Source organism: Triticum dicoccoides, chromosome 5A, assembly GCF_002162155.2.
Source record: "Triticum dicoccoides isolate Atlit2015 ecotype Zavitan chromosome 5A, WEW_v2.0, whole genome shotgun sequence".
Taxonomy (NCBI): Eukaryota; Viridiplantae; Streptophyta; class Magnoliopsida; order Poales; family Poaceae; genus Triticum; species Triticum dicoccoides.
Genome location: NC_041388.1, coordinates 33,645,242 through 33,716,062, shown reverse-complemented (window position 1 = coordinate 33,716,062; position 70,821 = coordinate 33,645,242). Strand labels below are relative to the sequence as shown.

General features: G+C 45.4%; 1 long non-coding RNA gene, 21 other non-coding genes and 2 pseudogenes across 22 annotated transcripts; all 24 read left to right on the top strand.

The window, feature by feature from the left end:
* Window positions 1-23,597: 23,597 nt before the first annotated feature.
* Window positions 23,598-24,214, top strand: LOC119296873. Its single transcript, XR_005145426.1, has 2 exons — window positions 23,598-23,691; window positions 23,796-24,214. It is a non-coding gene; the product is annotated as an uncharacterized LOC119296873 (long non-coding RNA).
* Window positions 23,901-24,035, top strand: LOC119304708. Its single transcript, XR_005148425.1, has one exon. It is a non-coding gene; the product is annotated as a small nucleolar RNA snoR80 (small nucleolar RNA).
* A 143-nt stretch (window positions 24,215-24,357) lies between the features above and the next one.
* On the top strand, window positions 24,358-24,450 carry LOC119304570. Its single transcript, XR_005148357.1, has one exon. It is a non-coding gene; the product is annotated as a small nucleolar RNA R38 (small nucleolar RNA).
* Window positions 24,451-24,502: 52 nt separating this feature from the next.
* On the top strand, window positions 24,503-24,592 carry LOC119304698. The gene has a single exon (XR_005148418.1). It is a non-coding gene; the product is annotated as a small nucleolar RNA snoR20a (small nucleolar RNA).
* Window positions 24,593-24,771: 179 nt separating this feature from the next.
* On the top strand, window positions 24,772-24,853 carry LOC119304692. The gene has a single exon (XR_005148412.1). It is a non-coding gene; the product is annotated as a small nucleolar RNA U61 (small nucleolar RNA).
* Window positions 24,854-24,944: 91 nt separating this feature from the next.
* LOC119304715 lies at window positions 24,945-25,033 on the top strand. Its single transcript, XR_005148432.1, has one exon. It is a non-coding gene; the product is annotated as a small nucleolar RNA snoR14 (small nucleolar RNA).
* Window positions 25,034-25,529: 496 nt separating this feature from the next.
* LOC119304572 lies at window positions 25,530-25,618 on the top strand. The gene has a single exon (XR_005148359.1). It is a non-coding gene; the product is annotated as a small nucleolar RNA R38 (small nucleolar RNA).
* Window positions 25,619-25,666: 48 nt separating this feature from the next.
* Window positions 25,667-25,755, top strand: LOC119304696. Its single transcript, XR_005148416.1, has one exon. It is a non-coding gene; the product is annotated as a small nucleolar RNA snoR20a (small nucleolar RNA).
* Window positions 25,756-25,939: 184 nt separating this feature from the next.
* LOC119304691 lies at window positions 25,940-26,018 on the top strand. The gene has a single exon (XR_005148411.1). It is a non-coding gene; the product is annotated as a small nucleolar RNA U61 (small nucleolar RNA).
* An 89-nt stretch (window positions 26,019-26,107) lies between these two features.
* On the top strand, window positions 26,108-26,196 carry LOC119304712. Its single transcript, XR_005148430.1, has one exon. It is a non-coding gene; the product is annotated as a small nucleolar RNA snoR14 (small nucleolar RNA).
* A 1,218-nt stretch (window positions 26,197-27,414) lies between these two features.
* On the top strand, window positions 27,415-27,505 carry LOC119304492. Its single transcript, XR_005148308.1, has one exon. It is a non-coding gene; the product is annotated as a small nucleolar RNA SNORD96 family (small nucleolar RNA).
* Window positions 27,506-27,736: 231 nt separating this feature from the next.
* On the top strand, window positions 27,737-27,808 carry LOC119304555. The gene has a single exon (XR_005148354.1). It is a non-coding gene; the product is annotated as a small nucleolar RNA R66 (small nucleolar RNA).
* Window positions 27,809-28,138: 330 nt separating this feature from the next.
* Window positions 28,139-28,234, top strand: LOC119304547 (annotated as a pseudogene).
* A 21,202-nt stretch (window positions 28,235-49,436) lies between these two features.
* On the top strand, window positions 49,437-49,533 carry LOC119304494. The gene has a single exon (XR_005148310.1). It is a non-coding gene; the product is annotated as a small nucleolar RNA SNORD96 family (small nucleolar RNA).
* A 153-nt stretch (window positions 49,534-49,686) lies between these two features.
* LOC119304551 lies at window positions 49,687-49,758 on the top strand. The gene has a single exon (XR_005148351.1). It is a non-coding gene; the product is annotated as a small nucleolar RNA R66 (small nucleolar RNA).
* Window positions 49,759-49,833: 75 nt separating this feature from the next.
* LOC119304741 lies at window positions 49,834-49,920 on the top strand. The gene has a single exon (XR_005148454.1). It is a non-coding gene; the product is annotated as a small nucleolar RNA snoR118 (small nucleolar RNA).
* Window positions 49,921-50,603: 683 nt separating this feature from the next.
* On the top strand, window positions 50,604-50,691 carry LOC119304576. The gene has a single exon (XR_005148362.1). It is a non-coding gene; the product is annotated as a small nucleolar RNA R16 (small nucleolar RNA).
* Window positions 50,692-50,746: 55 nt separating this feature from the next.
* Window positions 50,747-50,830, top strand: LOC119304574. Its single transcript, XR_005148360.1, has one exon. It is a non-coding gene; the product is annotated as a small nucleolar RNA R16 (small nucleolar RNA).
* Window positions 50,831-50,909: 79 nt separating this feature from the next.
* LOC119304733 lies at window positions 50,910-50,994 on the top strand. The gene has a single exon (XR_005148446.1). It is a non-coding gene; the product is annotated as a small nucleolar RNA U36a (small nucleolar RNA).
* A 60-nt stretch (window positions 50,995-51,054) lies between these two features.
* Window positions 51,055-51,150, top strand: LOC119304515. Its single transcript, XR_005148330.1, has one exon. It is a non-coding gene; the product is annotated as a small nucleolar RNA Z223 (small nucleolar RNA).
* A 97-nt stretch (window positions 51,151-51,247) lies between these two features.
* Window positions 51,248-51,343, top strand: LOC119304545 (annotated as a pseudogene).
* Window positions 51,344-51,427: 84 nt separating this feature from the next.
* Window positions 51,428-51,573, top strand: LOC119304742. Its single transcript, XR_005148455.1, has one exon. It is a non-coding gene; the product is annotated as a small nucleolar RNA snoR137 (small nucleolar RNA).
* A 119-nt stretch (window positions 51,574-51,692) lies between these two features.
* LOC119304536 lies at window positions 51,693-51,791 on the top strand. The gene has a single exon (XR_005148348.1). It is a non-coding gene; the product is annotated as a small nucleolar RNA Z103 (small nucleolar RNA).
* Window positions 51,792-51,867: 76 nt separating this feature from the next.
* LOC119304532 lies at window positions 51,868-51,965 on the top strand. The gene has a single exon (XR_005148345.1). It is a non-coding gene; the product is annotated as a small nucleolar RNA Z103 (small nucleolar RNA).
* Window positions 51,966-70,821: the final 18,856 nt, after the last annotated feature.

The following is a 70,821-nucleotide window of genomic DNA, read 5'->3' as shown; positions in this document are numbered from 1 at the left end:
CTCGAAATGGTCGATATGTAAAGATCGATATATTGGACGACTATATTCGGACACCGAAAAGGTTCCGAGTGATTCGGGTATTTTTCGGAGTACCGAAGAGTTACGGGAATACGTATTGGGCCTTATTGGGCCATACGGGAAAGAAGGAAAAGGGCCTCAAGGGTGGTCGCACCCCTCCCCTTGGTCTGGTCCGAATTGGACTAGGGAAGGGGGGCGCCCCCTTCCTTCCTTCTCCTTTTCCCTTCCTCTTTTCCTATTCCATATGGGAGGTGGAATCCTACTAGGACTAGGGAGTCCTAGTAGGACTCCACACTTGGCGCGCCCCCTCCTAGGGCCGGCCTCCTCCTCCCTTGCCCCTTTATATACGGGTGCAAGGGGGCACCCCAAAGACAACAATTGATCATTGATATCTTAGCCGTGTGCGGTGCCCCCTTCCACCATAATCCTCGATAATATTGTAGCGGTGTTTGGCGAAGCCCTGCGACAATAGAACATCAAAATCGTCACCACGCCGTCGTGCTGATGGAACTCTTCCCCGACATTCTGCTGGATCGGAGTCCGGGGATCGTCATCGAGCTGAACGTGTGCTAGAACTCGGAGGTGCCGTAGTTTCGGTGCTTGATCAGTCGGGCCGTGAAGACGTACGACTACATCAACCGCGTTGTGCTAACGCTTCCGCTTTTGGTCTACGAGGGTACGTAGACAACACACTCCTCTCTCATTGCTATGCGTCACCATGATCTTGCGTGTGCGTAGGAAAATTTTGAAATTACTACGTTCCCCAACAGTGGCATCAGAGCCAGGTTTTATGCGTTGATGTTATGCACGAGTAGAACACAAGTGAGTTGTGGGCGATATAAGTCATACTGCTTACCAGCATGTCATACTTTGGTTCGGCGGTATTGTTGGGTGAAGCGGCCCGAACCGACATTACGCTTACGCTTACGCGAGACTGGTTCTACCGACGTGCTTTGCGCATAGGTGGCTGGCGGGTGTCAGTTCTCCAACTTTAGTTGAACCGAGTGTGGGTACGCCCGGTCCTTGCGAAGGTTAAAACAGCACCAACTTGACAAACTATCGTTGTGGTTTTGATGCGTAGGTAAGAACGGTTCTTGCTAAGCCCGTAGCAGCCATGTAAAACTTGCAACAACAAAGTAGAGGATGTCTAACTTGTTTTTGCAGGGCATGTTGTGATGTGATATGGTCAAGACATGATGCTAAATTTTATTGTATGAGATGATCATGTTTTATAACCAAGTTATCGGCAACTGGCAGGAGCCATATGGTTGTCGCTTTATTGTATGCAATGCAATCGCGCTATAATGCTTTACTTTATCACTAAGCGGTAGTGATAGTCGTGGAAGCATAAGATTGGCGAGACGACAACGATGCTACGATGGAGATCAAGGTGTCACGCCGGCGATGATGGTGATCAGGACGGTACTTTGGAGATGGAGATCACAAGTACAAGATGATAATGGCCATATCATATAACTTATATTGATTGCATGTGATGTTTATCTTTTATGCATCTTATCTTGCTTTGATAGACGGTAGCATTATAAGATGATCCCTCACTAAAATTACCAAAGTATAAGTGTTCTCCCTGAGTATGCACCGTTGTGAAAGTTCTTTGTGCCGAGACACCACGTGATGATCGGGTGTGATAGGCTCTACGTTCAAATACAACGGGTGCAAAACAGTTGCACACGCGGAATACTCAGGTTAAACTTGACGACCTAGCATATAACAGATATGGCCTCGGAACACGGAGACCGAAAGGTCGAGCGTGAATCATATAGCAGATATGATCAACATAGCGATGTTCACCATTGAAACTACTCCATCTCACGTGATGATCAGACATGGTTTAGTTGATTTGGATCACGTGATCACTTAGAGGATTAGAGGGATGTCTATCTAAGTGGGAGTTCTTAAGTAATATGATTAATTGAACTTTAATTTATCATGAACTTAGTCCTGGTAGTATTAGCATATCTATGTTGTAGATCAATAGCTCGCGTTTAGCTCCCCTGTTTTATTTTTGATATGTTCCTAGAGAAAACTAAGTTGAAAGATGTTAGTAGCAATGATGCGGATTGGATCCGTGATCTGAGGTTTATACTCATTGCTGCACAGAAGAATTATCTCTTTGATGCACCGCTCACTACTAGGGGAAAGCCTATACACAGAATCTTGAAGGAAATATGCCCTATAGGCAATAATAAAGTTATTACTTATTTCCTTATTTCATGATAAATGTTTATTATTCATGCTAGAATTGTATTAACTGGAAACATAATACATGTGTGAATACATAGACAAATAGAGTGTCACTAGTATGCCTCTACTTGACTAGCTCGTTAATCAAAGATGGTTATGTTTCCTAACCATAGACAAAGAGTTGTTATTTGATTAACGGGATCACATCATTAGGAGAATGATGTGATTGACTTGACCCATTCCATTAGCTTAGCACTCGATCATTTAGTATGTTGCTATTGCTTTCTTCATGACTTATACATGTTCCTATGACTATGAGATTATGCAACTCCCGTTTGCCAGAGGAACACTTTGTGTGCTACCAAACGTCACAACGTAACTGGGTGATTATAAAGGAGCTCTACAGGTGTCTCCAAAGGTACATGTTGGGTTGGCGTATTTCGAGATTAGGATTTGTCACTCCGATTGTCGAAGAGGAATCTATGGGCCCTCTCGGTAATGCACATCACATAAGCCTTGCAAGCATTGCAACTAATGAGTTAGCTGCGAGATGATGTATTACGAAACGAGTAAAGAGACTTGCCGATAACGAGATTGAACTAGGTATTGAGATACCGACGATCGAATCTCGGGCAAATAACATACCGATGACAAAGGGAACAACGTATGTTGTTATGCGGTCTGACCGATAAAGATCTTCGTAGAATATGTGATAGCCAATATGAGCATCCAAGTTCCGCTATTGGTTATTGACCGGAGACGTGTCTCGGTCATGTCTACATTGTTCTCGAACCCGTAGGGTCCGCACGCTTAAGGTTTCGATGACAGTTATATTATGAGTTTATGAGTTTTGATGTACCAAAGGAGTTCAGAGTCCCGGATGAGATCGGGGACATGACGAGGAGTGTCGAAATGGTCGAGACGTAAAGATCGATATATTGGACGACTATATTTGGACATCGGAAAGGTTCCGAGTGATTCGGGTATTTTCGAAGGTACTGGGGAGTTACGGGAATACGAGGAAGAAGCAATGGGCCTTAATGGGCCTTAGTGGGAAGGACCAGGAGGTGGCGCGCGCCCCTCCCAAGCCCAGTCCAAATTGGACAAGGGGTTTGGGGCGCGGCCCCTCTCTCCCTTCCTTCCCCTCTTCCCCCCTTTTCCCCCTTCTCCTAGTTGGACTAGGAAAGGAGGAAACCTACTCCAACTAGGAGTAGGAATCCTACTCCCTGGCACGCCCCTCCTAGGGCCGGCCTCCTCCCCCTTGCTCCTTTATATACGGGGGTAGGGGGACACCTCTAGACACACAAGTTGATGTTCGTGATCGTTCTCTTAGCCGTGTGCGGTGCCCCCCTCCACCATACTCCTCGATAATATTGTAGCGGTGCTTAGGCGAAGCCCTACGACGGTAGAACATCAAGATCATCACTACACCGTCCTGCTGACGGAACTCTTCCCCGACACTTTGCTGGATCGGAGTCCGGGGATCGTCATCGAGCTGAACGTGTGCTAGAACTCGGAGGTGCCGTAGTTTCGGTGCTTGATCAGTCGGGCCATGAAGACGTACGACTACATCAACCGCGTTGTCATAACGCTTCCTCTATCGGTCTACGAGGGTACGTAGACAACACTCTCCCCTCTCGTTGCTATGCATCACCATGATCTTGCGTGTGCGTAGGAATTTTTTGAAATTACTACGTTCCCCAACAGTGGTATCAGAGCCGAGGTTTTATATGTTGATGTTATATGCATAAGTAGAACACAAGTGAGTTGTGGGCGATATAAGTCATACTGCTTACCAGCATGTCATACTTTGGTTCGGCGGTATTGTTGGATGAAGCGGCCCGGACCGACATTACGCGTATGCTTACGCGAGACTGGTTCTACCGACGTGCTTTGCACACATGTGGCTAGCGGGTGTCAGTTTCTCCAACTTTAGTTGAACCGAGTATGGCTACGCCCGGTCCTTGCGAAGGTTAAAACAGCACCAACTTGACAAACTATCGTTGTGGTTTGATGCGTAGGTAAGAAGGGTTCTTGCTAAGCCCGTAGCAGCCACGTAAAACTTGCAACAACAAAGTAGAGGACGTCTAACTTGTTTTTACAGGGCATGTTGTGATATGATATGGTCAAGACGTGATGAGATATAAGTTGTTGTATAAGATGATCATGTTTTGTTGAAGTTATCGACAACTGGCAGAAGCCTTATGGTTGTCTCTTTATTGCATAAGATGTAAGCGCCAAATAATTGCTTTACTTTATCGCTATGCGATAGCAATAGTTGCAAAAGCAATAGTTGGCGAGACGACCATGTGACGACACATTGATATAGATCAAGATGATGGAGATCATGGTGTCATGCCGGTGACGATGGAGATCATGACAGTACTTTGGAGATGAAGATCAAAGGCGCAAGATGATCATGACCATATCATGTCACATATTATGATTGCATATGATGTTTATCTTTTATGCATCTTATTTCGCTTAGTTCGACGGTAGCTTTATAAGATGATCCCTTACTAAAATTTCAAGGTATAAGTGTTCTCCCTGAGTATGCATCGTTATCAAAGTTCGTCGTGCCCAGACACCACGTGATGATCGGGTGTGATAAGCTCTACGTCCATCTACAACGGGTGCAAGCCAGTTTTGCACACGCAGAATACTCGGGTTAAACTTGACGAGCCTAGCATATGCAGATATGGCCTCGGAACACTAAGACCGAAAGGTCGAGCGTGAATCATATAGTAGATATGATCAACATAATGATGTTCACCATTGAAAGCTACTCCATTTCACGTGATGATCGGTTATGGTTTAGTTGATATGGATCACGTGATCACTTAGAAGATTAGAGGGATATCTATCTAAGTGGGAGTTCTTAAGTAATATGATTAATTGAACTTTAATTTATCATGAACTTAGTCCTGGTAGTATTTGCAAATTATGTTGTAGATCAATAGCTCGCGTTGTTGCTTTCAAATGTTTATTTTGATATGTTCCTAGAGAAAACTAAGTTGAAAGATGTTAGTAGCAATGATGCGGATTGGATCCGTGATCTGAGGTTTATCCTCATTGCTGCACAGAAGAATTATGTCCTTGATGCACCGCTAGGTGACAGACCTATTGCAGGAGCAGACGCAGACGTTATGAACGTTTGGCTAGCTCAATGTGATGACTACTTGATAGTTTAGTGCACCATGCTTAACGGCTTAGAATCGGGACTTCAAAGACGTTTTGAACGTCATGGACCATATGAGATGTTCCAGGAATTGAAGTTAATATTTCAAGCAAATACCCGAGTTGAGAGATATGAAGTCTCCAACAAGTTCTATAGCTAAAAGATGGAGGAGAATTGCTCAACTAGTGAGCATGTGCTCAGATTGTCTGGGTACTACAATCGCTTGAATCAAGTGGGAGTTAATCTTCCAGATAAAATAGTGATTGACAGAATTCTCTAGTCACCATCACCAAGTTAGTAGAACTTCGTGATGAACTATAGTATGCAAGGGATGATGAAAACGATTCCCGAGCTTTTCATGATGATGAAATCGATGAAGGTAGAAATCAAGAAAGAGCATCAAGTGTTGATGATTAACAAGACCACTAGTTTCAAGAAAAGGGCAAAGGGAAAGAAAGGGAACTTCAAGAAGAACAGCAAGCAAGTTGCTGCTCAAGAGAAGAATCCCAGGTCTGGTCCTAAGCCTGAGACTAAGTGCTTCTACTGCAAAGGGACTAGTCACTGGAAGCAGAACTGCCCCAAGTATTTGGCGGATAAGAAGGATGGCAAAGTGAACAAAGGTATATTTGATATACAGATTATTGATGTGTATTTTACTAGTGTTCGTAGCAACCCCTCGGTATTTGATACTGGTTCAGTTGCTAAGAGTAGTAACTCGAAACGGGAGTTGCAGAATGAACATAGACTAGTTAAGGGTGAAGTGATGATGTGTGTTGGAAGTGGTTCCAAGATTAATATGATCATCATCGCAGACTCCCTATACTTCCGGGATTAGTATTGAACCTAAATAAGTGTTATTTGGTGTTTGCATTGAGCATGAATATGATTTGATCATGTTTATTGCAATACGGTTATTCATTTAAGTTAGAAAACAATTGTTGTTCTGTTTACATAAATAAAACCTTCTATGGTCATACACACCAACGAAAATGGTTTGTTGGATCTCGATCGTAGTGATACACATATTCATAATATTGAAAGCCAAAAGATGCAAAGTTAATAATGATAGTGCAACTTATTTGTGGCACTGCCGTTTAGGTCATATTGGTGTAAAGCGTATGAAGAAACTCCATGCTGATGGGATTTTGGAATCACTTGATTATGAATCACTTGGTGCTTGCGAACCATGCCTTATGGGCAAGATGACTAAAGACTCCGTTCTCTGGAGCAATGGAGCGAGCAACAGATTTGTTGGAAATCATACATACTGATGTATGTGGTCCGATGAATATTAAAGCTCGCGACAAGTATCACTATTTTCTGACCTTCACAGATGGTTTAAGCAGATATGAGTATATCTACTTGATGAAACATAAGTCTGAAAAGTTCAAAGTATTTCAGAGTGAAGTGGAAAATCATCGTGACAAGAAAATAAAGTTTCTACGATTTGATCGCAGAGACGAATATTTGAGTTACGAGTTTGGTCTTCAATTAAAACAATGTGGAATAGTTTCACAAACTCATGCCACCTGGAACACCACAGCATAATGGTGTGTCCGAACATCATAACCGTACTTTATTGGATATAGTATAATCTATGATGTTTCTTACCGATTTACCAATATCGTTTTGGGATCATGCATTAGAGATAGCTGCATTCACGTTAAAAAGGGGCACCATCTAAGTCCGTTGAAATGACACAATCTGAACTGTGGTTTGGCAAGAAACCAAAGTTGTCATTTATTAAAATTTGGGATTGTGATGCTTATATGAAAAGGTTTCATCCTGATAAGCTCAAACCCAAATCGGATAAATATGTCTTCATAGGATACCCAAAGGAGATTGTTGGGTACACCTTCTATCACAGATCCGAAGGCAAGACATTCGTTGCTAAGAATGGATCCTTTCTAGAGAAGGAGTTTCTCTTGAAAGAAGTGAGTGGGAGGAAAGTAGAACTTGATAAGGTAATTGTACCTTCTCCCTTATTGGAATGTAGTTCATCACAGAAATTTGTTCCTGTGACTACTACACCAATTAGTGAGGAAACTAATGATGATGATCATGAAACTTCAGAACAAGTTACTATTGAACCTCGTAGATCAACCGGAGTAAGATCCGCACCAGAGTGGTACGGTAATCCTGTTCTGGAAGTCATGCTACTAGATCATGATGAACCTACGAACTATGAAGAAGCGATGGTGAGTCCAGATTCCGCAAAATGGCTTGAAACCATGAAATCTGAGGTGGGATCCATGTATGAGAACAAAGTGTGGACTTTGGTTGACTTGCCCAAAGATCGACAAGCAATTGAGAATAAATGGATCTTTAAGAAGAAGACTGATGCTGATGGTAATGCTACTATCTACAAAGCTCGACTTGTCGCAAAAGGTTTTCGACAAGTTCAAGGGATTGACTATGATGAGACCTTCTCACTCGTAGCGATGCTTAAGTCTGTCTGAATCATGTTAGCAATTGCCGCATTTTATGATTATGAAATTTGGCAGATGGATGTCAAAACTGCATTCCTGAATGGATTTCTGGAAGAAGAGTTGTATATGATGCAGCCGGAAGGTTTTGTAGATCCAAAGGGAGCTAACAAAGTGTGCAAGCTCCAGCGATCCATTTATGGACTGGTGCAAGCCTCTCGGAATTGGAATAAACGCTTTGATAATGTGATCAAAGCATTTGGTTTTGTACAGACTTTTGGAGAAGCCTGTATTTACAAGAAAGTGAGTGGGAGCTTAGCATTTCTGATATTATATGTAGATGACATATTACTAATCGGAAATGATATACAATTTTTGGATAGCATAAAGGGATACTTGAATAAGAGTTTTTCAAAGAAAGACCTCGGTAAAGCTGCTTACATATTGAGCATCACGATCTATAGAGATAGATCAAGACGCTTGATAAGTTTTTTCAATGAGTACATACCTTGACAAGATTTTGAAGTAGTTCAAAATGGAACAGTCAAAGAAAGACTTCTTGCCTGCGTTACAAGGTATGAAATTGAGTAAGACTCAAAGCCCGACCACAACAGAAGATAGAAAGAGAATGAAAGTCATTCACTATGCCTCAGCCATAGATTCTATAAAGTATGCCATGTTGTGTACCAGATCTATCGTATACCCTACACTGCTTTTGGCAAGGGAGTACAATAGTGATCGAGGAGTAGATCACTGGACAGCGGTCAAAATTATCCTTAGTGGAATAAGGATATGTTTCTTGATTATGGAGGTGACAAAAAGGTTCGTCGTAAAGGGTTACGTCAATGCAAATTTTGACACTGATCCAGATGACTCTAAGTCTTAATCTGGATACATATTGAAAGTGGGAGCAATTAGCTAGAGTAGCTCCGTGCAGAGCATTGTTGACATAGAAATTTGCAAAATACATACGGATCTGAATGTGGCAGACCCGTTGACTAAACTTCTCTCACAAGCAAAACATGATCACACCTTAGTACTCTTTGGGTGTTAATCACATAGCGATGTGAACTAGATTATTGACTCTAGTAAACCCTTTGAGTGTCGGTCACATAACGATGTGAACTATGGGTGTTAATCACATGATGATGTGAACTATTAGTGTTAAATCACATGGCAATGTGAACTAGATTATTGACTCTAGTGCAAGTGGGAGACTGAAGGAAATATGCCCTAGAGGCAATAATAAAGTTATTATTTATTTCCTTATTTCATGATAAATGTTTATTATTCATGCTAGAATTGTATTAACCGGAAACATAATACATGTCTGAATACATAGACAAACAGAGTGTCACTAGTATGCCTCTACTTGACTAGCTCGTTAATCAAAGATGGTTATGTTTCCTAACCATAGACAAAGAGTTGTTATTTGATTAACGGGATCACATCATTAGGAGAATGATGTGATTGACTTGACCCATTCCGTTAGCTTAGCACTCGATCATTTAGTATGTTGCTATTGCTTTCTTCATGACTTATACATGTTCCTATGACTATGAGATTATGCAACTCCCGTTTGCCGGAGGAACACTTTATGTGCTACCAAATGTCACAACGTAACTGGGTAATTATAAAGGAGCTCTATAGGTCTCTCCAAAGGTACATGTTGGGTTGGCGTATTTCGATATTAGGATTTGTCACTCTGATTGTCGGAGAGGTATCTCTGGGCCCTCTCGGTAATGCACATCACATAAGCCTTGCAAGCATTGCAACTAATGAGTTAGTTGCGAGATGATGTATTACGAAACGAGTAAAGAGACTTGCCGGTAACGAGATTGAACTAGGTATTGAGATACCGGCGATCGAATCTCGGGCAAGTAACATACCGATGACAAAGGGAACAACGTATGTTGTTATGCGGTCTGATCGATAAAGATCTTCGTAGAATATGTGGGAGCCAATATGAGCATCCAGGTTCCGCTATTGGTTATTGACCGGAGATGTGTCTCGGTCATGTCTACATTGTTCTCGAACCCGTAGGGTCCGCACGCTTAAGGTTTCGATGACAGTTATATTATGAGTTTATGAGTTTTGATGTACCGAAGGAGTTCGGAGTCCCGGATGAGATCGGGGACATGACGAGGAGTCTCGAAATGGTCGAGACGTAAAGATCGATATATTGGACGACTATATTCGGACATCAGAAAGGTTCCGAGTGATTCGGGTATTTTCGGAGGTACCGGGGAGTTACGGGAATACGAGGAAGAAGCAATGGGCCTTAATGGGCCTTAGTGGGAAGGACCAGGAGGTGGCGCGCGCCCCTCCCAAGCCCAGTTCGAATTGGACAAGGGGTTTGGGGCGCGGCCCCTCTCTCCCTTCCTTCCCCTCTTCCCCCCTTTTCCCCCTTCTCCTAGTTGGACTAGGAAAGGAGGAAACCTACTCCAACTAGGAGTAGGAATCCTACTCCTTGGCGCGCCCCTCCTAGGGCCGGCCTCCTCCCCCTTGCTCCTTTATATATGGGGGTAGGGGAGCACCTCTAGACACACAAGTTGATCTTTGTGATCGTTCTCTTAGCCGTGTGCGGTGCCCCCCTCCACCATACTCCTCGATAATATTGTAGCGGTGCTTAGGCGAAGCCCTGTGACGGTAGAACATCAAGATCGTCACTACACCGTCGTGCTGATAGAACTCTTCCCCGGCACTTTGCTGGATCGGAGTCCGGGGATCGTCATCGAGCTGAACGTGTGCTAGAACTCGGAGGTGCCGTAGTTTCGGTGCTTGATCGGTCGGGCCGTGAAGACGTACGACTACATCAACCGCGTTGTCATAACGCTTCCGCTATCGGTTTACGAGGGTACGTAGACAACACTCTCCCCTCTCGTTGCTATGCATCACCATGATCTTGCGTGTGTGTAGGCAATTTTTTGAAATTACTACGTTCCCCAACAAATCTTACCAGTAGCGCTGTACAAAATCAAACGCTACTGCTACTTAGTAGTAGCGCGCGTAAATAAACCGCGCTACTGCTATGACTTTTGCAGTAGCGCGTACTAGCGAAAAGCGCTGCTGCTATGTTTGAACTGGGCGCGCATGGCTAGCGCAACCTAGCAGTAGCGCGTATACTGGCCTAGCGCTACTGCTACTCTCCTTAGCTGTAGCGCCCTTACATGTAAGGCGCTGCTGCTACCAGAAATAAAATAAAGTGAAAAATAAGTAGAAAAGTAAATGAAAATGAAAGAAATAGAAAAAGGAGTAAGGGAAAAAATAAAATGTAAAGAAAAATAAAAGAAAGAAGGGGAAAAAATGAGAAAGGAATAGCAGTAGCGGGTTTCAGGAAACGCGCTATAGCTAACTTAGCTATAGCGCATTTTCGGAAACGCGCTACCGTTACGTTTCACTTAAACAGCGGTCCCCCCCCCCCCGCCCCCGGCCACCACTTCTTCCCCAAATCCCTCGCCCTCGCCGCCGTCTCCCCAATTCGCCGTCGCCCCACTTCGCTACCGTCTCCTACCGGTGTGGACGCCCGCAACTTCACCGTCTCCCCCCGAGGCCGCCGTCATCCTCACCGCCGGCGCCCGAGGCCGCCCTCAGCCTCACCGCCGCCGCCCGAGACCTCCCTCGACGTCACGGTCGGCGCCCTCCACCTCACCGCCACCCGAGCCCGCCCAGGACCGTCGTTGCCCGTGCCCGAGCCCACCCTCTCCGCCCCTGCCTCCGTCACCGAGCACCTCCCCTCCACCGTCTCTCCCCTCTCTGTAAGTCCCCCACCCCTCCCCCCACTCATCTCTCTCTGCATTTTAGAGAAAAAATTAGTAGAGCAAAAGTTTGTTTATAGCAAAAAATTTAGTTTAGAGCAAAAGATGTTAAGTAGTAGATGTTAGAGAAAAAATTAGTTTAGAGCAAAAAATTTGGTTTACAACAAAAGTTAGTTAGGGCAGTAGGGTTTAATTAGGGTAGATGCTGCTTGTATAGTATATAGTGATACTAGTAGATGTTAATTAGGTTAGGGCAATAGTGGTACTAGTAGATGTTAATTAGATGTTTTTCAGTTAGGGCACTAGAGTTTTGCTAGGTTAATTAGGTTAGTAGTGCTGCTAGTAGTAGTGGTACAGTAGGTTAATTAGGTGATGTTAAATGAATAACCTAAATGAATGAAATTAGTAGTTAACTGAATTTTTTTCCTTTCATCATTATAGAGCACTAAAGTTAACTGAATTTTGTTCCATTAGTAGTTAAATGAATTTTCTTCTACACTTTGTTTTTGAATTAGCTTGTGAAATTTGGACATGTGGTTGCTCGTGTATATTTGGACATGTGTTACGGTGTCGAAGAGGGATATTTGAGCACTGTTTCTAGGGAATGATGCTGAGTGGCCTATGTTTTGCCGGAATGTTGATTCATTTCTGTTCCGGCAAATTTCAGGTTCTCGATTTGTCCACTTTTTAGCAAAGGTCATGCCGAAATTTTCCGTGAATTTCGGCATGACTTGTGCTACAAACTAGGACATATCGAGTGCCCGTGGTTTGCCGCACCAGGAAGGAGTCAACATTCCTGCAAAACAATAGGCCTTTTTTATGTCATTATTCATTTTATTAGGTCTAGAATTAATTGACTAGATTTAATCATAGGAAACATGGCTAGCAACGATGAAGGACAGGGTTCTGGTGATTGCGACGATGCCTACCGAGCAGCAGATGAATTTTTTAGCCTTACCGACGATCAACCGATGTTATTACTGGGCCCACCAGTGGCATCAGGGACTGAGACCGACACGCAGACTGGTGCTGAGACTGAGACCGGCGCTCAGACTGACATCGAGACCGGCGCTGCCTCGGGGAGCGGAGCCGGTGTAGAACCGAAAGCAAAGAGGCAATGGGTTCCTAACAAACTCAGGACTACTAGAGTGGTGGTCATGGAGGTGGATGACGGTAATTTTGAGCCAACGGCGCCCGAGGAAGCGCGTCGATGCTACGGCAATCAAATAGGCTGCATCGTACAGACAACCGCCACCATCAACGATGAGAAACTACAGAAGATAGAAAATATGAGGAGCTCCCTCCTAAAGAAGTTTCACCAGATATTCTTGTTCCCGGGCCGGAATGCGAAGGATTATAAAGATCTAGATGAGGACCCGGCAATGAAGAAGATAAACAAACACGCCATGACCAAGTTTAGCGACGCGTTGGCCGCCTGGAAAAATCGAGTGAAAGCAAGGATCATCGACAAGAAGGAACCCTACTCCGAGATTGTAAAAGATAATCCGACAATCACGGAAGAGAAGTTTCAAATATTCAAGGAGGGTTGCGAGGCTGAAGATGCCAAAAAAAGTCTAAGTACATGAAGGGGCTTCAAGAGAGGAACTTTGGGAGCCACCACCTCGGAAGCCGTGGTTACGGCGGAAAGAGGTCCAAATGGGCCAAGGAGGACGCGGAAGCCGTGAGTCTGGGCATCCCAGACCCCTTGGCGGAGTTCACCGTCCCGCAGGAGCGTGACGTCCTCAGGGCCCGGCACCGTTAGGACCCAGTGAAGAAGGTTTACGAGACAACACTGGTCATTACGGAGTTCATGAGACTACTGGTAATTTTAGTTTCTGATCAATTCGACTGCACACGTTAGTCATATTTGTAAACGATCCTTGTGCCCTTTGCAGAGAGAGCAGCACAGGATTGCGGCCGAAAGCGACTCGCCGTCTGAGGCATTGGCGAGGCCCAAGTGGGACACTCCATTCAACCGGGCGTTGAACATATTGAAACAACAACCGGTGGATACTCGACTGTCGTATGGACGCGTGCACGGTGTCGGAGACGGCGCCATGTGGAAGAAGTACTACCGTGAGACCACGGAGGAGAGAAAGGAAAGACAGAGGTTAAATGAAGAAAACATCGACAAGAGGGTTGAGATTGCGGTTGAGAAGAAATCAACGCAGACAGTCGCAACAGCGGTAGCTGCCGCAAAACAGGTGGCTGTAGATATTTCTACTACCTTGGTTCCGGCCGTTTTCAATTGGACCAGGCAAAATCCAGAAAAAAATGCAGCGGACTTTCCCCTTGGTGACTTCTTGGTGGGGAGCAGCTCCACTAGTGTTGCACCAGCACCTGCAGCTGCACCTGCTCCCGCATCGGCTCCCGCACCGGACGTGCTAGGCGGTGCTTCGTCTTTGGCTGAGCTCGACGCCCTCACGATATCTGTCACACCGGCCCCCTTCAATATAAATGTATAATCTCCCGTTTTCGTTGCCTTTCGGATGTCTCACGTCGCAGACTTTTATTTGTAGGCCGACGAAACCCCATGCACCATATTGTACACCATCGGCGAACAGAAGGTGGACGTGGGGAAGGCGACGATAATGGAGCCAAAGGAACCATTGTTCCACAACTGGCCGATCCCCCCAAACGTATTCAAGGTTTCTGTGGCCAGTGTCAAACCGGGCCATGAGAATTTGCCTCCCCAGTACTATTGGGGGATGACGACGAGACACCGCGGTGGCTTGGTGATTGTTGCAATGCTGGGTGGGTCCTGTTGTGGCCAAAGAGTCTGCTTTGTCTGGAGGCGGTCGGGAGCGCACCCACGAGCATGCAGCCTTAGCAAGGTATGAACATTAACACCCCACCCACCCAATTAGCGTCGGGTGTCGGTTTGGGTGATAGCGGACGGGGTAAGGAGGAGGCTCCATTAGTCGCTGATGACGTCGCCATGGGTGAGGATGAGGACGACGATGGCGCTGCTGAACAGTATGTCTATACTGGCGCCTCCTCAGGGTTTGAGCGTCATGAGTCGGTGCCTGAATTGCCGTCTCAACGTATTATGGACGACCCTCCGGTAGTAAAGAAGTTTAGAAAGCGAGCGAGGAAAGGCAAAAAAGTTGTTTCTATGATCCAGCCGCCTCAGCAGCCTCGGCTTTAGGACCGTATAGATATCCCCAATGCGGATAAATGGCATATCCCCGGTCAACCAATCCTACCTGCAACAGCGCTACGGGCCAGATTCGGCGATCTAAAGAGACTTCATGACGATGTGCTGCGGGTAGAGAAAGACCTCGTCGCCTCGAAAGATCCAGGATACCCACTCTACGTGGTTAACGTTCCGCGTCAAATGCCGTACGTCGACAGCTTCCCCGTGGATAAGTTCTTCCTCCGATTCGATTACATTTCGACATGTTTCACGTGAAGAAGCTGGATTTTACGTTTGTCCACCTTTATGCCTTGCACATGAACTACATCATCGGGGTTGAGTAGATATCTCATATCTATGTCGCTGACCCGTACTACATGCACGAGGGCTTCTTGGGAGTCTGCACAAAGCACCGTGAATACGCGAGGGATTACATCGCCAGTTTCATGCTCGCCAATAAGTACAAGGGGGAGATTCTCATGCCTTATCATCCCGTGTAAGTCATCCATGCTGCTATCCTTCCTTCGATTTCAATCATTCATTTGCACGGTGGAGGCTAATTAATTTGAGGACTTATTTTGCGCAGCGGTGGGCGCGCCGTCCTCATCATCCTCTACCCCCGATTCTCCCACGCTCTATACTTGGACTCGTCGAAGAACATCCACAAAAAGGATTACACCCACATCAAGGATGTTCTCGACAGTGCTATGTATTACTACCAATCAATGGGTGGAGAGGTCAGGGACTAGAAGATAAGGGGCGGCAGGGTCGCCTTCGGCCATAAGAACGACTTCTGCTGCATCCAACAACCGAATGATTCTCTTAATGATGGATTCTATGTCCTACACCACATGCTGGAGTATAGACGGGATCACCAGAACCTTCGCATGGCACCTTCTTCCGGCGATGACCATATTCTGCAATGGGCAAAGGACATAGGAGATATCAAGGATCATCGACTTCGAGCTGAGTTCTATAACATCCAGCACGAACTTGCCAAAATCATCATGGAGGAGGTCGTCGGAAAAACAGGGATGTTCTACGGAGAAGGACAAATGTCGCAGGAAGACGTCCGAACATGGATAGCCTCTTAGCGTCTCGACCCGAAGCCTTTCACTAGGCTCGGGGACTATCTCCCTGACTTGGATGGATGGAACGACATGTTGGAGTGATTGTCGATATATGACAATGTGTCCGTTTAGTCCATACTTTCTGTATGACAAAACTTTGAGTCATGCACGGTGAAACTTTATTTGTGATGTAATTAAACCGTCCTCCTCCTCGACTAGCGAAAATCACTCTAGTTAGGGCATTTTGGGGTACGATGAACTTTGCTATTTATGCTTATGATATGTTGTTTCTATTTTTGCCAAGTCTGTCTCTTTCTGTTGTTCAACTATATATGTTGCATATCATCGACTCATGTCATGATGCAGGTGCATAGATCATAGATGGCGAAGAAGTGCTACGCCAGGAGTATATATACGACAAGTGGCCGGAGTGTCAGGCCGCCCAGGTGTACCGGTTTCCGGTTTCCGAGCGACAGGCAGTAGTTAGTTTAGGTTCACGCTAATGCGAGAGAGGGATACGAACTCATGTTCTCAAAGTGATAGCTCTTCTCGCGTATATCATTGTTTAGATGGATGACGATGTATTTGCAAGTAATCGAGACTTGTATCGCTATTTTTGAGATGATGACGAGAGACCACTTTGTGTTGGATGATGATTATGATGATGACATGATTTGATGAGACTAATTGTATGTATATGCTATGATTACATTTGTATGTGTATGATATGCTAAAGATTATTGTATAGAGCCTATTCAAATACAAAACAAATACAAAACAAATATGCAGGAAAAAAACTAATAAATAAACTAGTAGTAGCGAGGGGGAAATTTAGCAGTAGCGCCTCCTTACCAGTAGCGCGTGCCAGCAAACAGCGCTGCAGATAATATCAGTAGCGCCCTTTCCCAAAGAGCGCTACAGCTATTCATGTATAGCAGTAGCGTGGGACAACAGGCGCTACTACTATACGTTAGCTGTAGCGCCTTATTAGTAGCACCGGCACCCGCGCTACTGAGAGGGCCAAAACCCTCGCTGCTGCTAAGCTTTTCCCTAGTAGTGGCTAGGTGACAAACCTATTGCAGGAGCAGATGCAGATGTTATAAACATTTGCTAGCTCAATATGATGACTACTTGATAGTTTAGTGCATCATGCTTAAACGGCTTAGAATCTGGACTTCAAAGACGTTTTGAACGTCATGGACCATATGAGATGTTCCAGGAGTTGAAGTTAATATTTCAAGCAAATACCCGAGTTGAGAGATATGAAGTCTCCAACAAGTTCTATAGCTAAAAGATGGAGGAGAATAGCTCAAGAAGTGAGCATGTGCTCAGATTGTCTGGGCACTATAATCGCTTGAATCAAGTGAGAGTTAATCTTCCAAATAAAATAGTGATTGATAGAATTCTCTAGTCACCATCACTAAGTTAGTAGAACTTCGTGATGAACTATAATATGCAAGGGATAGCGGAAACGATTCCAAGCTCTTCGTGATGCTGAAATCAACGAAGGTAGAAATCAAGAAAAGCATCAAGTGTTGATGGTAAACAAAACCACTAGTTTCAAGTAAAGGGACAAAGGGAAGAAAGGGGAACTTCAAGAAGAACGGCAAGCAAGTTGCTGCTCAAGTGAAAAACCCAAGTCTGGACCTAAGCCTGAAACTGAGTGCTTCTACTGCAAAGGGACTGGTCACTGGAAGCGGAACTACCCCAAGTAATTGGCGGATAAGAAGGATGGCAAAGTGAACATAGGTATATTTGATATACATGTTATTGATGTGTACTTTACTAGTGTTTATAGCAACCCCTTAGTATTTGATACTAGTTCAGTTGCTAAGAGTAGTAACTCAAAACGGGAGTTGCAGAATGAAGAGAGACTAGTTAAGGGTGAAGTAACGATGTGTGTTGGAAGTGGTTCCAAGATTGATATGATCATCATCGCACACTCCATATACTTTCGGGATTAGTGTTGAACCTAAATAAGTGTTATTTGGTGTTTGCGTTGAGCATAAATATGATTGGATCATGTTTATTGCAATACGGTTATTCATGTAAGTTAGAGAATAATTGTTGTTCTGTTTACATGAATAAAACCTTCTATGGTCATACACCCAATGAAAATGGTTTGTTGGATCTCGATCGTGGTGATACACATATTCATAATATTGAAGCCAAAAGATGCAAAGTTAATAATGATAGTGCAACTTATTTGTGACACTGCCGTTTAGGTCATATTGGTGTAAAGCGCATGAAGAAAATCCATGCTGATGGGTTTTTGGAATCACTTGATTATGAATCAGTTGATGCTTGCGAACCATGCCTCATGGGCAAGATGACTAAGACTCCGTTCTCCGGAACAATGGAGCGAGAAACAGATTTGTTGGAAATCATACATATTGATGTATGTGGTCCGATGAATATTGAGGCTCGTGGCAGGTATCATTATTTTCTGATCTTCACAGATGATTTGAGCAAATATGAGTATATCTACTTGATGAAACACAAGTCTGAAATATTTGAAAAGTTCAAAGAATTTCATAGTGATGTGGAGAATCATCGTAACAAAAATAAAAGTTTCTACGATATGATCGCAGAAGTAAAATATTTGAGTTACGAGTTTGGCCTTCAGTTAAAACAATGTGAAATAGTTTCACTACTCACACCATCTGGAACACCAGAGTGTAATGGTGTGTCCGAACGTCATAATCGTACTTTACTTGATATGGTGCGATCTATGATGTCTCTTATAGATCTACCACTATCGTTTTGGGGTTATGCATTAGAGACAGCTACATTCACATTAAAAAGGGCACCATCTAAATCCGTTGAGGCGACACCGTATGAACTGTGGTTTGGCAAGAAACCAAAGCTGTCGTTTCTTAAAGTTTGAGGTTGCAATGCTTATGTGAGAAAGTTTCAACTTGATAAGCTAAAACCCAAATCGGAGAAGTGCGTCTTCATAGGATACCCAAAAGAAAATGTTGGGTACACCTTCTATCACAGATCCAAATGCAAGTTATTCATTGCTGAGAATGGATCCTTTCTAGAGAAGGAGTTTCTCTCGAAAGAAGTGAGTGGGAGGAAAGTAGAACTTGATGAGGTAACTGTACCTGCTCCCTTATTGGAAAGTAGTTCATCACAGAAATCTGTTCCTGTGACTACTACACCGATTAGTGAGGAAGCTAACGATGATGATCATGTAACTTCAGATCAAGTTACTACCGAACCTCGTAGGTAAACCAGAGTGAGATCCGCACCAGAGTGGTACGGTAATCCTGTTTTGGAGGTCATGTTACTTGACCATGACGAGCCTACGAACTATGAGGAAGCGATGATGAGCCCAGATTTCGCCAAATGGCTTGAGGCCATGAAATCTGAGATGAGATCCATGTATGAGAACAAAGTATGGACTTTGATTGACTTGCCCAATGATCGGTGAGCCATTGAGATTAAATGGATCTTCAAGAGGAAGACGGACGCTGATAGTAGTGTTACTATCTACAAAGCTAGAATTGTCGCAAAAAGTTTTTCGACAAGTTCAAGGTGTTGACTACGATGAGAGTTTCTCACTCGTATTTATGCTTAAGTCTGTCCGAATCATGTTAGCAATTACCGCATTTTATGAAATCTGGCAAATGGATAAACAAAACTGCATTCCTTAACGGATTTATTAAAGAAGAGTTGTATATGATGCAACCGGAAGGTTTTGTCAATCCTAAAGGTACTAACAAAATATGCAAGCTCCAGCGATCCATCTATGGACTGGTGCAAGCATCTCGGAGTTGGAATATACGCTTTGATAAGTTGATCAAAGCATATAGTTTTATTCAGACTTGCGGTGAAGCCTGTATTTACAAGAAAGTGAGTGGGAGGACTACATCATTTCTGATAAGTATATGTGAAAGACATATTGTTGATCGGAGATAATGTAGAATTATTCTGCAAAGCATAAAGGAATATTTGAAAGGAGTTTTTCAAAGAAAGACCTCGGTGAAGCTGCTTACATATTGAGAATCAAGATCTATAGAGATAGATCAAGATGCTTGATAAGTTTTTCAATGAGTACATACCTTGACAAGATTTTGAAGTAGTTCAAAATGGAACAGTCAAAGAAGAAGTTCTTGCCTGTGTTACAAGGTGTGAAGTTCAGTAAGACTCAAAACCCGACCACGACAGAAGATAGAGAGAGAATGAAAGTCATTCCCTATGCCTTAGCCATGGGTTCTATAAAGTATGCCATGCTGTGTACCAGACCTATTGTATACCCTGCCCTGAGTTTGGAAAGGGAGTACAATAGTGATCTAGGAGTAGATCACTGGTGGTCAAAATTATCCTTAGTGGAATAAGGATATGTTTCTCGATTATGGAGGTGACAAAAGGTTTGTCATAAAGGGTTACATAGATGCAAGTTTGAACACTGATCCAGATGACTCTAAGTCTCAATCTGGATACATATTGAAAGTGGGAGCAATTAGCTAGAATAGCTCCATGCAGAGCATTGTTGACATAGAAATTTGCAAAATACTTACAGATCTGAATATGGCAGACCCGTTGACTAAACTTCTCTCACAAGCAAAACATGATCACACCTCAGTACTCTTTGGGTGTTAATCACATAGCGATGTGAACTAGATTATTGACTCTAGTAAACCCTTTGGGTGTTGGTCACATGTCGATGTGAACTATGGGTGTTAATCACATGGTGATGTGAACTATTGATGTTAAATCACATGGCGATGTGAACTAGATTATTGACTCTAGTGCAAGTGGGAGACTGAAGGAAATATGCCCTAGAGGCAATAATAAAGCTATTATTTATTTCCTTATATCATGATAAATGTTTATTATTCATGCTAGAATTGTATTAACCGGAAACATATTACATATGTGAATACATAGACAAATAGAGTGTCACTAGTATGCCTCTACTTGACTAGCTCGTTGATCAAAGATGGTTATGTTTCCTAACCATAGACATGAGTTGTCATTTGATTAACGGGATCACATCATTAGGAGAATGATGTGATTGACTTGACCCATTCCGTTAGCATAGCACTTGATCGTTTAGTTTGTTGCTATTGCTTTCTTCATGACTTATACATGTTCCTATGACTATGAGATTATGCAACTCTCGTTTACCTGAGGAACACTTTGTGTGCCACCAAATGTCACAACGTAACTGGGTGATTATAAAGGTGCTCTACAGGTGTCTCCGAAGGTACTTGTTGGGTTGGCGTATTTCGAGATTAGGATTTGTCACTCTGATTGTCGGAGAGGTATCTCTGGGCCCTCTCGGTAATGCACATCACTTAAGCCTTGCAAGCATTGCAACTAATGAGTTAGTTGCAGGATGATGTATTATGGAACGAGTAAAGAGACTTGCCGGTAACGAGACTGAACTAGGTATTGAGATATCGATGATCGAATCTCGGGTAAGTAACATACCGTGACAAAGGGAACAACGTATGTTGTTATGCGGTCTGACCGATAAAGATCTTCGTAGAATATGTGGGAGCCAATATGAGCATCCAGGTTCTGCTATTGGTTATTGACCGGAGATGTGTCTCGGTCATGTCTACATTGTTCTCGAACCCGTAGGGTCCGCACGCTTAAGGTTTCGATGACAGTTATATTATGAGTTTATGAGTTTTGATGTACCGAAGGAGTTCGGAGTCCCGGATGAGATCGGGGACATGACGAGGAGTCTCGAAATGGTCAAGACGTAAAGATCGATATATTGGACGACTATATTCGGACACCGAAAAGGTTCCGAGTGATTCGGGTATTTTTCGGAGTACCGAAGAGTTACGGGAATACGTATTGGGCCTTATTGGGCCATACGGGAAAGAAGAAAAAGGGCCTCAAGGGTGGCCGCACCCCTCCCCTTGGTCTGGTGCGAATTGGACTAGGGAAGGGGGGCGCCCCCTTCCTTCCTTCTCCTTTTCCCTTCCTCTTTTCCTATTTCATATGGGAGGTGGAATCCTACTAGGACTAGGGAGTCCTAGTAGGACTCCACACTTGGCGCGCCCCCTCCTAGGGCCGGCCTCCTCCTCCCTTGCTCCTTTATATACGGGTGCAAGGGGGCACCCCAAAGACAACAATTGATCATTGATCTCTTAGCCGTGTGTGGTGCCCCCTTGCACCATAATCCTCGATAATATTGTAGCGGTGCTTAGGCGAAGCCCTGCGACAGTAGAACATCAAAATCGTCACCACGCCGTCGTGCTGACGGAACTCTTCCCCGACATTCTGCTGGATCGGAGTCCGGGGATCGTCATCGAGCTGAACGTGTGCTAGAACTCGGAGGTGCCGTAGTTTCGGTGCTTGATCGGTCGGGCCGTGAAGACATACGACTACATCAACCGCGTTGTGCTAACGCTTCCGCTTTCGGTCTACGAGGGTACGTAGACAACACTCTCCTCTCTCGTTGCTATGCATCACCATGATCTTGCGTGTGCGTAGGAAAATTTTGAAATTACTACGTTCCCCAACAGATAACACCCCTACTGCTGCTCTGCGGGGTCTCCGCATGGTCACTAGATTGACAAGTAGCTACAAGAGGCTCCTTGAGCTGTTTGGTGAAAGGATGAGGAAGGGCAAGGCTAGCCCGTCTCTCCTATTGACGAGGTGTCTGGAACCATCGAAAAGGGGGATCTCCCTGCATGGGTGCCCCGGGGGGTTTATATAGGCCTACCCCCCAGTGGTACAATGATAATCCGGCTGGGTGCGGGCCCCAGCCGTCTGTGTCTAGGCTGTCCGGCTTCTTCGCCGATCAATGGGCCCACCGACTAGCGGGCCCCGCCGGCTGCCGGCCTTCTGGTCGACAGGCCGGTCCCACCGCTCAGGGGTCTTGTCGGAGGCTGGTTACTGTTGCCTCGCCTCTGGTGACGAGGGCTTTCTCGTGGTAAGCGTGGCTACAGTGCCGCCGCTGGGCGGCGCATCACTGTAGCCTTACCTCATCTTATCTCCTTAATGAGGCTCCTCCTTCAAGGGAGAGAGCTGGCCGGCTATTGGGAGCCGGTCATACCCCAGGCCGACTTCGGGAGGCCTGGCCGCCTTTGGATATCTTCTTGACTGAGGGGGCCCGCCACCCACGGGTCGTACTGACTGCTCGCCATGGGTGACGTCATGATCAACATGGCAACAGTGCCGCGCCGAACGGGTGATGGCCGCCCTGTTCGACGTACTGTGGCCGTGCGTGCCCCGGGATTCGAAGGTGGCAGGCTTCACTATAGCCACGCCCCATCTCGTCGCCGTTAGGTGGGCGCAGACTCTGAGGGCTCGATCTTGGCTGCCTGCTGAGGGGCCGACTCCTTGGAGTCGGCCTTCTCATGGCCGGCTTTTTGGAGTCGGCCTTCTCATGGTCTTGTTTCTCAAGGATTTCAGGGCAGGGCCGCCTTTGCGCAGTCGGCCTGAGAGGTAGCCAGTTGGGGGAAGGCGGCCCCACATCTTGGACGCTTGGAGGCTCAATCGGCCTATAATTTTTCTGAAGAACCAGGGGAAGTCGGCTAGACTACCCGTGGTCATTTACTTCGACAGTTAACAAAAATTAGAGAGTGCAAGTAAGTCTTCTTTTTGAGAGAATTTAGAGAGTGCGGGCTGTCCTACGGTGAAGGAGTGGGTCGAGCCGAGAGACGCGTCTAATCCTCAGCCGGCCCAATGTGGTGGACTCCTGAAATCTCTCTGATTAGCATCTGGCCCGGTAGCCCAGCAGGCCGATGCGTGCGCCCGCCCCAATCTGCTGCACCCGACGAAAACCCTAGATAAATCCCCACCTCCTCGAGAAAAACTATTAATCCCCACCAACGCCGTCTCCGTACCCACAACCTCAAAGTTCATCCCCTGCGCCTGCGGGCTGCGGCTCTCTCCCCCTTCTCCCTCCATCCGCGTCGCTCGTTCAATGGTACGGTTCGTTTCTTGTTCCTTTCGATGGTCGATGAGAGATTGTAGCAGTGATGACAGATTTGTGGACTAGAGTTTCTGATGCCATTGCTGCCTCTTGAGCAGCGTCTGCAGACAACCCCTTGGCTGTCTGAGCTCGCAGATCTCATCCATCCCCATCGCTCGGCCGTTCTTCTCTTTTTGTTTGGTTTGGTTTGATGCGCGTTCATTACCAATTCCTGAGGATGATTTGCGTAACTCACGGTAATTAGTCTCGGACGCTACACACCATTCTCTGATGTGTGGTTATATCCTGATTGGTGGCGTCCTCCGTGCCAGCTTATCCTGGAAACGCCACATATATTCACGTGCCGTCCTCTCTGTTTCCTTTTCTTTTCTTTGTGTTATAGACTTGTAGTTTTTTCATGTTTGATAGGAAGATCTGATGGATTGTAAATCATTTATTTTTTCAGTTTTGCTAAAGCACATCTAGATGTGCCATAAGTATTGCACATCTAAGTTCTATGTCATTGATCTTACATTGAGATTCGTGTGGATATTTCGATTTTCTTTTTTCTTTTTCTCTTTTATGTTTGATTCACTCACTTAGATGTGCAATAACTAGAGCACATCTAGATGTGCCCTAGACACATCCTATTTTTTATTTTTTTGTCAAACTGATTAATATGGACGTGGATGATGAGATCACAAGTAAAAATACAGTTATCCCTGTCTTACTTTCTCTGAAGGGTGCTGAGAATACTGAGAATCTGACACGATTACTGTGCACTATTCTTTTCCTATCTTATTTTGATCGTCTATATAAGATGTTGGCCGGTGATTACTTGTATTGGTTGCTGAACAGGCACATTGATTGCCTGGACTCTGTCAGACATTTTGCATGAACTAGGACGGTCTGAGGCTGCATTCATCAAAGGTTGTCATAACTAGCGGTTATTTGTCTAAATTGCACCGATATGGTTAAATAAATCATTTTTATTGGACGGTATCTGTAGCATCTGTGTTTTTTTTTTCCGACTTATTCGTATCCCATGAGTCTTTTTCCTGTTGGAGATTATTGGTTTTTGTGCTAAGCAATCGCCGGCAATAAGGAACGACGAAACCTGTGCCGGAGGCGGATGTGCCGATGTCGGTAACACAACCCTCCAAGAAGTTCTGAGCCCCCTTCGATCAAGTTTCCCGTTGTTTTCTGGATGTTTATTCCTCCGAGTATTGACATGTTGGATTTATTTCGACGATGGATTTATTTTCGATGCGAGGTTATGATGTTATGTATGATAGTCTGTCAATCCCCTGATGTCACAATATGAAGACACACATACATCCCGACAGGCTCTGATCGCAACTCTCCCGCTCCCTGATTCCCTTCTCTTATTTTCGTTACCCCTACAATTTTGTTTGGTTTTAAATATGCTTTTTATTGCGTCTTTCATCAATCCAATAAAAGATGCTCCATGGCGTTTCAGGCAGATAAAGGCTTGGCCGAGAATGAATTAATGTTTTGAACATGTTTGATAAACAAATTTTGGGACTGTCAAAATATTGTTTTGTTTGAACCAAACTGAACAGCTTGCATTCCAGTATCACAAGGATTACTGACAATGCTCATTCGTCAAGTTTTTGTGGGTACAAATTGGCTTAGGCGTCTTTTTTGTTGTTATGAATTGGTGGCGTTCTCTGTGCCAGCTTATCCTGGATCCGCATATATTCACGTGCCCTACTCTCTGTTTTCTCTTCTCTTCTTTTCTTTGTGTTATTTCTTGCTAGTTTGATAGGAAGATCTGATGGACTGTACAACCATTTGATTTTTTATTGATTTCTTGAACTGATTAGTATGGGCATTGTGATGAGATCACAAGTAAAAGTACAGTTATCCCTGTCTTACTTCCTCGGAAGGGTGCTGAGAATACTTTGAATCTGACACCATTACGTTGCACTATTATTTTCCCATCTTCTTTTAATCGTGTAAGATGCTGGCCGGTGATGACTTGTATTGGTTGCTGAACAGGCACATTGATTGCCTGGACTCTGTCGACATTTCGCATGAACTAGGACGGTCTGAGGCTGCGTTCATCACCACACATAAGGTTGCCACAACTAGCAGTTATTTGTCTAAATTGCACCGATACGGTTACTTAAATTAGTGATTCTTATCAGACGGTATCTGTAGCATCTGTGTTTTTTACGTATTCGTATCCCATGAGTCTTTTTCCTGTTGGAGATGATTGGTTTTTGTGCCAAGCTATCGCCAGCAATGAGGAACGTAACCTGTGCTGTAGGCGGATGCGCCGATGTTGGTAACACAACCCTCTAAGAACTTCTGAGCCCCCTTTGATCCAGTTTTACGTTGTTTTCTGGATGTTTATTTCTCTGAGTATTGACGTGTTGATTTGTTTCAAGGATCTATTGATTTTGATGCGAGGTGATGATGTTATGTATGATAGTCTGTCAATCCCCTGATGTCACAATGTGAAGACACGCATACATCCCGACAGGCTCTGATCGCATCTGAGTTCCACTCCCCAATTCCTTTCTGTTCTTTTTGTGATCCCTACACTTTTGGTTGGTTTTAAATATGATTTTTAGGGTCTTTCATCAATCCAACAAAAGATGCTCGATGGTGTTTCAGGTGGCTAAGGCTTGGCCAAGGATGAAATAATGTTTTGAACATGTTCAATAAATAAATCTTGGGACTGTCAATATATTGTTTGGTTTGAACCAAACTGAACAGCTTGCATTACAGTATCACAAGAATTACTGTCAATGCTCATTCATTTGAGATATAATTGATGTTTGTGGGTACAGACTGGTTTTTGTTTCTTTAGTTGTTGTGAAAGTGCGCTCTGATTAACGAAATTTGTACGATAGTTTTATCTATTATATTGGTTGCCATGTTGAACGTGAACCATGCTTGTCTCCAATGAATCGTCTGGTGTGCCTTTTTGTCTTTGAAAACATCATACCGAATCACATGTAAAATTGGCTGTTTCAACTCATGGCTTCAATACTCTTAGCTTTCTCTTAAGCCAAGAAAAGCCCAACTGGCTCAGACGCACTGCGAGTACACTGTTTTTGAGTAGTATAATTGCTTCGTCTGGTATGGCCTACTTGTCAATGATCCATTATTAGTCTTGTTTGTGCTATCTGTGGAGTACATGGTTATGCCTATCTTACATGTTGGAATTGCTGTCAGATTTTGAAGTGACAAAAATTTATGCGGCTTTATGAGGTTTTAACAAGTGTCCTTAATTTTGTTGTATTGGCTGGAAATGTCAGTCCCTTCCTACAGTGTGTGTGATTTTCTGTGGGTCCTTGAGGGATTCTCTCTGACCTAGCTTGTTCTTGTAGTATTTATTAAAATTGATATAACTTGGGCCTAATGGTCCTTCTCTGGTAGCTACAAGCATATTGGGCCAGTGATCAGTTTCAGGCACTGATCAGATCCTGGGACTTCATGCCTCTCTGATATATTTGTAGATGTTTTTCTGCTAGGAAATTTATGGCAATGATGATATATTCTCAAAACATTTTCAGTTGCCGCTAAAAGTGCTTTTGCACAGCCAGGCTTGTGAGCTAATGTTGTTAGATCTTTTCTCATCCTTCCCTTTTTGCTCTTGATACAATGTCTTGTCCTTGGATGTCTGACTGCAATTCTGACGTCCAACCCCCAAAAAAGTTTAGATTTGATCTATGTAACCTGTATGTTTGTGTTTTTGTTAATGTTTGTCCGGTGATGAAAATCTTGTTAATCATACCATCTTTCGGGACTGATCGGTCGCTATGCGTCCATGCTGCATTCCGTAATTCTGAGGACAAATTTATCAGGTTTTGAGTGTTAGTTCATGTTGAACAACACTTTTTGTTCGGAATCATGTGACTTGAGCTCCTTGATGATTCAAACCCTCTGTTATATTTCACCAGGCTTGAATTTTCCAAAAGGGAAATACTTTATGCGATCTGCTTCGCCTACTGTTCGGAAATACTTTATCGTTGTATGTTTGATGGTTTTAAGTTTCTTTTCTCTTCAGTTCAGTCAGTTCTGTGAGTCCAGTGATGGCACATGTTTGAGACCTGAGTTTACTTTGTTGATGAACATCATAAGCATAATCCCTATGCTCCTTTTGCTTGATGGAGATGTATTTGCCTAGAATGCATTATCTGACAGCTCGACCATCATTCACCATGGTACTTTCCTTGTTCTGAAATTCTCCTATGGGGAAGAAGTGGAGACTTGAACTGAGGATACTGCATTTTAATTTTTTTTCCTAGTGTGTTTTCTTTCATATGGATCCAAGAGTGATCTATTTTTTCTTGTCTATTTGTTTTTGCTATTTGGCAGCCTTGTCTGAAAAAACTAAGCTGTTGATAATTATACAAATGTTCTAAGGTTGCCCTTGGGAAATTTATTTGTTTTTTACTATCTTGTTCTCTGGAGGGCAACCTAAATACTTTATAATGATGATCAAACTAAATACTTCCGTTCTTCTGATGCGCCATCTCATGGCGTGGTGCGGAAGCAATTTGGAGACCAGAACCGAGGAAATTCTTTATTATGAATGTCTTCTGTCCGCCCAAAACAATGTTGTTTATATCATGTTTTCCTCTTGTAGTTGGCAACGCGAAAATGTTCTGTGTTTATTATATCAAATCGTGTTGTTACCTGTCTTCTGGCACATTTATTAACATAAGAATAAGAATATGTCCATATTTTTACTAGTGTATGATTTTATTTCTTTAGGTTTTTGTTTTGTTTCTGATTTTGTTGCCTATTCCCGCATTCATTTGGTCCATGGAAGCAAACACTCAATTGTTTGTGAGTTATAGAACTCTTATATTCAGAACATTGTTTGACCATCTCTTAAGTATGTATTTTGTAACACTTCCAAAATTCTTTAGATATCTAGTCTAATTTTCTGTTTGTTCTTTTTTCAAGAAAACGCAAAAAGGCTTTTGCGTTTCATTATATTGAAAAGAGAGATAGTTTGTTACGTCCTCCTAGGAGGCACCGGTACAGACAAAACACAAGAAAACATCAGTGGACGTCCCAGGTCTGTGGCAGGATGACACGCAGGCCTCGGGCACCCGCGGTTGCCCAAAGCGTAGCTTCTTCTTTGATCCTTGCTACCAAGACGCTAGTCGATGGGTTGCAGCATTGAAGACGCAGTCGTTGCGATGTTTCCAGGTCATCCAAGGGATCAGCAACGTTGTGGTTGTGAGTCCTTTGTGCATCAGCTTGGGCGTGGCCTGCCGCGCCGTGCGCCACCAGACCGACATGGAGCCTTCACCATTAGGCGCTGCATGGTAGGCGCAGCCAAGACAGGACGTCATGCCAAACCTGCTTGGTGAAGGGGCAGTCCAGGATCAGGTGGTTCATCGATTCCGGCACCTGATCACAAAGCGGGTAGCGGGGAGGGTGCGGCAGTCTGCGGTGGGCGAGACGATCGACTGTCCAGCAACGTCCCAAGCTAGCAAGCCAGTGGAAGAACTTCACTCGCGGGGGGCCCAGCCCTTCCAGGTAGCTTCCATGTCGGGCAGGATGTAGAGCCGTGGAAGGTGGTGAGGTACGCGGACTGGGCGGTGTATGTGCCTGAAGCATTCCACGTCCAATGGAGTTGGTCCGGTTCAGCGGAGAGGGTGGTATGTTCGATGGCTCTCCAGGTTAGCAAGTATTGGCCAATCTCCTACTCCCTCCCTTTCGAATTAGGGCATGTACAATGGTTGATAAGATAGTCTTATCTTAAGTTTTGCATGTAATTTAGAGATGACAAAGAAAAATGTCTACAATGGGTCATCTCTTAGTCTTATCTTGAATAATTAGCAATTCCTAAAAATGTGGTGAGACATATTGTGCTAAGAGATCATCTCTTGTCTTATCTTAAATAAGAGAAGACAAGCCTTCTCTTATGAGTTCTCTCTCCTCCACCTCATCATTTATTCTATGTGGCACTCCTAAGATAGCACCATTGTACATGCCCTTACTTGTCTTAGATTTGTCTAGATACGGAGATATCTAGCACTAAAATAAGTCTAGATATATCCGTATCTAGACAAATTCAAGACAAGTAATTCGGAACGGAGGGAGTAGATGCCAAGGGTGTCGTGAATGTCTGAAGCCCACATGTGCGCCTGAAGACCGTTGGCCACCGTTCTGCTTTTGCGTCTGCGCTTGGAGATGAGGGCGTACAGCTGAGGAGCGATCTCAGAGATGGATCGCCCGTTGATCCAGCGGTCTTCCCAAAACAATGCTCGCTGACCATCACCAAGAATCATGACGGTGGACGCGAAGAAGAATGCACGTTCCTCACTTGAGAACTGAAGGTTGAGGCCAGCCCATGCTCTGTTTCCATCAGTGCGTGCAAACCAGAGCCATCTGGTGCGCAATAGGCGAGGCCCGCACGCTCCAAGTCGTGGATGCCAAGTCCGCCCAGGCTAGTAGGGCGGCAGACGCGGCGCCAATTCACGTGGCAGTTGCCGCCTTGAGTATCGCCACGGCCGACCCAAAGGAATCCTCTCTGGATCTTCTCAAGGAGTTTGAGGACTTTCGAGCACAAGGAGCTGATGCAGGGGAATTGCATTGAGCATGGACTTGACAAAAAGGTGAGGCGTCCAACCTTGTTCATGAGGTGCGCCTTCCAAGTGGGCAGCTTTCCGGCGGTCTTGTCGATGACGGGTTGCAGCTGGGCGGCCGTCGGGCGTCGCAAGGTGAGGGGGATGCCCATATAGGTGATGGGGAACTCCGCGAGGGGGCATCCCAGGGTCGCGACGGCCGGGGCGACCTTGTCGTCCGCGCAACGGATCATCGTGGCCGTGCTCTTCTGGAAATTGACTTGCAGGCCAGACGCATGACCGAAAAGCTGCAGGATCTCTCTGACCGCCATCGTGTCGCTAGGCGAGGGGTGGCAGAAGAGAATGACGTCGTCGGCATAAAGCGAGATGATGGGGATTGCACGACGGGGGTGTAGCTGTTGCAGGACGTTGAGCTCGGCAGCGCGGTGAAACAAGCGCCCCAACGCGTCAACATCAAGCACAAAGAGCTGCGGTGACACCGGGTTGCCCTAGCGGAGTCCACATCGGTGCCAGATCGCAGGTCCAAGCGCGCCATTCAGGAGGACTCGGGTGTTGGCTGATGATAGCAGGATAGCGATCCAACCGAGGAAGCGGTCGCTGAATCCGTATCGACGCAGGGCCTCGAAGAGAAAGGGTCACAAGACGGAGTCGAAGGCGCGGGTGAGGTCAAGCTTGAGGAGGATGCGCGGGGCTCCCAGATGGTGGAGGAGGCGCGCCGACTGTCGCACGATCAAGAAGTTGTCGTGGAGGCTGCATCCGGGGATGAAGGCGTTCTGGATGGGACTGATCAAGTCGTTCAGCTTGGGCGCAAGGCGCGGGGATAACATCTTTGCGAAGATCTTGACGACGAGGTGGATTAGGCAGATGGGCTTGTAGTCGAACAGGCTGGCAGCGTCGGCGCGCTTTGGGATCAGTGTTATCAGCGCTTGGTTCACGCAGTTGAACCCTCGTCCCCGGAGCGCGTGGAGCTGCTGGAAGGCGCAGACGAAGTCATGCTTGACGACGGGCTAGCAAGATCTAAGGAACTCCGCGGTGGATCCGTCTGGGCCGGGCGCCTTCGCGCTGGCAAGCGCTCAATGGCTTGCCAAATCTCGTCCACTAAATGGGGCCTCCAGGTCGTCAAGGGCGGCCGGCTCTATGATGTGCTGCAGGTCAAGGGTGCAGTCTCGAGGTCGATCAGTCCCGAGCAGGGAGTCAAAGTGCGCAAGGGCCGCCGCGGCCATGTCAGCATGATCAGTGAGCATGGCGCCATTAACCGTCAGGGAGTGGATCATGTTCTTTTGCTTGCGATATGTGCACTGGCGATGGAAGAAGGATGTGTTGGTGTCGCCATCTTTAAGAGAAGAGATGCGCGTGCGCTGTCGCGCCGAAGTTCGCTCCAGCGAAGCGAGGCCGAGATATGGCATCTTGATCTGTCGGCGGAGCCAATCCTCGTGGGGTGTTAGCTGGCGGAGTTCCTGGGCCGAGTCAAGACACAGGAGCAGTTCATGCGAGATCGCGAGCTGGTCGCGGATGTTGCCCACGGCGCGAGCACTCCAGCTTGTGAGCATGCGCGCGGTGGCCTGCATGTGCCGCATGATGCAGCGAAACAGGCTCGGGTCGTCCACCGAAATCCAAGCAGCTGCAACCACGTCCTGGAAGCTCGCAATGCGCGTCCAGTACTCCTCAAAATGAAAGCGCCGGTGCACCGAGGGCAAAGGCTAGTAGTCCAGCAAGAGCGGGCTATGATCGGAGACGATCGAGGCGAGGCAGCGAAGGTGGCATTCTCCACGCCGCTCCTCCCAATCCGCGGTGCATAGGACATGGTCGAGGTGAACCAGCGTGGGCGGGGTCTGCTCGTTCGACCATGTGTATCACCGACCATTGAGGTAAACCTCCTTAAGCGCGAGGTCATTGATAACACGGCGGAAGCGCCCCATCACGCGTCTATTGATGTTCCCGTTGTTCTTGTCTTCATCTTGATAGATCAAGTTGAAGTCCCCGCACAACATCCATGGACTGGCGCAATTGGCGCGGACGCCGCGTATTTCCTAAAGGAACGCGATCTTCTCATGATCCTGCTGCGACCCATATACAATGGTTAGCCACCAAGGGGCATCAGCGTTGGATGGAGTCGAGACCTGGGTAGTGAGCGTGTTGGGGCTGAACATGTGATTGTTAATAGTCACCATCCTGCTCTTCCAGGCCAGTAGTATACCACTGCGAGTGCCGGTCACCAGCAGGTAAACATAGTCATCAAAGTCCGAACCAAGTGTTTCGAGGATAGTAGACATGTGGATGAACTCCATCTTGGTTTCTTGGAAGCAAACGATCGACGCGTCGTAGAAACAATCAACGAGCGAATGGCGGTGCGCCGAGCGCGAGTGTTCAATCCGCGCACATTCCAAACGATAATTTTCAGGCCATGATCCATAGAAGCATGATCGGCACATGGGGCCCACCCGCGCGGCTAGGCCTCGATCGGCCTACCAGCGATGACCGTAGTAACCGGTGCGACAGAGGGGTCAGCGGGGAGCTCGCATCCAACCAGCGCCGCAATGGCCGCAAGGACGGTCTTGGGGATCGACGCAACAAACACATCATCGTATGCTTTCATGGCTTCCGGGGTGATCACCTGATCCACACAGACGATGCCGAGCGTGCGTAGTATCCGCACCTGCGCACGGTGATACGTCTCCAACGTATCTACTTCTCCAAACACTTTTGCCCTTGTTTTGGACTCTAACTTGCATGATTTGAATGAAACTAACCCGGACTGACGCTGTTTTCAGCAGAATTACCATGGTGTTATTTATGTGCAGGAGCAAACGTTCTCGGAATGACCTAAAACTTCACGGAGCCACTTTTCAGAAAATAAGAAAAATACTTGCAAAAGATGAAGGCCAGGGGGCCCACCACCTCTCCACGAGGGTGGGGGGCACGCCTGCCCCCCTAGGGCGCGCCCCCTACCTCGTGGGCCCCTGTTGCCTCTCCGACTCCAACTCCAACTCCATATATTGAGTTTCGGGGAGAAAAAATCAGAGAAAAGAAATCATCGCGTTTTACGATACGGAGCCTCCGCCAAGCCCTAAAACCTCTCGGGAGGGCTGATCTGGAGTCCGTTCGGGGCTCCGAAGAGGGGAATCCGTCGCCATCGTCATCATCAACCATCCTTCATCACCAATTTCATGATGCTCACCGCCGTGCGTGAGTAATTCCATCATAGGCTTGCTGGGCGGTGATGAGTTGGATGAGATCTATCATGTAATCGAGTTAGTTTTGTTATGGTTTGATCCCTAGTGCCCACTATGTTCTGAGATTGATGTTGCTATGACTTTGCTATGCTTAATGCTTGTCACTAGGGCCCGAGTGCCATGATTTCAGATCTGAACCTATTATGTTTTCATCAATATATGAGTGTTCTTGATCCTATCTTGCAAGTCTATAGTCACCTATTATGTGTTATGATCCGTTAACCCCGAAGTGACAATAATCGGGATACTTACCGGTAATGATCGTAGTTTGAGGAGTTCATGTATTCACTATGTGTTAATGCTTTGTTCCCGTTCTCTATTAGAAGGAGGCCTTAATATCCCTTAGTTTCCGTAAGGACCTCGCTGCCACGGGAGGGTAGGACAAAAGATGTCATGCAAGTTATTTTCCATAAGCATGTATGACTATATTCGGAATACATGCCTACATTATATCAATGAACTGGAGCTAGTTCTGTGTCACCCTAGGTTATGACTGTTACATGATGAACCACATCCGACATAATTCTCCATCACTGATCCATTGCCTACGAGCTTTCCATATATTGTTCTTCGCTTATTTACTTTCACGTTGCTATTGATATCATCACTACAAAATACCAAAAACATTACTTTTACTACTGTTACCTTTTGCTACCATTACTACTACTATCATATTACTTTGCTACTAATCACTTTGCTGCAGATATTAAGTTTCCAGGTGTGGTTGAATTGACAACTCAGCTGCTAATATTTGGGAGTATTCTTTGGCTCCCCTTGTGTCGAATCAATAAATTTGGGTTGAATATTTTACCCACGAAAACTGTTGCGATCCCCTATACTTGTGGGTTATCAAGACTATTTTCTGGCGCCGTTGCCGGGGAGCATAGCTCTATTCTTTGAGTCACTTGGGATATATATATCTGCTTATCATTATGAAGAACTTGAAAGATCCAAGAACCAAGATTTATCCCTCAACTACGAGGGGAGGTAAGGAACTGCCATCTAGCTCTGCACTTGATTCACCTTCTGTTTTGAGTAAGCTTCCGACACCTAAACCTGCTTCTGCTATTCGTTCTGATATGTCGCATGTTATTGATGATGCCACTTCTGCTATACATGATACTTATGATGAAACTACTTCTATGCTTGATACTACTGTGCCACTTGGTGAATTTATGGATGAACAACTTGCTAGGGCTAGAGAAATTGAAAATATTGAATTTGATGATACTGATGAAAGTGATGATTAAGAATCACTTGTTATTCCTAAGGGTTATGTTTTTGATCAAGAAGCTTCTTTCGCTATTCTAGCTTGCAAAAATAGAAATGAACTAAAAAGGTTATTAGCTAAATGGAGTAAGCAATCTCTAAGTGCTAGAATGAAACCTGACCCTGCTTTCGCTGCTTCACCTATCTGTGTTACTGATAAGAATTATGAATTCTCTATTGATCCTGATATAATTACTTTGGTAGAATCTGATCCTTTTCATGGTTATGAATCTGAAACTGTTGTGGCACATCTTACTAAGTTGAATGATATAGCTACCCTGTTTATTAAAGATGAGAGAACTCGCTACTTTTATATCCTTAAAATATTTCCGTTCTCATTAAAGGGTGATGCTAAGATATGGTTTAATTCTCTTGATCCTGGTTGTGTGCATAATCCCCAGGATATGATTTATTACTTCTCTGCTAAATATTTCCCTGCTCATAAGAAACAAGCTTCTTTAAGGGATATATATATAATTTTGTGCAAATTAAAGAAGAGAGTCTCCCACAAGCTTGGGGGAGACTTCTCCAATTACTTAATGCTTTGTGTGATCATCCTCTTAAGAAAAATGAAATACTTGATATCTTTTATAATGGACTAACCGATGCCTCGAGAGATTACCTGGATAGTTGTGCTGGTTTTGTTTTCAAGGAAAGAACACTAGATGAAGCTGAAATTTTATTGAACAATATGTTGGCAAATGAAAATAATTGGACACCACCAGAGCCAATTCCTGAGCCTATTCCTAAACCAACTCCGAAGAAGAGGGGTATTCTATTTCTCAGTCCTGAAGATATGCGAGAGGCAAAGAAATCTATGAAAGAAAAAGATATTAAAGCTGAAGATGTTAAGAATTTACCTCCTATTGAAAAAATACATGGTCTTAATTTACCGCATGTTGAAGAAACATATGATCTTAATCCTTTACCTATTGAAGAAACTCATGGTCTTGATAACCCGACACATGTAGTAAAGGTAAATTCTCTTTATACATATGATAAAGCTAAAATCCCATTTACTAAATTTGCTAGCCCATGCTTAGATGAGTTTGATAAATTTATGGCTAAGCAAGAAGACTTTAATGCTTATTTTGGTAGACAATTGAAATACAATTCAAATATGCTTGAACACTTGGGTGATTATATGGCTAATGTCAAAGGTGAACTTAAACTTATTAGTAAACATGCTTCTATGGTTACCACTCAAGTAGAACAAGTACTTAAAGTTCAAAATGATTTGCTCAATGAATTGAATAGTAAGAATAATGATAATGCTGTTAGAGTGGCTACTAGAACGGGTAGAATGACTCAGGAACCTTTGTATCCTGAAGGCCACCGTAAGAGAATTGAGCAAGATTCTCGAAGAAATAATATAGATGTACCTAGTTCTTCTAAAAAAAAGAAAAAGAAAAATGATAGGACTTTGCATGCTTCTAGTGATCCTATTGTTGAAACACCTGAGAATCCAAATGATATTTCTATTTCTGATGCTGAAAGACAATCTAGTAATGAACCTGAAACTAGTGGTAATGTTAATGATAATGTTCATAATGATGCTCAACCTAGTAATGATAATGATGTAGAAATTGAACCTACTGTTGAGTTTGTTTCGGGGAGAAAAAAATCAGAGAGAAGAAATCATCGCATTTTACGATACGGAGCCGCCGCCAAGCCCTAAAACCTCTTGGGAGGGCTGATCTGGAGTTCGTTCGGGGCTCCGGAGAGGGGAATCCGTCGCCATCGTCATCATCAACCATTCTCCATCACCAATTTCATGATGCTCACCGCCATGCGTGAGTAATTCCATCGTAGGCTTGCTGGGCGGTGATGGGTTGGATGGGATCTATCATGTAATCGAGTTTGTTTTGTTAGGGTTTGATCCCTAGTGTCCACTATGTTCTGAGATTGATGTTGCTATGACTTTGCTATGCTTAATGCTTGTCACTAGGGCCCGAGTGGCATGATTTTAGATCTGAACCTATTATGTTTTCATCAATAAATGAGTGTTCTTGATCCTTTGCAAGTTTATAGTCACCTATTATGTGTTATGATCCGTTAACCCCGAAGTGATAATAATCGGGATACTTACTGGTGATGACCGTAGTTTGAGGAGTTCATGTATTCACTATGTGTTAATGCTTTGTTCCGGTTCTCTATTAAAAGGAGGCCTTAATATCCCTTAGTTTCCATAAGGACCCCGCTGCCATGGGAGGGTAGGACAAAAGATGTGATGCAAGTTATGACTATATTCAGAATACATGCCTACATTATATCAATGAACTGGAGCTAGTTCTATGTCACCCTAGGTTATGACTGTTACATGATGAACCGCATCCGGCATAATTCTCCATCACTGATCCATTGCCTACGAGCTTTCCATATATTGTTCTTCGCTTATTTACTTTCCCGTTGCTATTGATATCATCACTACAAAATACTAAAAAACATTACTTTTACTACTGTTACCTTTTGCTACCATTACCACTACTATCATATTACTTTGCTACTAAACACTTTGCTGCAGATATTAAGTTTCCAGGTGTGGTTGAATTGACAACTCAGCTGCTAATACTTAAGAGTATTCTTTGGCTCCCCTTGTGTCGAATCAATAAATTTGGGTTGAATACTTTACCCTCGAAAATTGTTGCGATCCCCTATACTTGTGGGTTATCACGTGGCGTTCGGCCGTGGGCGGTGCCCCGGTCTTCGTCTTGGCCGCGGTGGCCAAGCGCCCATGCCGAGGTTGGGCAAAGTTCAACGGCTGTCTTCTCTGCTTATGGCTAGGAGTGGGGAGGACCGAGCTGAGCTATCTGGTGGCCGCAGCGAGGAAGTCGCCAAGGGTCCAGGAGCTTGTCGAGGGAGCAAGCAGGCGGCTGCGGCAGAGCATGACAAGGGGGTGCAAAGCATGTCACACTTCTGATGGTGGGTGTTGGCGTCTGAATCACTTCCTCATCGGAAGGGCCGTCAGCCATAGGGCCAGAGGGCGACGGCCTGGGAGAGGCCTGGCTTTGGGGCCTTTGGAGGATCTGCACCTGGGTTTGGGCCGCCGAAGGGCTTGCGGGCTGGCAAACAGACTCAGCAGCAGTGGAGGAAGTAACCCGCAAGTCATGGGGTGGTGGCAAGGCGGCATCAGATTGGAGATCGCGCGCGTCCATCCGGGCGGGTTGGGCAGTGTGTAGTCCAGCGGCGGCAGGCGCAGACGCGGACAAAGCGACGCTTTGTCCCGACAAAGGGTCAGCATCCATAGCAGTGATGGGTGGCACCATTGGCTGGGAGTCTGGGACCTCGCTGCAGGTGGGCTCGTTAGCAGTAGTCGCGCCCTCCAGGTCGCTAGGCGACACATGTGACGGGGTCGCGTCGGGCCCGACGTCAGAGGGGGAGGGTGGGGATTGGCGCTAGCAGTTGGGGGTCAGCTGGCGCAGCGGCATGCATGTCCACCTGCTGAGGCGACCCTATCGGGGGAGTTGGCACCAGCGGTTGGGGGCCGGCTGGGGCAGCGACATGCACGGCCACCCGCTGGGGCGATCCTGTCGGCCTGGGATCTGCTGTCGTCACAGCCTTGGCGAGCGCAACCTCCTTTCTTTCGTGCTTTCTCTTTCCTCCCCTCTTTCCTCTTTTGGCTTTCTGACGAGGGGGTGGCCCTCAGTGCGGTTGGCGGGCCAGGCGTCCATGCATAGGTCCGAGGGGGGCATAGTCGCCGGCGACAGTAGAGTACGCGCGGCGGCGCAGGCTCCGGACTAGGCAACGGCGACGACCACGCCATCAGCACGCTGTTGGCCACGGGAGCGCGTCCAGCCAGCGGTGTCCATAGCCATGCCGTCGGCGCGTCCGTCCGGTGCGACAGTAGTGCGGCGGCGATGGCGGCCGCGACCCGGGCCGGGGTCGGCGTCGGCATCGGCATCATCGCCACCCTCGTCACTAGCTGGTGGAGCGTTGATGCGAGCGTGGGCGAGGTCGACATCCGAGCGGGCGAGGGCGATGGAAATCGGGTACATGAGGGTGGTGACAGTCGGGGGGATGAGGCAGGGCGGCCCGGAGTAACCTAGACGATCTCCAGTATTGCGGCGCGACGGATAGCGGCCAGGTCATGAGTTCGACCGAAGAGGTGGAAGGTGGCGAGGTCTGCACGGGAGCGCGTTAGGGGGTGGAGGCGCTCAATCCAAACGCTAGCTCCAAGGATGTGCTCCGCCGTCGTGAGATGCCAGGCATGAGCGGGGATACCGCGGAGCTCGAGCTCAACACGGTATTCAAACCCGACGGAGCCGGCATGGGCAAGCTTGCACCATGGGTGTAATGACAGGGAGAAGCGCGGGCTACGGATGTAGTGGTCTCCGTTCATGCGGTCCTTGGAGGCGCGGGAGCCGAAGATGATGAGGAAATCCTCAGGCTTGTGCAGGTGGGTGGTGAAGTCTCCGTCTTCAAAGCCGAACATGGAGTACATGAGCTGGGCAACCTCATCGGCGGTCACTTGGGGCCGCGTTCCCGTGATGGTGGCCACCATCGCACGGCTCAGCACCTCTTTCATCTCCTCCATCTCGACGGAGCGCGATGTGATGATGCGTGCTGGCTCAGCTGCGCACACAGGCACTGCCAGAGTTGGAGGCGGGGAGCGTTGTGCTTCGTGGGGAGCGGTGTACCCGGGGACGGCGGGCGGGGCGCGGCCGGAGCGCCGGTGGTACTCGTCGCATCCGCGGGATTCGTGGCCAGAAACAAGACACCGCCTGCACCGGACATCATTGGTGCAGTCACGTGTAGGAGATATGCCCTAGAGGCAATAATAAATGTTATTGATTATCTCCCTGTTCATAATTAGGTTTATGTTCCATGCTATAACTTCTATGGTTCTCGAGTCTGCAAATAAAATGAGGCTCGGAGGAAGACTCATATGCACGTGTGGAATAATAAACGATAAAATGTATTCCTAGTCTGGCCTCTAAGACTAGCTCAAGTGTTGCATGATGGTTATGTTTTCCTGATCATGGGCATGTCTATGCCAGCAACTTTGAGGGCACAATGTTAGAGGAACATTTGTGTTGAATCGACCCGAATTGATGTTATGCTATCAGATACATTCATCACAAGTTTAATGGTACATAACATAGAGATGGTTAACGTTTGCATGATTCCTTAAACCATGAGAGTATCGAGTTTCTTCATGCTTGCTTCATGAACTTTGGGGTTTGTTAAACGTCATCCGTAAATGGATGGCTATTACGGCGGCTTACGGGTTCATGGAAAAGTATGTCAAGTAACTTGATAGCTCAAGATTGGAATTTGCTCCTCCGATGATGGAGAGATATTCTCAGGCCCTCTTGGTGTTACGGTATCCATAATCGTCTGGCCAGCCACCTTGTGATTTGATCACTGGGATGCCAGAACACGGAAACGAGAAAAGAGAACAAAACCGGTAACAAGGTAACTTGCATGGTGGACAAATTGTTCGTCCATGGGGATGCAATAAATCTCACCTCAGGTGTTTGTGACATATCGCGAAGCAACATGAATAGCTCACTACAACTGGAGGTTCACTCGAATATTTATTCGTGTGGGTATAGGGGTCAATATGGCTGTCCATGGCTCCAATGTTGATCATTGATCAGAAGGGGTTCCGAGTCATGTCTATACTTCACCGAACCTATAGGGTCACACGCTTAAGGGTCATCTATCTACTGAATACTAGACAGGGAGTCTGAGAGAAAATCATCGAAAAAAGTTTCGGACACCGAAAAGTTTTGGACAGCGGAAAAGTTCCGCAGAGAGAGGTCACCGGATGAGTTTCGGTGAAACCGAAAAAGTTTTTTCGGGGTATGCCATTAAGTCAAAATGGTTTCGGCACATGCCTGATAATTCTTGGAGGGTGCTAGAATCATTCTGGAAACTTTTTGGAATTTTCAGAAATAAAAACCGGAAATGTTCCGGAGCTGCCGGAACCGGTTCAGATGCTTTTCGCAGATCAAAATCACTAAACTGGAATTGTTCCAGAACACGTTGAAAATTATTATGGTGGGTACTGGAAATGTTCAAAGCCCATATAAATATTTTCAGTTCGAACGGACGCTGAAAAATGTCGTCGTGAATAGTGAAAATGCTTTTTGGGATATTTTATGGAAAGCCACCTTTTGGGGCCTTGCCCAAAAGATCTAGGGATGACATGGAAGGGTGGGAAACTCCTTTTGGGGGGGCCCACAAGGGGTGGGACGTTCATGGGTGCAGCTCATCCATGGGGCCCCACTTGTCCCTTGTTTTCACTCTTTAGGTCCTTGGGAAGGACTCCATTTCATGTGGGTTTTGGATTTTCTTGTAAAACCACCCTACCCCTTGGGATTTCCTATAAATATAGGTGGAGGGGCAGCCCTCCACTCTCATCCCTTGCTCTCATACACATGCCATGCATTATCTGGCTTCTTCTCTCCCTCCCACGGAAAGAGTTTCATAGTGCCGTAAGGCTATCTGGGTTCCGGCAGGAACTAGTTTTGGACGGCGAAGCCCTGCCGGATAGATGACACCGTATGTGTGCAACTCTGTAGAGAGATCGTAGTTTTGGTCTTAGTTCGTGAGTGCCTCCTGAAGGGCTGTCCGAGTGACAATCCGAGTTCTGTGAATCATCCTGAAAGGTTGTCCGAGTGACCGTCCAAGTTTTGAGGGTCCTCCCGAAGGGCTGTCCGCGACACTGTCCGAGGGACTGTCCGACCGCCTCCCGAAGGGCTGTCCGTGGGGCGGATGAGGGTATACATCCTCGCGGTTGGGAGGTTGTAAATCCTAGCTGCGGGGATCTGCACCGCCGTTCATCATCGACTCTACTTCCGCTGCGCTACAAGTCGGTAACGAAAAAAATCAAACCATGTATGCAGTCTCCATAGTGGTCCTGGGCTGGTGCGTAGGTCGGAAATTTTTTGTTTTCTGCTGCGTTATCCTACAGTGGCATCATGAGCCAGGCTATGCGTAGATGCAGGTTGCGATGTAGAATACATAGAGATGTATGGGTGTTGCACAATATAATTTGTAGTAGATGAGTTCTATTACTGAAAATTATTTGTGCGGGTAGCAGATGAAATCTATTACCCGATGTTCTTGTTGCTTCCCTGGAATTTGCATATTTCTGATCTTGATAATGGCATGGTGGATTTTTAATGTTCTGGCAATCCGCAATCCTGATTGATCAACAAAGTGCTAACAGTTCGTTGAAATCCACCATAGTTAGAAAGAAAGATGAAATTTCACAGACAAAAGGGCAATGCAGATATGATCTGCACGGGGGTCATGCGTATGACGAAGTTCAGTATGGGGCTCGAGACTTTATTATCTCGTGTTTCATACACCCCGCAATGTTAATCTAGCGACTTGAATTATCATACTTGATGATGGACGTTGGTAGCTTCGATTTATTTCGAAACCTTAGAAGCCACGAAAAACAAGTTTTTGCATGAACCGATTAGAGGCCTCTAACTTGGTTTTGTACGAGGGTTTGCATGTGCATGTGATGTGGTATAGCAATGCTCATAATAATTTGATTATGTATGAGATGACTATATGATGTAATTAACATGACCTGCATGTCATGATTCGGCATGATGGCTGGAGCCATATGATTGCACTTTAATGACCTACGTGTCAACCTTAAGTAATGCATTTATTTTATCCGCTATGGAGATAGCGATATTATCTGGTGCATCGACAAGGTGGTGGCAATCTTCGCGAAGGTGAACACCAAGGCGAATGCCGAAGACGAAGAAATACTTGACTTCTCCGTCAGAAGAGGCTATACCATATCATGCTATTATGAATTGCCTGAGATGTTTATCCCTCTTGATGCACCCTTCTTGATTGCGCGGTAGTCGCTTTTTATTAGGGTGATCTCTCACTTAAAATATCAAAGTAGTTAGTGTTCACCCAAGTGTAGCACCATCTGAAATTCGTATCGTTTCAGGGTGCGCCATGTACACATGAGCAGGAACGAATCGAGAGGAATGAGGCGGGTGAGGTCAGACCTCGCAGCAAGATCACTTGGTTGTCTTTGACGTTCAGGCAGGAGAGTCCGGAGCTCGGAACACACCCATCGAAAGATGAACAAGAATCACATAGAGATGTGATCGGCAAGTTGGCCTACCGATTGAAATTCGTGTCATCAGTGATGAACCCGTCAATGGCATCGAATAGAAATATGGATCTTGAATCACTCTAAATCGATTATGAGAGATATTGATTTGAGTGGGAGCGCACTGTTGAATTAACATGTTTAATTCTCAGTGCAATTAATTATGAACATTGTCTAAGTGTTTCTTGCAAAATAGTTGTAGAATAATGGTTCGCGTTTCCACCTTCCCTGTTAAAATTGAATAGCTGTTAAATATCTGGTTAAAACTTTACGATTGGTAACGTAATGTGAGGATTGTACTAAAAAATGTCGAGAAGGACTTTGTCCTATCGCATGCTTTTCGTATCCTCCCGCTAATGCTATGGATCATGTGACTCTCGTCCTTTGATCCAAAATCTAGAATTCTGTTATGGTAAAATGGAATATGTTTGCTTCCATGAAACCCAAACTTCGAAAGTTGGGATAGTTATATGATATTCATGGAACTGAAAATTATTTTCAGATACAAACAAAGCAATGTTTGTTTGCAGGTATTAGTAAAAGTATTTACTATGCATTCGACTGTTGGGAAAGGGATCCAGAAGAACGCCTGTCATATAATGAAAGGTGAATAAAACAACAACTTAAAGAGAAAGGAAGTGTCCAAAGGGTGTTAGTATGACTTACACGCCTAGGAAGTCCGGGGCTAACGTCACTCTTAAGTTGGTGCTTCTTTTGCGAGTAGGAGAAATACTAAAAGTTAAACGGTTAGAGGTAAAAAGGCAAAAAGAAAGATGACTGGAATATCCAGCTCATGTATGAATGTCATACAAGTTTTTGATGTATAGTAGGCTGGTCAAAGATATAGTTCTTGGGAATTATGGTTAAACATGTTAATCACTAATTATTGGGTATTGTGAGTTAATCACAAAGATACCCGCTCGATTGCATTCTGTTGTGAATCAATGTAAGAGCTACTATGGCCTAAAAAGACTAGCCAGGAATGAGGTTTTAATACGTGTTGGGAACATAGTAAAAGTTACTATACCTTCCATCAGTGTATTACCTATGTATTTTCTTTCATAATTCATTTTAGAGTTTCTTACACTCTAGCCCTTTGCACAAGGTATCTTGCAAGAAGGTTGTTCATAAGAGAACTTTTGATGTTTAGTATTATGAATAAACATAAGGGCCATACATTCATTGTGAATGAGATGTATGTTATGAATAATGATATTAATATATTACCTCTGTGTTTACTTTCATAATTCATTTTAGAGTTTCTTACACTCTAGCCCATTGCACAATGTTTATTGCAAAACGGTTGTTCATAAAAGAACAATTGTTGTTCAGTATTATGAATAACATGAAGGGCCATGCTTCCATCCAAGATGGGATGTATGTTCTGAATATTGATGGTAAAATGATACATCCATAATGCTGACGCTAAATGTCACGAGACTATGAGAATACCACACATGTGTGGCACTGCATTTGGTCACATTGGAGAAACCCGCATGGAAAAATTCCATTATGATGGATTTTGAAGTCGTTTAATTTTGAATCATCTGACACTTGCAACTTTCCTCCGAAAAGTGAAGTGACTGAAATACCGTTCATAGGCCATAATGAATGAGCAACAAACTTATTGGTGATCATACATTTTGATGTGTGTAGTTCAATAAATGTTGTTGCAAGTGGTGGATTTATTTATATTCAGAAATGACTCAAGTAGATATATGGATATTTACTTCATGAGACATAAGTCTGGATCTTTTGAAATCATTCGAAAGGTTTTCAAAAATGAAGTAGAAGTTATTGTAACAAGAAAATTATGTTTCTGTAATTTGATTGCACAAAGGAATATTTGAGGTACATGTTTAGTGAATGTCTGATGAGTTGTGAAAGGGGTTTCATAACTTGCACCTCCCGGAACACCACTGCAAGTGGAAAGTCCGTGGAGATGTAATCTAACCATTTATGACATGGTAAGGTCAAAGAAGACATAAATAAATTTGCCATTATCCCTTTTAAAGTGATGCTTTAGAGACTGCGGCTTTTACACTTAAAAGAGCTACATCGGGTCTGTTGAAATGAAGCCATGGTATGGTACGCCCAACTATATTATATCTTTTCTTAACATTTGGAATATGGGGCTTGTGTAAAAGGTTACAAACCTATTCCAAATCAGACAAGTGCTACTTTGTAGGTTATACCAAAATGTTGGGCATTCCTCCCTCACTATACCGAGGCAAATAGTTTTGCCGTGAAAAGCTGTGCTTTTAAAGAGAATGGTTCTTTCAAAAAGGTGAGTGGGGGAATAGTGCAACTCGGAGAGATAAACATTATCTTCGTCATCAGATCAAAGGAAAGAGACCTTGGAAGTAATTCCAGAGTTTCCTACTGCGATTGATACGGAAGTCTCTATAATAAAATGTATGAACTTCGGTCGAACTTGCAGCTGAACCACGTAGGCAAGGCTCGTGCAAACCTCTCAGGTGCGCAAACGAGATATTGTTGTTAGACAACATTATACCTACGATACACAAGGAAGCGTTGATGGGCCCTGACTCCGGAATTAGCTAAATGCCAATACAACCCGAGTTAGTTTCCATATAAATGATTCAAGATTGAAACCTTGATACACCGTTCGGAAGACTTAGAGTCTAATGAATATTTATGGAACTTAAAACTGATACGGATAAAAATGTTTTATCCATAAAGCTCGACTTGTTGAAATAACAAGTTCAAGAGTTGACTACGATGAGGTTTTTTTCATCGTAGCGATGCTTAAAGTCGGTTCGTGTTGAACTAGCAATTAATACATATTTCAATCATGAGATATGAAACATGGATGACGATAGGATTTCCATCTGATGGAAATGAAACCAAGGACATGCATGTGTTACAGTCCAAGGCATTTTGTCTATCCAGAGGATGCTAGTAAGGGTGCAAACTTCAGAGTTCCAATGATGGACAGAAGAGAGCAAAATGGAGTTGGAATCTTCGCGCTTTGATGAAATGGTCAAAGGGGTTTGACTTCATCAATGGGTAACGAAGATGCTTGTAATTCAAGAAAGTAAGTGGGAGCGTAATAATATTTCTAAAACCCTTGTGTGCTTGACATATTGTTAATTGGAAATAAATCTCTTGACATGAATTAGGACTTCATTTGAAAATAGTTTTTTGATGAAGTGCTTAGGATAAATAGTCTCAATATTAGGCATAATGATCTATGGAGATAGATTTACCTAATAGGGCTAAGCAATGAATACATATTGACAAAGTGCTAAAACCTTTTAGCATTTAAAACCGCCAAGGAGTGATTCTTGCTGGAGTCACATGGAAGAGTTTTTTTGCAAGACTCGGTGTCCCAAAACACTGATGAGCAAAATACATGATGGAGATTCCACACACTCATGTGTTTGGATTAATCATGTATTCCATGGTATGTAAAACAACCAGATATGTCCGATACTCCCAAGGTGTTGCGAGTATGGATACCAAAGTGATCAAGTACTGATCATGGGACAATGGTGAAAGATGTCATTGAGTACTAGAATAAGTACCGATGACATGTTTTATCGCAAGCGGAGATCATGAAGAGTTCGTTGTAAAATGTTACATCGATACAGTCTTCATCTTTTCTCCATGCGATTTTCGATTTAAGTTAAGGGTTTTGTGTAATACACAATATGATGGCACAGTTGTTGGAAATTGTTCCAAACAAGATACTGTGGCGAATTCTATAACAAATGACTAAGTATGTTGACGCTTTAGAAGCAACAAAGAAGATGTTGAATAATATAGTTCATTCATGAACTTAGTATGGTTCCAAGATGACTTTTGTCAATGGGACACTACTGCAGGTAGTTTCTCCATAACTCAGTCTGAGGAATCCAGGTTCGACCTGTGATTCACATACATAAAAGCCAAGTCCACACAAAATATGAATTTTGTGAAAGCGTGAAAACGTGAGGATATGCAAAGATACACACGGAGCTGAAGTCGTCAGATCCGTTGGACATCAGGTTATACCACAAGCGAAGCATTTTCTACACCAGTATGCCATAGGTGTAAAGTGCATTAGCATTGACTAGATATTGACTCTAGTGCAAGTGGGAGTCTGTAGGAGATATGCCCTAGAGGCAATAATAAATGTTATTGATTATCTCCCTGTTCATAATTAGGTTTATGTTCCAAGTTATAACTGCTATGGTTCTCGAGCCTGCAAATAAAATGAGGCTCGGAGGAAGACTCATATGCACGTGTGGAATAATAAACGATAAAATGTATTCCTAGTCTGGCCTCTAAGACTAGCTCAAGTGTTGCATGATGGTCATGTTTTCCTGATCATGGGCATGTCTATGCCAGCAACTTTGAGGGCACAATGTTAGAGGAACATTTGTGTTGAATCGACCCGAATTGATGTTATGCTATCAGATACATTCGTCACAAGTTTAATGGTACATAACACAGAGATGGTTAACGTTTGCATGATTCCTTAGACCGTGAGAGTATCGAGTTTCTTCATGCTTGCTTCATGAACTTTGGGGTTTGTTAAACGTCATCTGTAAATGGGTGGCTATTACGGCGGCTTACGGGTTCATGGAAAAGTATGTCAAGTAACTTGATAGCTCAAGATTGGGATTTGCTCCTCCGACGATGGAGAGATATTCTCGGGCCCTCTTGGTGTTACGGTATCCATAATCGTCTGGCCAGACACCTTGTGATTTGATCACTGGGATGCCGAAACACGGAAACAAGAAAAGAGAACAAAACCGGTAACAAGGTAACTTGCATGGTGGACAAATTGTTCGTCCATGGGGATGCAATAAATCTCACCTCGGGTGTTTGTGACATATCGTGAAGCAACAAGAATAGCCCACTACAACTGGAGGTTCACTCGAATATTTATTCGTGTGGGTATAGGGGTCAATATGGGTGTCCATGGCTCCGATGTTGATCATTGATCGGAAGGGGTTTCGGGTCATGTCTATACTTCACCGAACCTATAGGGTCACACGCTTAAGGGTCATCTATCTGCTGAATACTAGTCAGGGAGTATGGGAGAAAATCATCGAAAAAGTTTCGGACAGCGGAAAAGTTCCGCAGAGAGAGGTCACCGGATGAGTTTCGGTGAAACCAAAAAAGTTGTTTCGGGGTATGCCATTAAGTCAAAATGGTTTCGGCACATGCCTGATAATTCTTGGAGGGTGCCAGAATCATTCTGGAAACTTTTTGGAATTTTCAGAAATAAAAACCGGAAATGTTCCAGAGCTGCCGGAACCGGTTCAGATGCTTTTCGCAGATGAAAATCACTAAACTGGAATTGTTCTAGAACACGTTGAAAAATATTATGGTGGATACTGGAAATGTTCTAAGCCCACATAAATATTTTTAGTTCGAACGGACGCTGAAAAATGTCGTCGTGAATAGTAAAAATGCTTTTTGGGATATTTTATGGAAAGCCACCTTTTGGGGCTTTGCCCAACAGATCTAGGGATGACATGGAAGGGTGGGAGCCTCCTTTTGGAGGGCCCCACAAGGGGTGGGACGTTCATGGGTGCAGCTCATCCATGGGGCCCCACTTGTCCCTTGTTTTCACTCTTTAGGTCCTTGGGAAGGACTCCATTTCATGTGGGTTTTGGATTTTCTTGTAAAACCACCCTACCCCTTGGGATTTCCTATAAATAGAGGTGGAGGGGCAGCCCTCCACTCTCATCCCTTGCTCTCATACACATGCCATGCATTATCTGGCTTCTTCTCTCCCTCCCACGAAAAGAGTTTCGTAGAGCCGTAAGGCTGTCTGGGTTCCGGCAGGAACTAGTTCTGGACGGCGAAGCCCTGCCAGATAGATGACACCGTATGTGTGCAACTCTGTAGAGAGATTGTAATTTCGGTCTTAGTTCGTGAGTGCCTCCCGAAGGGCTGTCCGAGTTCTGTGAATCCTCCCGAAGGGCTGTCCGAGTGACCGTCCGAGTTTTGAGGGTCCTCCCGAAGGGCTGTCCACGACACTGTTCGAGGGACTGTCCGACCGCCTCCCGGAGGGCTGTCCGTGGGCGGATGAGGGTATACTTCTGCTGTCTTACCCTACATCACGGACATGGTGGCGGTGGTCGAGGCACCGGAAGCAGAGCCTGGCGACCTCCTCCGGGGAGGGACTGTGCGGGCACGGGGCCGGCAGCGGCGAGCGGCGAGGTTGGCGATAGTGTCGTCTGCGCGGCTGCCGGAAGCCATCAGCGTCAACCGTGGCGCCGCCGGAGACGCGATGTATCTCCGAGCGGGGGCCGAAGCGGGTAGCCGTGGAGCCGCCGTCCCAGTCGCGGGGGGCGCCGGCGCGGGGGCCGTGCGGAGGGCGGGAGGATCCATTGGCGGAGTGCGGACCACCTCGCTGTAGGAGCGCATGGAGGCCGAGCTTTCGGAGCCAGACCAGCGGTCGTCGCCGGAGTACTAGGAGCAGGGAGGGCTACCGGCAGGGATTCAACGGCGGCGAGGCTGGGGAAGGGACGGGGCTAGGAGCGGGAGCGGGGCTGCACGAGAGGAGATTCTGTTATTTACTATGTATATTTTCTTTTGTGTATTATTGAGTAATATAGGGCTGCACAGTGATGAAATCCACGAACAAAACACACCATCTTTCGGGACTGATTGGTGCACTCTGTGTGCCATGCTGTGAAAATGTGCGATTCTAATGTCCACCTACCATATTTTCTCCAATATAGAACTTTTCTGTTCTGTGATTCTGATGTGAACTATGTTCAAATTTTAGAGACTGAATTTTATTATGAATGTTCCACCAGGTTTGATGTGTTTTTCATTTCATTGTTTTCTCTGCAGTTCATTTCTATAGTCCAGTGATGGCACATCTTTGAGACCTGAGTTCTCTTCCTTGATGAAAATTATTAGCATAATCCCTGAGGGCTAATGATTTGACATTCTATAGTTCCTTTGATCCTCTTCCTTTCGAATATTGTTTCGTTATGTGTCTTCTGGTGTCATGGATGAAGATATGCACTGGGCTCCGAGCAGTGAACATCGCTGCGGTCTGATGAGATGCATTTGCCTAGAAAGCATTGTCTGACAGCTCAACCATTTGTTATGAAATTCTCAATGTCAAAGAAACGTAGGCCTAAACTCATGGTCCTGCATAAGATTTCTGTTTGATTTTTCTTTCCTATGGATTGGAGATTGATGTTCATGGATCCCTTTGATGACAGTTAAAAAGTAGTGGCCTGATTCATACATTGATGAGATCTATATTATCACTCTGAGGGAAATGTATCTGATTTTGTTACTCGTTTGTGGTTTTCTTAGCGTTTTTTTGCTATCTTGATTAAATTTATGCATTCATGTACTAGATTTTTGATATGATTTGATTTTTGTTGATATAACATCCTTCTCCTTGAAGAGAGTACAAGCAGATGGGCAGTCTGAACTGATGCCATGTTGATATCTCTGCATCATCTGTGCTTACCCGTATGGTTGGCATCTGAGAGAAAACATTATCTGTCTTCTCCGATCTTCTCAAACAATGGATTATTTTCTGTTTTTTGTGAAGTTTGCGCTTAGCTCATATTCTCCCTCTTAGTTGAGTTTTTTTACCAGACTCTGATCTGAGGGGGACACGGGTCACACAGCAACCGAGGATAGTCAGATGGTTTACTTACCAACCCTTGCAGCGTTTGCTATTGCTTTGGAGTCAAATGGTCTAACCTAGATTTTCTTCTCAGACACTATTCTAAAATAATTAGATTTGTTTACTTCTCCTGTGGCAAGTGATGATCAGATATCCTACACTCTCAATGGAAAATTCCATCTGTGGACTAATAATGTCCGCTTATTATCTGATGCCTTGTGCAAAGCACTCTATTTATCTTCTCTCTTTTCCGATACAAATTTATCGAACACCAGGTGGCAAATGATGTGAAATGTTATATGCTAAACACTGAATCTTAGATATGTTTACAAAAATCCGCTTATTATCTAATGCCACCCATTAGTTTCGTTATATCTTGTCTCAATATTGGTGTACAGCTTTATTTATGTCTCTTTCTATGGATTTCTTTTGATTAATGGCAGTGATTTGAATCTTACCCGTGCTTCTAACTAATTCATGAAGTACAAGTTAAAACATGGTTGAATTTCTTAATATGAGCCATAAAATAATAAACTCTTATTGTTGTCACCCTCTTTTAGACTCTTGTGTGATCTGGTTAGACCATGGCTGTGATGATAAACACTTTGAGCAAACATGCCAGTTCTGCTTTTGAAAACTCATGACTGAAAAACCTGTTATGCAAGATCTGAGCCATAGCATCTTGAAAAACGCTTATGTTTTGTTTTCCGTTTGTAGCTTATGTCATGTTTGTAAAAAAAAGTAAAATATTTTCTCATTGATCTGATGTTTAAAACTGTCCGATGATGATCAAACTAAATACTTTCATTCTTCTGATGTGCCATCTGATGGCCCGGTGTGGAAGCAATTTGGAGACCTGAACTGAGAATGTATTTGCATATTGTTCACCCCCCAGAACTGGATTTTGGGATTTTGTGCATTTTATGCTTGATTACTGAACAAAAGTTTTGTGTTTGTTGCTTCACAACTGGAAGAGTGACCTATTCTTAACAGTTTGGTCATCCTGTAGAGAGAAGCATAGATTAACGGACACACCAGCCAGCATTAAACAGCACGGTGCTTTATCAAACTGCGTCGTGTTACCTGTCTTCTGGCACATTTTGTAACATTAGTAAATGTCCAAATTTCCGGTTATGTTTTATTTCTGAGTTTTTATACCAATGTTGGAGGTTTTGTTTGGGGGCATATGTTGTGTCTAGACATTGGCTTCCAACATTTAGATGGAAGTGAGGATCCTTTCCCTAGCTGATCGACTATGATTATACTGTGTGCAAATGTAATCCTTTATCAGAGGATTCAAAGCGAGAAATCTGATCCATCTCACCCAACATTCTCTATCCCTCTTTTTTCTGTTTGTATTTTTCCTTTGTTTATCTGTTCTGATTTGTAAACTGAATGGATGTGAGGATCCTTTCCCCAAATGATCGACTATGATTATACTGTGCGCACATATAATCCTCATCAGAGGGTTCCAAGCCAGAAATCTGATCCATTAATTTCTGCTTACATAGTCCTCTTTGTGCATTTTGTTTAATATACTAGTAATAATGTACGTGCAATGCACGTTTATATTAGGTAGGATATTAGTTGCACATTATATTAGGTAAGATATATTTGTTGCATGTTGGTATTTGGTAAGATATCAATTACTTTTTCACGGGAATGGTAAGATATTAATTACATGGCAGATTTCAGGGGATAGTGTTGAGTCAAAACATGTTTATAACCAATGGCAGTGATGTGTAATTGAGCATTAAATGTGTTTCGTGCTCAACATTGGAGCAATTTGAACCGCTAGATAACATGATTTGATGGTCGAGATGGTTTGGATCTGCCCATTTGGGTCTTTTTATATTGGTATAGATGATTGTCACTTATGTTTTGAGGAGGGTTACGAAAAAGGGTTTCCCCCCGCTTTATATATAAAGCAACGAACCAAGCATCCAACATCACAGTACATAGAGTAATTAAGTCATAGTCATGCTAGGGGCACAACAAGACAAGCCCCAAACAAAGCTAAAGCTAAAAGGACGCTAATCCGGCTCGGGAGGTGGCGGAGGGGGAGGTGGAGGAGGGGCTAAGCCGATGCCGAAGCTCGAAGACCCGCTATGATGATGTCGATGGCGTTTTGGTCTCTCTGCCTGCTAAGTGGTCTCCAAAGCTGTAAAAGGCCACACAAAATGTAGATAGCATCAGTCACACGCCAAGGAATCACGCGTTCAATGACTAGCTTATTACGGTTACATCAGAGGGTCCAAGCTAAGGTACCCAATACCACCCACATGGATGGGCGACTAGAGCTGGGGAGCCTAAGTGCCTCCCCAAACAAGTCCGGGAGGTTGTCATGGCACCAGTTGCCCCCGGCCACCTCCCGGATGCAACTCCAAAGGAATTGGGCCACCGGGCACCGAAAGATGTGATTGCAATCTTCCGGTACCAAGCAAGCAAATGTTGGGGAATGTAATAATTTCAAAAAAATTCCTACGCACACGCAAGATCATGGTGATGCATAGCAACGAGAGGGGAGAGTTTGTCCATGTACACTCGTAGACCGAAAGCGGAAGCGTTAGCACAACGCGGTTGATGTAGTCGTACGTCTTCACGATCCGACCGATCAAGTACCGAATGCACGACACCTCCGAGTTCTGCACACGTTCAACTCGATGAAGTCCCTCGAACTCCGATCCAGCCGAGCTTTGAGGGAGAGTTTCATCAGCACGACGGTGTGGTGACGATGTTGATGTTCTACCGTCGCAGGGCTTTGCCTAAGCACCGCTAAGGGATCAATTGTTGTGTCTCCAAGGGGTGCCCCTCTCCCCGTATATAAAGGAGTGGGTAGAGGGCCGGCCCTTTCTATGGCGCGCCCTAGGGGAATCCTAAGGATTCCCCTTTTCCTAGTAGAACTAGGAGCCCTTTAGGAGTAGGAGAGAAGGAAAGGGAAAAGAGAAGAGAAGGAAGGAGGGGGCGCCGCCCCTCCCCCTAGTCCAATTCGGACTACGAGTAGGAGAGAAGGAAAGGGAAAAGAGAGAGAAGGAAGGAGGGCGCGCGCAGCCTCTCCTCTCTCTTTCCCCTAAAGCCCAATAAGGCCCATCTACTCCCCGGCGAATTCCCGTAACTCTCCGGTACTCCGAAAAATACCCGAATCACTCGGAACCTTTCCGATGTCCGAATATAGTCGTCCAATATATCGATCTTTACGTCTCGACCAATTCGAGACTCCTCGTCATGTCCCCGATCTCATACGGGACTCTGAACTACCTTCGGTACATCAAAACACATAAACTCATAATATAACCGTCATCGAACTTTAAGCATGCGGACCCTACGGGTTCGAGAACTATGTAGACATGACCGAGACACGTCTTTGGTCAATAACCAATAGTGGGACCTGGATGCTCATATTGGCTCCTACATATTCTACGAAGATCTTTATCAGTCAAACCGCATAACAACATACGTTGTTCCTTTTGTAATCGGTATGTTACTTGCCCGAGATTCGATCGTCGGTATCTCAATACCTAGTTCAATCTCGTTACCGGCAAGTCTCTTTACTCGTTTCGTAACACATCATACTGCAACTAACTCATTAGTTGCAATGCTTGCAAGACTTAAGTGATGTGTATTACCGAGTGGGCCCAGAGATACCTCTCCGACAATCGGAGTGACAAATCCTAACTCGAAATACGCCAACCCAACAAGTACCTTCGGAGACACCTGTAGAGCACCTTTATAATCACCCAGTTATGTTGTGATGTTTGGTATCACACAAAGTGTTTCTCCGGTAAACGGGAGTTGCATAATCTCATAGTCATAGGAACATGTATAAGTCATGAAGAAAGCAATAGCAACAAACTAAACGATCAAGTGCTAAGCTAATGGAATGGGTCAAGTCAATCACATCATTCTCCTAATGATGTGATCCTGTTAATCAAATGACAACTCATGTCTATAGTTAGGAAACTTAACCATCTTTGATTAACGAGCTAGTCAAGTAGAGGCATACTAGTGATACTATGTTTTTCTATGTATTCACACATGTATTATGTTTCCGGTTACTACAATTCTAGCATGAATAATAAACATTTATCATGAAATAAATAATAACTTTATTATTGCCTCTAGGGCATATTTCCTTTAGTCTCCCACTTGCACTAGAGTCAATAATCTAGATCACATCACCATGTGATTAACATCGATAGTTCACATCATCATGTGATTAACACCCATAGTTCACATTGCCATGTGACCAACATCCAAAGGGTTTACTAGATTCAGTAATCTAGTTCACATCGCTATGTGATTAACACCCAAAGAGTACTAAGGTGTGATCATGTTTTGCTTGTGAGAGAATCTTAGTCAACGGGTCTTTCACATTCAGATCCATTATGTATTTTGCAAATTTCTATGTCTACAATTCTCTGCACGGAGCTACTTTAGCTAATTGCTCCCACTTTCAATATGTATCCAGATTGAGACTTAGAGTCATCTGGATCAGTGTCAAAACTTGCATCGACGTAACCCTTTACGACGAACCTTTTGTCACCTCCATAATCGAGAAACATATCCATGTTCCACTAAGGATAAGTTTGACCATTGTCCAGGGATCTACTCCTATATCACTATTGTACTCCCTTGCCAAACTCAGTGTAGGGTATACAATAGATCTGGTATACAGCATGGCATACTTTATAGAACCTATGGCTGAGGCATAGGGAATGACTTTCATTCTCTTTTCATCTTCTGTTGTGGTCGGGTTTTGAGTCTTACTCAATTTCACACCTTGTAACACAGGCAAGAACTCTTTTTTTGACTGTTCCATTTTGAACTACTTCAAAATCTTGTCAAGGTATGTACTCATTGAAAAAATTTAGCAAGCGTCTTGATCTATCTCTATAGATCTTGATGCTCAATATGTAAGTAGCTTCACCGAGGTCTTTATTTGAAAAACTCCTCTCAAATACTTCTTTATGCTTTCTAGAAAAATCTACATTATTTCCGATCAACAATATGTCATTCACATATATTTATCAGAAATGTTGTAGTGCTCCCACTCAATTTCTTGTAAATACAGGCTTCACCTCAAGTCTGTATAAAACTATATTCTTTGATCAACTCATCAAAGCGTATATTCCAACTCTGAGATGCTTGCACCAGTCCATAGATGGATCGCTGGAGCTTGCACATTTTGTTAGCACCTTTAGGATCAACAAAACCTTCTGGTTGCATCATATACAACTCTTATTTAAGAAATCCATTAAGGAATGTAGTTTTGACATTCATTTGCCAGATTTCATAAAATGTCGCAATTTTCTAACATGATTCGGACAGATTTAAGCATTGCTACGAGTGAGAAAATCTCATCGTAGTCAATACCTTGAACTTTGTCAAAACCTTTTTCGACAAGTCTAGCTTTGTAGATAGTAACACTACTATCAGCGTCCGTCTTCCTCTTGAAGATCCATTTATTTTCTATGGCTTTCTGATCAACGGGCAAGTCAACCAAAGTCCACACTTTGTTCTCATACATGGATCTCATCTCAGATTTCATGGCCTCAAGCCATTTTGCAGAATCTGGGCTCATCATTGCTTCCTCATAGTTGGTAGGTTCGTCATGGTCAATTAACATGACCTCCAGAACAGGATTACCGTACCACTATGGTGCGGATCTCACTCTGGTTGACCTACGAGGTTCGATAGTAACTTGATCTGAAGTTACATGATCATCATCATTAGCTTTCTCACTAATTGGTGTAGGAGTCACATAAACAGATTTCTGTGATGAACTACTTTCCAATAAGGGAGCAGGTACAATTACCTCATCAAGTTCTACTTTCCTCCCACTCACTTCTTTCGAGAGAAACTTCTTCTCTAGAAAGGATCCATTCTCGGCAATGATTGTCTTGCCTTCGGATCTGTGATAGAAGGTGTACCCAACTGTCTCCTTTGGGTATCCTATGAAGACACATTTCTCCGATTTGGTTTGAACTTATCAGGATGAAACTTTTTTCTTATAAGCATCGCAACCCCAAACTTTAAGAAACGACAACTTTGGTTTCTTGCCAAACCACAGTTCATACGGTGTCGTCTCAATGGATTTAGATGGTGCCCTTTTTAACGTGAATGCAGCTGTCTCTAATGCATAACCCCAAAACTATAGTGGTTAATCGGTAAGAAACATCATAGATTGCACTATATCCAATAATAGTACGGTTATGACATACGGACACACCATTATGTTGTGGTGTTCCAGGTGGAACGATTTTGTGAAACTATTCCACATTGTTTTAATTGAAGACCAAACTCGTAACTCAAATATTTGTCTCTGCGATTGGATCGTAGAAACTTTATTTTCTTGTCACGATGATTTTTCACTTCACTCTGAAGTTCTTTGAACTTTTCAAATGTTTCAGACCTATGTTTCATCAAGTAGATATACCCATATCTGCTCAAATCATCTGTGAAGGTCAGAAAATAATGGTACCCGCCGCGAACCTCAACACTCGTCGGTCTGCATACATCAATATGTATTATTTCCAATAAGTCAGTTGCTCGCTCCATTGTTCCGGAGAACGGAGTCTTAGTCATCTTGCCCATGAGGCATGATTCGCAAGCATCAAAATGATTCATAATCAAGTGATTCCAAAAGCCCATTAGCATGGAGTTTCTTCATGTGCTTTACACCAATATGACCTAAACGGTAGTGTCACAAATAAGTTGCACTATCATTATTAACTTTGCATCTTTTGGCTTCAATATTATGAATATGTGTATCACTACGATCGAGATCCAACGAACCATTTTCATTGGGTGTATGGCCATAGAAGGATTTATTCATGTAAATAGAACAACAATTATTCTCTAACTTAAATGAATAACCGTTTTGCAATAAACATGATCAAATCATATTCATGCTCAACGCAAATATCAAATACCATTTATTTAGGTTTAACACTAATCCCGAAAGTATAGGGAGTGTGCGATGATGATCATATCAATCTTGGAACCACTTCCAACACACATCTTCACTTCATCCTTAACTAGTCTTTGTTCATTCTGCAACTTCCGTTTCGAGTTACTACTCTTAGCAACTGAACCAGGATCAAATATCGAGGGGTTGCTATAAACACTAGTAAAGTACACATCAATAACATGTATATCAAATATAGCATTATTCACTTTGCCATTCTTCTTATCCGCCAAATACTTGGGGCAGTTCTGCTTCCAGTGACTAGTCCCTTTGCAATAGAAGCACTTAGTCTCAGGCTTAGGTCCAGACTTGGGCTTCTTCACTTGAGCAGCAACTTGCTTGCCGTTCTTCTTGAAGTTCCCTTTCTTTCCCTTTGCCCTTTTCTTGAAACTAGTGGTCTTGTTAATCATCAACACTTGATGCTCTTTCTTGATTTCTACCTTCATCGATTTCATCCTCATGAAAAGCTCAGGAATCGTTTTCGTCATCCCTTGCATACTTTAGTTCATCACGAAGTTCTACTAACTTGGTGATGGTGACTAGAAAATTCTGTCAATCACTATTTTATCTGGAAGATTAACTCCCACTTGATTCAAGCGATTGTAGTACCCAGACAATCTGAACACATGCTCACTGCTTGAGCTATTCTCCTCCATCTTTTAGCTATAGAACTTGTTGGAGACTTCATATCTCTCAACTCGGGTATTTGCTTGAAATATTAACTGCAACTCCTGGAACATCTCATATGATCCATGACGTTCAAAACGTCTTTGAAGTCCCGATTCTAAGTTGTTAAGCATGGTGCACTAAACTATCAAGTAGTTATCATATTGAGCTAGCCAAACATTCATAACGTCTGCATCTGCTCCTGCAATAGGTCTGTCAGCTAGTGGTGCATCAAGGACACAATTCTTCTGTACAGTAATGAGGATAATACCCAGATCACGGATCCAATCCACATCATTGCTACTAACATCTTTCAACTTAGTTTTCTCTAGGAACATATCAAAAATAAAACAGAGGAGCTAAACGCGAGCTATTGATCTACACCATATATATGCTAATACTACCAGGACTAAGTTCATGATAAATTTAAGTTCAATTAATCATATTACTTAAGAACTCCCAGTTAGATAGACATCCCTCTAATCATCTAAGTGATCACGTGATCCAAATCAACTAAACCATAACCGATCATCACGTGAAATAGAGTAGTTTTTAATGGCGAACATCACTATGTTGATCATATCTACTATATGATTCACGCTCGACCTTTCGGTCTCAGTGTTTCGAGGCCATATCTGCATATGCTAGGCTCGTCAAGTTTAACCTGAGTATTCTGCGTGTGCAAAACTGGCTTGCACCCGTTGTAGATGGACGTAGAGCTTATCACACCCGATATCACGTGGTGTCTGGGCACGACGAACTTTGGCAACGGTGCATACTCAGGGAGAACACTTTTTATCTTGAAATTTAGTGAGAGATCATCTTATAATGCTACAGTCAAACAAAGAAAAATAAGATGCATAAAAGATAAACATCACATGCAATCGATATAAGTGATATGATATGGCCATCATCATCTTGTGCCTTTGATCTCCATCTCCAAAGCACCGTCATGATCACCATCGTCACCGGCGCGACATCTTGATCTGCATCGTAGCATCGTTGTCGTCTCGCCAACTATTGCTTCTACGACTATCGCTACCGCTTAGTGATAAAGTAAAGCAATTATATGGCGATTGCGTTGCATACAATAAAGCGACAACCATATGGCTCCTGCCAATTGCCGATAACTCCGTTACAAAACATGATCATCTCATACAATAAATATAGCATCATGCCTTGACCATATCACATCACAGCATGCCCTACAAAAACAAGTTAGACGTCCTCTACTTTGTTGTTGCAAGTTTTACGTGGCTGCTACAGGCTGAGCAAGAACCGTTCTTACCTACGCATCAAAACCACAATGATAGTTCGTCAAGTTAGTGTTGTTTTAACCTTCTCAAGGACCGGGCGTAGCCACACTCGATTCAACTAAAGTTGGAGAAACTGACACCCGCCAGCCACCTGTGTGCAAAGCACGTCGGTAGAACCAGTCTCGCGTAAGCGTACGCGTAATGTCGGTCCGGGCCACTTCATCCAACAATACCGCCGAACCAAAGTATAACATGCTGGTAAGCAGTATGACTTGTATCGCCCACAACTCACTTGTGTTCGGCTCGTGCATATAACATCAATGCATAAAACCTGGCTCGGATGCAACTGTTGGGGAACGTAGTAATTTCAAAAAAATTCCTACGCACATGCAAGATCATGGTGATGCATAGCAACGAGAGGGGAGAGTGTGTCCACGTACCCTCGTAGACCGAAAGCGGAAGCATTAGCACAACACGGTTGATGTAGTCGTACGTCTTCACGATCCGACTGATCAAGTACCGAACACACGGCACCTCCGAGTTCTGCACATGTTCAACTCGATGACGTCCCTCGAACTCCAATCCAGCCGAGCTTTGAGGAAGAGTTCCGTCAGCACGACGGTGTGGTGACGATGTTGATGTTCTACCGTCGTAGGGCTTCGCCTAAGCACCGCTACAATATTATCGAGGTGGACTAGGTGGAGAGGGGCACCGCACACGGCTAAAAGATCCAAGGGATCAATTGTTGTGTCTCCAAGGGGTGCCCCTCTCCCCGTATATAAAGGAGTGGAGGAGGGAGAGGGCCGGCCCTCTCTATGGTGCACCCTAGGGGAGTCCTACTCCCACCGGGAGTAGGATTCCCCTTTTCCTAGTAGAACTAGGAGCCCTTCCAACTAGTAGGAGTAGGAGAGAAGGAAAGGGAAAAGAGAAGAGAAGGAAGGAGGGGGCACCGCCCCTCCCCTAGTCCAATTCGGACTAGGCCTTGGGCGCGCAGCCTCTCCTCTCTCTTTCCCCTAAAGCCCAATAAGGCCCATCTACTCCCCGGCGAATTCCCGTAACTCTCCGGTACTCCGAAAAATACCCTAATCACTCGGAACCTTTCCGATGTCCGAATATAGTCGTCCAATATATCGATCTTTACGTCTCGACCATTTCGAGACTCCTCGTCCTGTCCCCGATCTCATCCAGGATTCCGAACTACCTTCGGTACATCAAAACACATAAACTCATAATATAACCGTCATCGAACTTTAAGCGTGCGGACCCTACGGGTTCGAGAACTATGTAGACATGACTGAGACACTGTTTGACACGAAAAATAATAACAAACAATGTTGGTTATCGTGTTACTATCTCTCTACGCGCCAGGGGAAATAAAAAATATTGCGGGCGTGCTAGTGCACTAAGTACACAAATAAACATAGGGAAACATGCACTTTATTAATCTCTCATTGGAGAAACAAAATTACAAGATCCCTTTACATATGCGTTCCGTGGCCTCCTAGCGCAGCCGATATGACTTGGGCAATTGTGAAGTTCTGGTTCATGCAATTGTGAAGTCGCGGACCACCTCCGATTAAGCTGCTGCAATGGTCGTATTCTTCAAGTCTCGTCCTCTCCAAGTGCTCGGTGTAGATGATGGTGATGATATGGTAGAATAGAAGAGTGGAGCGGTACATCCGTCGCTCCAGCGATGCTTAGTCACATCCCTCCGGCTTGTCGATGTCCGATGATGAAGATGTCTGGCCTCGTTAGCTTAGACAGATGGTCGGCCTGCGCCTCGTCGGTGCCCGGCTTGTGGTGTCCGCCTCGTTGGTGTCGGACACGGTGTGTCTTGCCTTCGCCTCGTCGGTGCCCGGCAAGATATGGATAGCTTCATCGAAAGCAGACATGTCGGTGAAGTGGCTTCGCCTCGTCGGAGCTTGGACGGGGTTTGGGGGGTGTGTTGATGTAGAAGTCGGAGTAGATTCGAGTGTCGCCGCGTGGCGGCGTTGCTTGAAGGCGACGACAGTGCGAGCTCGTCGATGTAGACCTCAGACCATCGTGCCTCGTTGGTCTTGGCGGCGTTGGAGTATTTGTTGTCGGGTTGGCATGGGTCGCGCTCGGCTTAGACTTCTCGACGACCGGTTACTTCATCATGGTGTTCAAGGGGCTACACCTTGCGGGAGTAATGGTTTGGGGAGACCGGCGTCAGTGTAAAAACTAACACACACTCACATGGGCGTGGCCGGGGTGGTTGGCGCCTCGTCTCGGCTAGACGCCGAGTATTCGGCGGTCCGCCAAGACAAAGGGGGCCGCCTCATGAGGCCGTGGAAAGGTGGCGTTGTAAAGGCCGCGTCGCCTTGGGCTGGTGCTACGCGAAAGTGTGACCTATGCACCGGCGACGCTACGGACCTGTACGTCAAGGACCTATTCGAGATGGTAGGTGCGCCTCCCCAAGGAGGGACCGGTCTTGGGTGAATCATCGTGAGCACTGTTTCCGCGAATGTCGTCCACTTCAAGAAAGCATGGCAAAAGACCTGTACGCCGGTGACTTGTGTCGCCATGGACATATGCGCCAAGGACCTGTCCACTATGGTGGATGCGCCTCTAGACCTATCGCCGGCGACCTGTTCGTCGGGGCCGCGTACCTCATGAAGGAGGAACCGGTCTTAAATACATCGTTGCGGCTACTGGTTCCATCAAGGACCTGTACCCCGTGATGGTAAAGGCGAGTCTCGGGCTGCGCCGTCAGCGAGCTCCGGCTTCGCCGCACCGTCTCCTCCAAGAACGTGGTGCAAAACCTGTGCCTGTGATCTGTTCATCATTGACCTGTATGTCGGTGTACCATCCGCGATGCACCTGTTTAGCATGGTCCTGTTCGCCGTGGACCTGTACGCCGACATGATAGAACATCGGGGCTAGCACCTGGGCTTCGTTGTTGGACAGCTCCGGCTGCTCCCGATCGAGTCATATCTATTCGGAGGCTCCCTTGGCCGACGAGACGCTTTTATGCTTGATGCATGCTGACTGATGGATGAATCTACTGATGGATGGATGTGTGCGTTGGTGAATGGATGGATCTCCTGATGGATGGATGTGTGCGCTGGTGAATGGCGGCAGGCTTGTGGCGTCTCTCTCCCCGTGCGTCTGTCCCGATCTCATCGATGCTGCCACAAGGGCGCATCTCCACTTCCTCTTCCGTCCCCCGGCCTCCATCGGCGTGTGGGTCGGACTCTGTTGTCGCTCCTCCCTGGGGCTCAAAAAATACGAGCATGGCGCCGCGTGGGTTGTTTGCCTCTTCTGAATACTTTCAGATTTATTTGGCATTGCTTGATGGACGTGGTGTACATTTTATCATAGTACAACCTGTATAGATCGACTTGCGAGATGGCATATTTCTCGCCTCAACGGACACGGCCATATAAGGTCGCATGTCATGCTCATGATCTCACCGCTTCCCCTCGCACGGGCACGCCGCGCGCAAGACCTGTTCACCATCTAGTGAAACCTGTTAAATGGAGCGAGAGATGGAATTTTCTTCGTCTCTCCGGTCATGGCCGTATGGGGTCGCATGCCGTGCTCATGATCTCATCTCCTCCCTTTGCAAGACCTGTTCGTTTCCCATAAGAGTAACCTGTAAAACGGAGCACGAGATGAAATGTTTCTCATCTCGACATGGCCATATGAGGCTGCATGTCGTGCTCAATTTTTATCACTTCATTTTGTTCCGGATACAACGGCAATGCCGTGCTCAAAACATGTCCGCCACCTGTTCACCGGAGATGATAATAAAAAAAATACCTGCACCAAGGAAAGAGAAATATACATGCTCTTACCGACCCTACCATTGTCTTGCACCGATCTTGATGGATGATGGATCTCAAGATGTATTAAGTGGAGAGATAGGAGGAAGGCTGAGCATGATCGATCTATGGGTGGAATTGTGCAGGACATGGCGGTGTGCGTGGATGTGAAGGGCAACGGCCTTGCGGCGGTGTGCGTGCGTGCCTCCTCTTCGTTGTGTGCCGCATGCCCTCATATTTATAGGCGGATGGAGATGGTTGGGCGCTGGGCCCTTGCCGTTCCGATTTTCTTGGACTTGATAAGGATCACCGTGCGTTTATCTCCTTCGGTGCTCTTGATGCACAAGCCTGCAGATAAAGGAACAATTACTTGATACGTTCCTAGCTGCGTGGCTGCACGCGGGCCTGGAGTGCTTCTGTTCGATGCACGATCTTCATGATATTTGAGTACGTATAAACACGGGCTGGCCGGTATTCCGTTACTCGAGATATACGTACGTGCCGGCGAGGCGGACACGTATTCTGGTACAATGGGACACATTCGTATCAGCATTACGTGCGACCCAGGCCAGTATGTGGGTCTTTTCGTGCATGTAATGCTAGGGTAATCACCCGATCAACCGGTGCGCTCGTGTAGAATCGATGGGCACTTGAACTGCTCCATGTACGTACCCCCTTCTCAAACTTGCATGGCCATGCAGTGCAGTTGCACCCACGTACACATTGAGCTAGCTTAATATACGTTAATCAATTAACCGGCCATTCGCCTATTAAAATTTCTTTTAGCCAACAGTTTTCAATGTACGTGCGTGCACGTGTATGACACGCATGCAATATCCGTGGGCACTCCTTGCTCCACATAAAATATTGGTACAAAATATTTTTGTACTATTTATAGTAAAAAATCTCATTGAACAAATGCCCCCTCGCCAAGTGGAGTCCGAGTGCAGCGCAAATCGGGCTCAACTTGGTGAAAGGAAAGAAAAAAAAACTATTTCGTTGCAGCCTTTGAGTGATTTTTTTTCTTCAATAAGTATGTATGAGAGACACCTTCCCGACTTTCCGGTGAATGATCACACCAAAGCCAAAAGGATTATCGATGTAACTTGTTGCCAAAAGGATTATCGACGGAACTTGTTGGGTCGTATAGCTATCACGACGCCTGTCAATAAAGCAACATCATGACATCCTCGGTTTGCAGCGAAACACCATGCTACACACCAAAGGCGTTTTATCAACCTAGTCGCGACCGTTTAGCTGTCACGGTGCCAGCCGACAAGATCAAAGGGTTTGACAGCTTCGCGCTGGGCACACCGGCCAGCCAAAGCCAAAAGGATGCTTGAGGTGTCTTGTTGGGTCGTGCTGTTGCCATGACGCCTATCAACAAAACTTCCTTACATCATCCTCAGTTCGCGGCGAAACACCATGCCGCATGCTGAAGGTTTTATCAGACAAGTCGGGACCGTTTAGCTGCACGGTGCCAGCCCGACAAGACTGAAGGGTTTCACAGTTTCACGCTGGCCGCACTGGCGCATTACACTGCTCCCGTGATCTTCCAGTGATGATGTAGGTGAGGCGTCAGTAGACCATCGACAACTCACTTACACCTTGGATAGTGGGTTGCCATGGCATGGCGAGGCAATTCTGATGGTATGCCGGGACGCCATCGGCCTTATGGATGATCAAGGGGGTGATATTGCCCCCAAGCTTCATTGTTGTTGGAGACGGGGTACCGAAGTGACATCGGCACCACCCTTAGGAGCATGCAAGTGTCACCTTCCGGCGCGCACCATTGATGTTGGTGTAGGTGATTGGTCGCCGGGATGCCGTCGGCGCCGCCATGGACGCATGGGTATTTCTGCCACCACGCGAACACGGTGTAGGTCGGTGTAGAGGTTTGACGTCGGGATATCGTCGACGTTCATGGCATACGGGTTGGTTGCCCCGGACGCCTGCGATGTTGGTTGGTGTAGAGTACTCGACATTAGGTTGTCATTGGCAACGCCGAGAAGTACCTATTCATTGCCTGCAAAAGATGTTGGGGAAGTACAACAACTAGAAATACCCAACAAAACAAAGCGAACAAGGAGTAGGAAAACGAAAAGGAAGGCTTGGTTTTTTTTTTAAATGTTGGCTTTCCCGTTATACACCAGCTATAGGTGTGAAATCCGTGAAGGCTACCAAAGGACTTGTCATCGGGAATCGTCAAAATACCATGACGATTACAACTCAACAACTGCATAAGCCTCGCTGTACGTGTATGAAGACGCCGTGTTTCGGGATGCTTCCGAGAGGCAACAGAGATTCATATTCTAGCCCATCATCGTACGGAGGGGCCCCACAGTCCGCCGTGCCCCCTATACATGCCTCATGAACCCAGGGACTTGGGTATGGTAGGTTCAGGGTAGATGGTTTTGGGAGAACAGCTTGGCGATTTTTTCTTCATGCCTGATTGAGGAATGGAGAACATCTACCTTCCGCCTTCTTTCCAGTGTGTCTCTTACTGCTTGGGACAACTTGACTGCTTCTTGGACTCTTGGGATTTTTCTTTTTTTGATTGCTTCGTGGAGATTCTGGATTTTTTTTTGTGCGGATTGATTGGCCGCAGACTTCATGCACTTGCTTGAACTTTTTGAGGATTTTGCTTGCACTTCTCGGGGATTCTTCTTTCATGACTTCTCGAAGACCCACCTTGAGAACTTGGAAGGCACCTGTTCACCTCTGTGGACTAAGAAAACCCTCTGGCATTTTATCTGGAGCTTTTTGGTGGCGTATCCCAGGGTTGTCATGTGGCTAGGCACCGAACCAACTTGCATTGGGCCAGGTAGCCACCATGAATCTTTTCCTATAGTCTCCCCTGGGATGCGAGCCTCAGTGAACATGAAGCATGACAGGAAACATGAAGGGCGCGGGGTCTCGGCGCTCAGAAGTGCCCAAGTAATCGTCTCCGCTGCCTCCGAAAGCATACGCCTAATACGTGTCGTGCATTGTGGGTGTAGGAGCCGCTCTGCCTACAACTTGACCCATTGTGCCACCCTCCGACAAGTCCTGGGGTAGCCGAAACTTCAATCAACAGCATGATGTGGTAGGGGAAAGCCAGTTTTTTTGGTGTTGGACTGAGTCCGTTAAAACTAGGGAGACCAAGAAAATATCCACAACATACAACGAAGAGTGCATCATGGATCCGATAGCCCACTGAAAAAGGGTCTTCCCAAGAAAAGAAAAGAAAAGGCAACAAAAGAGGCAACATTTTAAGGAAAGTATTTTTTTAAGGAACCTTCCGTTGATTGGAGGCATAGGCCGGACTCCCTGGGAATCAATCAGCTGGTAGGCACCCCCGTCGTAGACTTGTTCGACGACATATGGTCCTTCCCACTTTGGCTCGAACTTCCCCTTCGTCCTGTGCATGATGACGATGGGTCGACGGAGCACGAGGACCAAATCGCCCTTCCGAAATATGCGCTGCTTGACGAGCTTGTCGTAGGCTCTCACCATGTTCTGGCGGTAGAGCTCCAGGTTTTGCAGGGCATGAAGTCGCTCCTCTTTAAGGGCGTCAAGCTCCTGGAAACGAAATTGTACCTGTTCATCATGGGTGAGTCCTTCCTGGAGAGCCACCTGTAAAGAGGGTAACTGGACTTCCAATGGCAGTACGGCTTCACTCCCATAAACGAGAGAGAATGGAGTAGCCTGTGTCGGGGTACGGACTGTAACGCGGTACGCCCATAAGGACTCGAAGAGACGATCATGCCAGTCTCTCTTGTGTCTTGTCACCGTCTTCTTGAGTATCTTGCCTAACGTCTTCTTGAAGGCTTCGATCGCCCCATTGGCTTGAGGGTAGTAGCCGGTGGAGAAGTTCCACTTGATCTTGTACTTCTCCATGAACCTGTACATCTTGTTGGACTTGAATGCCTTGGCATTGTCGGAGGTGATGCGGTGTGGAATCCCAAAGCGATATATGATATTTCGCTCTAGGAACTTGATGACGTTGTCGCTCTTCACCTCCCGTAGTGGGACGGCTTCCACCCATTTGGAGAAGTAGTCCGTCGCGGCGAGGATGAAACGATGCCCCCCGGATGACGGGGGCTCAATGAGGCCTATGACGTCGATTCCCCAGGCGTCAAATGGCCGAGAGGGAACTGTAGGGTGAAGCGGGACCGGCGGCTGACGCTTGAAGTCACCATGTACTTGACAGTTGTGGCATGACCTGGACACCCGAAGGCAGTCCGCCATGACGCCGGGCCAGTAGTATCCTACAAGACGTATGCTATGATACATCTTAGCTCCTCCTTGGTGCCCGCCGCAGACTCCATGGTGCATCTCCCGGAGGATCTTCTCGGCTTCACCTCGATTAACGCACCGAAGTAGGACCTCCTGTCCATGAGACGGCCTGTATAGGACACCTGCTTCATAAAGATAAAAGGGGAGTCGTCGTTGTAGTTGGCATCTCGCGACGGGGTCGTCGGGGAGACTGCCATGCTGGAAGTAGTCGAGGAAGGGTTGCAGCCACTCGTTTTCCTCCATGGTGTTCGTCATGATGGAGTTGACTTCGTACTCCGCCGGGATAAGCTCCAGAACAGCTGGGAGGAGCCACCTTTCTTCAATATTTACCTGCATGGTTTTATTATCTGGGAGCACCAATGCTGCCGCTAGTTTTGCCAAGGCATCAGCAGGCGCATTTCTGCTTCGTGGGACATGGAGCACTTCAACTTGTTGAAATTTTTCCATGAGGTTCCGGGCCGCAGTGTAGTACGACACCAGTTCAGGCTTGCGAACCTCGTAGATGTCATTGACTTGACGAACAATGAGCTGGGAGTCACCAAAGGCCCGTAAAGAGCGGACATCCACGGAGAGCGCCAGGAGAAGGCCGAAGATGAGCGCCTCATACTCTGCCTCATTATTTGAGCATTCTTCTTTGAGGAGGGAAAATGAGTGATACATCACCCCTCCTTGCGGCGTCTTGAACACCAAACCTGCGCCTGCCCTTCGTCTTGGGGCTCCATCAGCATCAGCCTCCATGCGAGAGGCGTCGTCGAAGTAGAGCTCCCACGGTGCGTTGAGGTCGACGGTGAAGACCTCCTCATCGGGAAGATCGGTGATGAGAGGGGAATCATCCAGCACCGGGTGCGCCGCGAGGAACTCCGCCAAGGCTTGCCCTTTGATTGCCTTCTGAGGGACAAAAGTGATATCGAACTCCATCATGAGAAGCGCCCATTTTCCCAGTCGCCCGATGAGCGCGGGCTGACTTAGCACGTACCTTACGGGGTCCGCTCTTGCGACGAGCTGGATTTGGTGCTTTAGCGTGTAGTGCCTCAACTTCTTTAACACGAAGATTAGGGCCAGGCATAATTTCTCTATTGCAGAGTAATTTCGCTCGGCCCCCACCATGGTGCGGCTCAAGTAGTAGCAGGCCACTTCCTTCCCTTCGTCATTGTTTTGGGCGAACAAGGCACCCACCGAAGTAGGCTGCGCTGCAATGTATAGAATGAGTGGGCGCCCCTTGACAGGAGCTGCCAAGACAGGTGGATTAAGGAGGTACCTTTTGATATCATCAAAGCCGCGTTGGCATCCCTCATCCCACACGAACGGAGCTCCTTTCTTCATGAGGCTCGAGAAGGGTTGGATGCGTCCGGAGAGGTTGGAGATGAAGCGTCGGATGTACGCTAGCTTCCCTTGCAATGACCTCAACTCCTTAAGATCTTGGGGTGGTGGCATGTCGATGATGGCCTTGATCTTCTTGGGCTCGATCTCTATGCCTCGATGACGAACTACAAAGCCGAGGAAGAGACCCGACTGAACGCCGAAGGCACACTTCAACGGGTTCATCTTGAGTTGATGTTGTCGTAGCCGCTCAAAGACCCCTCGAAGATCTTCTAGATGATGCTCGCGTTCTTTGATCTTGACCACCATGTCATCGACGTAGCACTCCACCGAATGGTGGATTAAATCACCAAGAATGCATGTCATGGCACGTTGGTACGTTGCGCCGGCGCTCTTCAATCCAAAAGGCATGACGATGTAGTAGAAGTTGCCCTTTGGGGTCCTAAAAGCGGTGTCGATGGCGTCATCTGGATCCATCTTGATCTGGTTGTAGCCTGATGAACCATCCATGAAGGATAGTGCGTCGTGTCCCGTGGTGGAGTCGATGACTATCTCCGGGATCGGCAAGGGAAAGTCATCTTTGGGGCAGGCTCGATTCAAGTCACGAAAGTCATCTTTGGGGCAGGCTTAAGTGATGTGCATTACCGAGAGGGCCCAGAGATACCTCTCCAACAATCAGAGTGACAAATCCTATTCTCGAAATACGCCAACCCAACAAGTACCTTCGGAGACACATGTAGAGCACCTTTATAATCACCCAGTTATGTTGTGACGTTTGGTAGCACACAAAGTGTTTCTCCGGTAAACGGGAGTTGCATAATCTCATAGTCATAGGAACATGTATAAGTCATGAAGAAAGCAATAGCAACAAACTAAACGATCAAGTGCTAAGCTAACGGAATGGGTCAAGTCAATCACATCCATTGGTGAGGAAATCGTTAACTGGTAGCTGCTCGTTTGGCTGGCGAGTAGGGGATTAATAGGCTAATCGTCAAGTTAATCGGCCATTTAATCAATTAATCGGTTGATTTATTGGTTTATCGACTACTCAGTGACCCTAGGAGTAGGGATTAATCGGCAAGTTAATTGGTTGATTGGATGAATTCTTGAACAGGGATCACATCATTCTTCTAATGATGTGATCCCGTTAATCAAATGACAAATCATGTCTATGGTTAGGAAACTTAACCATCTTTGATTAATGAGCTAGTCAAGTAGAGGCATACTAGTGACACTATGTTTGTCTATGTATTCACACATGTATTATGTTTCCGGTTAATACAATTCTAGCATGAATAATAAACATTTATCATGAAATAAGGAAATAAATAATAACTTTATTATTGCCTCTAGGGCATATTTCCTTCAGCAAATGGGGCATAGCCCATCCCCAGGGCCATTACGTTTGCGGACCTCCGTACCTAAAGGTAGGCGGCCGCAGACCCATTGCCAAAGGAAGATGCGGATCTTTAAGGGAAGTTTAATCTCCCAGAGCACCGAGAGTTCCACTGGGCCCGGGGTGGGGACAATTGCCTGATAGAGGGATCTCGTTGAGAAGCGGCCACTTGGCTCGAGGTGCCAAGAAAGGGAATCAGGATCTAGGGAGGGGGGTGTAGAGCAATACACTCAAGCATTTCATCCCATTGCCCAAGTTCTACCGCCACGAAGGTACGGAGAAAGGCAATAGCCCCCAAGTCAGCTAAGGCCATAGCCACGGAGAGCTGTGGGCGGACGCAGATCGCGAACAACGCAGAAAAGCGGTCAGCAAAGGGGCGGGTCCCTGCCCACCAATCTAGCCAGAATGATACGTCTCCAATGTATCTATAATTTTTGATTGCTCCATGCTATATTATCTTCTGTTTTGGACATTATTGGGCTTTATTATCCACTTTTATATTATTTTTGGGACTAACCTATTAACCGGAGGCCCAGCCCAGAATTGCTGTTTTTTTGCCTATTTTAGGGTTTCGAAGAAAAGGAATATCAAACGGAGTCCAAACGGAATGACACCTTCGGGAACGTGATTTTTGTAAAGAACAAGATCCATGAGACTTGGACCCTACGTCAAGCAACCAAC